The sequence below is a fragment of the Rhinolophus ferrumequinum genome, chromosome 13 (assembly GCF_004115265.2).
Source record: "Rhinolophus ferrumequinum isolate MPI-CBG mRhiFer1 chromosome 13, mRhiFer1_v1.p, whole genome shotgun sequence".
Taxonomy (NCBI): Eukaryota; Metazoa; Chordata; class Mammalia; order Chiroptera; family Rhinolophidae; genus Rhinolophus; species Rhinolophus ferrumequinum.
This window is the reverse complement of record NC_046296.1, coordinates 63,468,557-63,540,645: the sequence shown is the minus strand read 5'-3', so window position 1 is coordinate 63,540,645 and position 72,089 is coordinate 63,468,557.

The window sequence follows — 72,089 nt, the reverse complement described above, 5'->3', positions numbered from 1 at the left end:
GCTGTCCCACATATCGTTACTTCTTATATTTTGTCTATAATTCTGGACACACGTTCACTTTCAAATGTGCAAACTAGAAGTTCTGATATAGACCGGTTTGGCCAGAACTATACAGTTAATGAATTGGGAAGTCACTATTTAATCTCTTTTCTTTCAAATCCCTACTACTTTTGTCACTCTTAATATCCTTGAGCTATCCTTAGTTTCCTTTTGGTATTTAAAATGAGTTGCTAGCAGAGAGGAATAAAGTAGATAAGTGTAAAATTAGATATTATATATTACTTAAAATACTTGCTGAAGAGTAATTATACATTTTCACGAGAGGAGACACTAATGAAAGGCATTTTTGTCTTTTTTCCCCCCATTATCATTGCTGTGATTCTCCCTTTAAAACAGGGTTTCAAGGTTTCTAAGGAAGGAGACTGGTGTCAGAATTTCCAATAAAAGCTTGATTGTGTGATAAATGACCTGTTCACACACTGATGTACAGTTTCCAATAATTTTAAAAGCACATTTAGCTTTCATTTCACCGCACATATTACATAGGTATTATTTGAAATTTTGCAAAAGTGCTACCCAATCATTATTTGTACTTAAGTTGAAGGGGAGAGCTGTAACTTTCACTAAAGCATGACACTTCCATGCACGGATTCACTGTATATGTATACTTTTTCACATTGTTCCTTGAACACTTAACAGGTCAGTAGGCACGATCGTATAGAGACACAGCACTTTCGTGTAATGCAATTGTTTTAGAAGCAGATTGATGCCTGTCCTCATAAATTAGGAATTAGGCAATGACGAAAACCAGCAAAGCAACAGCATCTTGTTTTCAATTGGGAGCTAGAAGACGACAGCCTGTGGGATCCCCCACAGGAATCCCACAGTTATCAGGAAGCTGCACCCTGGGGATGCACTTAAATGGCCTGACCATAAACATCCTGGTTTTGGTCAGGTCTTGAAGGTGAACCATTTGAAGATGGCTTTCTTTCCACTTGAAAAAGCCTAGAGAGAAACGTCTGCAGGGAGAGGAAGTGGTACCTTCAAGTATGAGAGAAACATCTTTCCTTTTCCTAATTGTTCAGAGTCATCCCACTCCGATGAGGAACGGGCCCCTGGACACCAGCGACCCTCGGTTTGTCCTGTGGCCAAAGAAAGGGGAGATTCAGAACAACTTTGGAGGACAGAGTGGGGGCCACAACACTGTATGTTCCCCCAATTCTGGGTAAGGCGGTGGGCTGTGGAGGCCCTGTGGGCAGTTCCTTCCCTGTGCTAACCCAGGGACAGCAGACCAGGCTCTCAGGCCATAGCCTCCTGCCGCCTGCTTTGGTCTGGCCCAGGAGCTAAGAATGTTCTTTTACCTTTTTATATACCTGAGAACAATCAAAATGATAATAATTATGTGATATGTAAATTTCACTGGCCCTAAATAAAGTTTTCTTGAAACATAGCCACACTCAGTTATCGATCTCTGGCTGCTTTTATGCTGCAGCCGCAGAGCTAAATAGCTGCAAAGGAGACTGCACGGCCCACGAAGCCAAAAGTATTTACTACTAGCCTTTGAGAGAAAAGAATTTGCAACTCTTGCACTAAACATCGAATTAATGTTGTGTTATGATAATTACATACCCCTTGGAGTGACCATTTTTCTATTTTTCAGGTATTCTCAGGAATCTGAGATGGTGGATGAAGAAAGAGAAAAGATGTGAAACAGCCTGCAGCACGACTTGCATTTACTTAAATAGTGAGTTAGTGTGTGAGACACAAGAACTAAATAACCGTTCAGTTGTGTGGTAGACAAGAAGAGGAAAATGTCCCAGCGTGGAGGACTGGGATAACAGAATCAACCGTGGCCCAAAGCACACGTTTTCTCAATAGCTGTGATCAGATCTGGGGTGAAAGATGGTTGTCCCTAATTATGCTCAATCTATCCCCTGGAGGCAGGCAAGAGAGAAGTCTGGCTTCCAAGATCTTTTCTTGCTACCTCCATTGTTTTCTTTTCCTTGTCAATCACTCTCCTTTCCTCAAGGTTGTGTATATGTGATCATATCCTCACATCAGTTACAACGGTGATCCGATGCTTCCCTGAGACTTCCTTACTGAGACTTCCTTCCACAACGATCACATATGGGGCCATTTGCCACAGTCAGCAAACATGTAGGCGATTTAACATTTGCTTTTGTATTATCTTTGTGTGCTCAGGTAAGCGATGCTACTCTGAAGCACAGCACTTATTATATAGTGAACGACACTCAGAGGATTTTTAAAAATTTAATTCATTTGTGTGTTTTTTCTGTTTGGTTTTGTTTTTTAACCAATATTGTCTCTCCTATTCCTAACAACTTTAAGAGGTAAGGATTATATTCCCATGTTATAGATAAGGAAATTTCATCACAATTTATAAGGTCCTACAGATAGTGAGTATTGTGGCCTGGACACTGACCCTCTGACTCTAGAACCACAGTTTCAACCATCCTGTAGATAATTATGTTTCTGGACATAATCCAGACTCAAGCTGTATACAAGTTTGGACAATTAAGTTCATGAACTTATTGCGATGATGTTGCTAACCTTTTTTGATACCAAAGGGATTATTCATTATGAATTTGTACCAACTGGACAAACAGTTAACCAAGTTCACTATTTGGAAGTGTTGAAAAGGCTGCGAGAAAAAGTTAGATGACCTGAACTTTTCACCAACAATTCATGGCTCTTGCATCACAACAATGCAGCAGCTCACACGGCACTGTCTGTGAAGGAGTTTTTAGCCAGTAAACAAAAACTGTATTGGAACACCCTCCCTACTCATCTGATCTAGCCCCAATGACTTCTTACTTTACCCAAAGATAAAGGAAATATTGAAAGGAAGACATTTTGATGACATTCAGGACATCAAAGGTAATCCAATGACAGCTCTGATGGCCATTCCAGAAGAAGAGTTCCAAAATTGCTTTGAAGGGTGGACTAGGCACTGGTGTCAGTGCATAGCTTCCCAAGGGGAGTCCTTTGAAGGTGACCATAGCGATATTCAGCAGTGAGATATGCAGCACCTTTTCTGGGATAAGTTCGCGAACTTAATTGTCTGACCTCATACTCTGATAGGGAAAATGCCACTGAAATTTACAGACTTTTTTGATGTTTTCTCACTGGCACAAATGGTCCCTTCCCTTCCTCCTCCTCCTTGTTCATTAATGCTCCCAGTAGAAAACAAGGTGAGAGATGGGGCCTGGGGGTTGTGGGGGGCGACTGATGAAGTAACTAAGACATGGAAACTGTCTGGGAATGGTTTCTATAGACTCATTTCTCTCCTGAACCTGTCCAGGGTGACATAATGGGTCAAGTCCAGAAGAGGATATTCTAGGAGAGTCCATCACACTCTCAGAAGGACTTCACCAGGCCCAGCGTCCACTGGTGCTCGAACCTGGACATTGTTTAAAATAACCAACACCACTGTTCCAGTCCTAGGAAATAACAGTTGTCTCACTGCACATGAAGCAAATGAGCACTTTCTACTGTTGTTTGGCAGAATACAACCCTGAACTGTATTTCAGTTACAGAATGTGTATAACAGCGAGCCCACTCATTTTTTTTCTCTGGGTCATATCAATCTAGTCACAAAGGCAAATAAGTTATTCTTCCTCAATTTCCCACTAAAATGCACACAACTCCATCTCCATCTAAATGCATATTTCTGCTCACAGATTAAATGGGAAACCATGCAATGTTTTGCAAACTGACATTCCCTTGTTCCTTCTTGGCACAGGTCTCTACAAATGGTTTCAAATACTACAAATTTAATCTAAGCACAGAATTCAAGGTCTCCATCTTAATAGACATATTCTGCTACCCAAATAGTGTCACATACAAATATGAACTAATGAATTACTTTTTATTCTGCATTCGCTGCTTGCTTTCCCTTTTAGAGATGTCGGGCACAGTGACTTCCGTTTTAGTCTAGGCAGAGGACAGGCTGTGTCTTCTGATTCCCTTCTATGAGGAAGGCTCTATGCTCTATACTTCATGGAGAATCCATTCCCTTCCTACACCGTGGTGCTCCTTTTCATTGAGCATTTTCTTCTCTCTCCAGTCTTTTGGACAGAATTCTCTTTCTGTGTCTGTCTCTCTCTGTCTCTGTCTCTTTCCCCCTCCCTCCCTCCTGCCCGCCCACATGCCGATTGTTTAATTGGGAGAAAACTGTCATTTTCCCATTGAATTGTCTTGGCATGTTGGCAAACATCAACTAATCATATACGTGTGGTTTTATTTCTGGATCCCATTTTGGCCCAAAGTTATATATTGATATACAGAGGGTGCCAAAAACCGTATACACATTTTAAGAAAGGAAAAATCTGTATTAAATTACGCTGATGGTAGCCACTTTGAGCACCTCTTGTCATTGCAGAAGTCAAATGGGACTTGTATTCATCTTTTGTTATCAGTACACATTGAGTATTACAATTTTAATACAGTTTTTTCCTTTCTTAAAATGTGCATACACTTTTTGGCACCCTCTGTATATGCTCATACCCACAATAGACTGTTTCGTTTACTGTAACATTATAGTTTGCCTCAAAATTTGCTAGTGGAAGTTCTACAAACTTGTTTTTATCTTTTAAATTGTTTTGGCTATTCTAGACCAGTTACATTTATCTACAAATTTCAGATTAACTTGTCAATTTCTTCAACAAAACCTGCTGGGATTTTGACAGGGATTGCATGGAATCTGTACATTAATTTGGGCAGAATCACCATCTTAACGATACTTTGTCTTCCGATTTGTGCTCATGGTAATCTCCCGATTAATTTTTTTCTTAGCAATGTTTTGTATGTTAAATTTTCTAAGTATTGTATTTTTTGATGCTATTAAAGTTTTTAAACTTCATTTTTGGATTGTTTGTTACTAGCATATATAATACAATTCATTTCTGTGTATTGATGTTTTCTTTTGTTGCAAAAGGAAGGTTCTAGTATCCACTTTTGTAGATTTTGCAGGACTGATTTTTACATGAATTATAATGTTGCCTGCAAATAACACACTTTTACTTCCTCCTTACTGATCTTAATTTATTTTTCTTGCCTCATTGCACCGGACAGTAGTTATATTACTGTGTTGAGTAGAAGTTATGACAATGGTTATTTTTGCCTTCCTAATATTCTCAGATAGAAAGCATTCAGTCTATTACCATTTAGAATTATGTTTTTTCAAGGTTTTCATAGACGCCCTTTGTCAGAGTGAGGAATTTGCCTTTTGTCACTCTTCTGAAAGTTAGCGTGTATGTGTTTAAGATTTTGGCAAATGCTTTTTCTTCATCTGTTGACATGATTATATGCATTATCCTTTTTTTATGTATTTATTTATATAGATTTTCAGCTCTTAAATCATCTTTTCATTCCTGGGATAAAACATGGTATATGGTTTATCTTAGCCCATGGTGCATTATTCTCTTTATATATTGCTATTCTGTAATATATAAAAAATTGTTTTAAATGATTTTTTTGTGTGTATGTTACAGAAGGATATTTTAACTCTTATCATAAAACTTTATTAATAAGTTGGAACATGTTCACTGTTCTTTTACCATGTAAAATTTTTTATGCAGGATTGGTACTCATTTTTATTTTAATGTTAGATATAATTCTATCAACTGAGTCTGGAATTTTCTTATTGGAAATATATTTACTAAAATAATTAAAACATTTTGTTTACTTGATATAGGTCTATTCAGATTTTCTACTTTTTGCATACATGTTATTTATATGTGACAATATATTTATCCAATTCATCTCAGTTGTCTTTCTTTGCATACCTTCTACATATTTTGTTTCCCTGGTCACCTTCTCTTTTCCTATGTTCCTTTTCTTTTGTTCCTCAATATGCAGAAACTTTGGTTGGATTTGAGACACAGATCTCTAACTGCCTGCTAAGCTTTGCCACTTTAATTTTCACTAACATCTTCAAATCAAAATGTACAAAACTCAGCTCACCATTTTCTCTTCCAAATGGACTTATCTCTCCGTATTCCTTATCTCAGTTAATGAAACCATCTTCCAGTCACCTCCAAAGTCAAGGTCTAGAGAAATGATTTAAACTTTTATTTTCTCTTTAACCAGACAATCACTAAGTCCATCGAGTTCTCTCTTTTCAGTATATCGCTGATCCCAGCTTCCTCTCCCTACTGATTGAATATTTTTCTGATTGTTTTAACTTTATTTATTTTCAGCATCAGTTTGCTTTCTACAGAGCTATTAGTCACTTTTTAAAAAAATATGTACTCTAAATGTAACTGCTTTGCTAAAAACCCAGTGGTTTCCCATGGCCTGTAAACAAACTTGAGTTCTCATTTGCATGGCACATGAGGAAGTGATATTTGCCTGGACCTATCTATTTAGCCTCATCTCTTTTCACTTCCTACATATGTTATACTCTTAACAACTGAAGTATATTCTCTCCCCTATTGTTATACCTCCCATGCCTCTTTATTTTTGCCAAACTCTGGCTTCTTTCTAGATTAGCCCTCCTTTTTCTGCTTTATAAATTCTCATTCCTCAAATGTCACCTTAAATGTCTCCGCGACTAAAATCCTTTGCTGCAACCCACCAAGGGAAGATTATCACGTCTTCTGTACACTGATAGCACTTTGCATAGGGACTTGCCACACAGAAATTATTTATGTAACTTTCTTTCTCAGTACATCAAAAGTCCTTGAGGATAGATTCTGTATCTTACTATATCTGCTTCCTGAGTATGGCATGTAGTTTTGACACGTAACTGATATTCAGTAAGTGTTTCATAAATGCCAGAAACTCTAATGAAATCTGAAATCCCTTGCTTCCATGTTTGTCTTAAATTGTCTTTGGTGAGGAAAAAATGGGATGAGTAGTGACAACCCATCTTATGGAACTTACAGTTTTGTTGTAGAGACACAGATTATAATTCACATTAGTTCTAAATAAAAAATATTATTAGAGTAAAAGAAACATTGCTACTAATCCCCCTCAAAATACTCCCTCTTGCTTTGAACACACTTATCCCACCGTTCTGGCCACTTCCTGAAGCAGTTCTGGAAGTCCTTTTCATGAGTGTCTTTACTTTATCATCCATCATGACAATGCTCCGTGTCACACATTGCTTCTGGTGCGGCAATTTCTGTCAGAAACATTACAGTGTGTCCTCATCCATCATATTCACTGGATCTGGCACCGTGCAGCTTCTGGCTCTTCCCCAAAGTCAAAATGACCATGAAAAGTAAAACAGTTTGAATCGATTCAGGACATCGAGGCAGACACAACAGCACAACTAAAGACACTCAGGAAAGAGGACTTCCAGAGCTGTTTTGGAAAGTGGCAAGCACAATGGAATAAGTGTGTTTGAAGCAAGGGGGAGTATTTTGTGAGGGATTAATGGCAATGTGACTTTTACTGTAATAATTTTTTTTAATTTAAACATTCACCGTATTTTTTGATCATACATCATATCTTGGAGTAAAACATAGGTGGGTCTGGATGACATCTCATGTACCATGTTTTAGCTATGCCAACCAGGGTCTAGCTTGTTGAGGAAGAAAAATAGTCTTTTGTTTTTTTCTTCCCTCCCCCCCCACCCCGGCTCACAGCACTGGGGGGGAAACACATTATATATATGTTAAGTATATCATTCAAGATGTCATCAAATATCTGATAGCCTGTTTGGTGGAAGAGGAATTTAAGATTGTTGTAGAAAATCAAGTGACGTGCAGGACCTGTGTTGTGCATTGGGAGAACATAGACTTACTCAGAATCTTTTAATCATCTCAGCTAGACATGGTTGAACTAGGCTCCCTCAGAAAGCAGGGATGTGTTCAATAATGTCTGAGTGAGCAAATACTTGTCAAGAATGTAACAGAATGGAAGCAGCAGATGGGTCACTGAATGATATTGCCCATCACAAAACAATCTAAGATTAAAAGGCACCTTAAAGACATCAAATGAATTTTTCAAAGGAAAACCTCTTTACGGTGCTGAGGTTACAACAAATTTGTGGCTGTAACTACAGTTCACATGCTGCCCATTGAAGCATAAAGGCCCCCCCTTTTTTCTTTTCTTTCTTTAGGCACAGGTATTTCAGGGCCACCATAAACTTTAAAATCGGTTCAGGCCAGTGCTATTCGATCATCTTAAGTGATGCTTTCTCTGGTATGAGATTTAATGTAACAGCCAGGCAGAATAGAATATAATCTTATTACAAGAAACACATATATTTTGTTGTTATAAAAATACATCATTGGAATTCAATTACACACCAATCACAGGTGTGTTTATGCTAGATTAGCACAATTTATTTTGGTCATTTTGGCATCTTGGATTTGCACCATTAACTATTGTCTTAAATATGAAAAATCTATAGTCATGATGGCAAAGGATAAGCTGAGACATTCATTAGAAATCCTTATTTCCCATCATTTATTATGTCTGTTCTCCTGTTTGCTGATGCTTTATATAATACTGAGAGAAAATTGATTGATGTCAGGCTACACTAGCTCAGGCCTTTTATTCAACACAAGTGCACTAAAATCCAAGATTCAAAGTAGTATTTGGTCTCATATGTGTCTCTGTACAAAAACTGTAAGTTCCATCAAAAGTCTAACTATTGATTCAATTCAGGGTTCACCTCTTTGATGAGGCTTTCTTGGATTGTTCATCTGCTTTTGGAATGAAGTGATCCCTGTCTTTGAGATCCCCAATGTACCGTGAACTTTTGTTAAAAATAATAAACTTTATTTTTTAGAGAATCCCCTCGAGGGTCAAGTCACAGCATCACTTAGCCATGGAAGTGCAGGTCTGCAACAGAAGAAAGGAACCTTATCTCGAAGGAGTTGCAGGACCTCGCCAACATGCAGTGAGTGACAGTAGCCAGCTGAATGTGTAGGGGACAGGATTCTGACAATGATAGGAGAAGGGGAACGTAAAGTTGGATAAGGGAGACATTGGAAATATGGAGACACTCTCCCCATATGAAATACTGCCGGGAACACAGTATTTAACACCCTGGCTAGACCCCAGGGAAGCTGTGTTGCCACACACTGCTGAGATGGCTCTTGGAAGCTTAGGGAAGTCATGGCCAAAACTAAGTAAAATTTCCACTCATAGAGAATTGCCTGCCATGGAAATTTGCCTCATTGACCAAATCTATGATAGGACTATTTACAGATGCCGATCCACAAGCAGCAAAAAAATGTGATCCTGAAGAGGAAAGAGAAAAATTGGGGGACCCTCTGATTGCCTTAGCTTACTTCCTAGAGACAAGTTCTAGGCTACAGTAAGAAAAACTCAAACCTACCCTAGGAGTCTCTCTGAGTTGAAGAGACACAGATCTGAAATAGAAGAGGCTGAGGAGCTAGATGTGCAGGGCAGAGTACTGAAAAAAAACTAAAAAAAAAATAAAAGGGAAGCTGTGCAGAGAGCTCCAGAGATGTGCAAAGGATCCCTTGTGTGTGGTTAGGCTCCTAACTACACACAGGAAATGACAGCAAGAAAGAGTCAGCCAAGCAACTCTAGAGCACCCAGGACGAGAGGCAGAATCAGCAACATATTTCTGTAAGGTCTTATGTTTATTGGTATATTATTTGAAGTTGAAGGTGTGTATTATAAATCTGAGAACAGTCCCTATTCCCTCCCTGTGAGGAGCCTGCCCTCCCACATTTTTATGGTGTTCTCCTTACTCCATCATCCTAATTGAAGCCTCACTTCACAGCTTTGTGCAGACATAAAAAATAAGGTAGGCAGTAAGGTCATTCTAATATGTTTATGCGTAGATGGAGATAGTACACTGTACTGCTTTCTCAGCAAAAGTTTCTTTCTATGGACCATAATTTTTCATTGCACTAAAATTTCTTAACAATAGTTAACCTACTGAAATATTACTTTAGAGAAAAATGAGAAATTGAAAGGTAATTCTATTTCAATAGTACATTTTATTTCTCAAACGTATCCAGTATATTTTACAGTTGATGGTCAACAGACTTTAATTTATTTTCCCTTCTGTTTAAACAACAACAGCCTGTTAGCTTTACAACCCTCTATTCTTGGAAGTTACTTCAAATTGAACTGTCCCATGAGATGGAAAAATTAAATCACTGAATTTCATTAGAAATTTCATTGAATATAACTATAAATCCGACTCATGTGAAACAATCATATTCTGAATAATAAGCGAAGTTTTATGTCCATGTTTTGTCATATTGAAATTATTCTAAATCCCTGTTTCAATACTATAATACCGAAATTTGTAAAATCATTTTTATGTTTTTCACCTATTGCAAAAGTAACACTCATTTTAGGATAGGATTTGGAAGCCCAAGGTCCAGAGAAGATTTCCTTGTAAAAATACTCACACTACACTTTCTCCTATATTCCTCAATAACTCTGTACCTAATGTTCCTCATCAAACAAACAAATAACTAATAGTATCTAACTTACAGAGTTAACTGATAACTACATTGTGTAATACTTGTAAAGGGCTTAGAATTTGCATGCATATTTTAAAACCCTCAATAAATAGATTTCATTATTTTTATTCATCATATAAAGTCTAGTAAATATAGATTTGAAAATTGTTCTATTCTTATATAGAGGTTAATTTCTGACATTTCAGCAATTACCCAACCATGTTCTTTCAGGTTGTTTTTCTGATGAAAACTTAAATCTATAATTTAAATATTTATAAGTATTATTGGGATAGGCACTCTTGTATCTGAAAAGCATAGAGATACCCATTATTATTTCTTTAGAAATTACTAGAAATATAATTTATGAACATGCCTATTTAAAGGTTTTTGACATGTTTCAAAATACTCACACCCCAAAATATTATAATTGAAATTTCCATTGTGGTATATCTACTTCTCTTAACACATTGCCAGTGCTTTTACTGATATTTAAAGGAATTAAATTAAATATTTGACTCAAGTTTGTAGAAAACTAAAATTTAAAATAATCATTACAATTGGAATATATGGCAGATTTGCTAATGGTATTGTTTAGATGTTAAATTGGCTGCTATTAAAAAAATATACTGTTGTTATATAAAAAGCATCCCTTTCTTAGTAATAAACACTGAAATATTTAGGGGCAAAGAGCTTCGATGTATGTAACTTACTCTCAAATTGTTCAGAAAAAAATTAAGTGATAAGTAAAAGACGATGGGATATGGCGAGATAGAAACTGATAACAAATGATACAGCAAATGGGGTAAGATGTTACTTAGACGTGATTCCGGATACAAGGTGTGCTACGGTCTTAACATTTGCATTCTCCCAAAATTCACATGTTGAATTTGAACCCCCCAAAATGATGGTATTTAGAGGTTGGGACCTGGTGGGGTGCTTAGATTATGAGGGTGGAGCCCTCATGAATGGGATTCGTGTCCTTATAAAAGAGAGCTTGCTGAGTTCCCAGGGTCCTCTCACCATGGAAGGGCGAGGCTAAGCCTGTAGCTGTGCACCAGGAGGAAGGCCCTTCCCGACTATGTGACCACGCCCAGACCTTGATCTTGGACGTCTGGACACCAGAACTGGGAGAAATAAATTCCTGCTGTTTTATAAGCCGCCCAGTCTGTGGCAAACCAAACTAAATAAACAACAAAATAACCTAATTGTTAGAGAAATGTTGAGTTTAAAATCAGCACTAGCCATACATGGGTGACAATTGTCATCATGCACTAGAGATAAATTTGTATTTATGGAGGTAACCAACAGACATTTGTAAAAAGTTTTCTACAAAGAGTAAGAAAATGGATGAGGAGGAGTTTGGGGAGGAGAACACTCCTGTTCATCAAGAGATCCTCCACATTATTTTGTTTCCAGCATGTCGTGTATTAATTTGAAAAGAAACAACTCTAATTTTGCTATTTTGTATGTACCTTGGATGTACCTTAGATCGGTCCCCTTTTAAAATCTTGGGATTGTAGACCACACACTTACTCTAATGGGTACTTCATTTGATGTTGGTCAGTAAAATAAGGGTATCAGCTGTATCTCAGAAAACCCAAGAAGAAATTTAATTCAAACTCAGTTTTTACTAAATTACAATGTCAAGGGCTGGTATGTCCTTCTGCATATCTCTGGGGCCTCCTCTTTTCTGTGAAATTCTAGCATTTTCTCTCTTTCAATCTGGTCTGGCTCTCCCTTTTCAAACAAGGTTACAGTAACCTTGACTTTATATGGCCTCTAGTTTTAAATGTTGAAAGGAATTTGTATTTTAATGTGACTCATAGTTTTTCTTCCTTCAGAGAGTTTTATCGTGATTTTTAATTCCTTTGTCAATGTGAATAATACCTTGATTTATTATATAATTTTCTTGAAAACTAAGCTGACATTTGTTAGTTTGTTGACTGCTGCAGTTAATCACTGAAGGATGGTTTTTAAAATAATGAGCTCTTTCAAGTGTAAAATATGACCTTCATTGGATAGTAATTGTTAGAGCATCTAGGTTATCTTTCCCTTATATTGATTTACTCAGTGAGGTCTGTATGATCAATACTCAAAAACCTGACCTAAAAAAGCATGGCCAGTATTCTCCATCTTTGTTAAATATTGGTTGAAACACATTGTGTGTCACACTTGCTAACAAATAATGTATCTTCTATAGTGTTACGTTAGAGGTGGCGTATGGATCTAGATGCTCTGACAATTACTGTCTCTCTCAGTCACACACTTTCACTGTCATCTCCCGGAACAATAGATACACATCCTCCAAACCTTTGATTTCGTACATCTCACTCTACGAACATCAGCATCTATCGCTCACTTATTCTGGTAATACTGATCTATCAATTTTCTGACCTAATTGAGATATGCAATCCTTTACCTACCACTAGTTTTATTTTGTGTGTTTTAAATGTATTGCTCCTTCCTCATGTCACCAGGTATCCCCCCTCCTGACTTGGAATCCGTGTCTCAGTCCCTTTCAGTGTCAACTTCCTTGCTTTTCTCACCTACTAAAACCACAAGTCGATTTAAAACCAAATGTCTCTTCTATCTGTTTGTGTCTCCCTTCCTATTTATAACCACAGATTTCAAATCATCACTCAACCAAAACCAGATAAACTTTCTATACCTCCCCGGACACTCGCTATTCCACTTCCCAAGACAATCTGTTAATTCTTATTCTTCTTTCTTTAAAACTTCATCAGCACTTTCCCAACTCTAAGTGTCAGTTGATTTAACCTTCTAATTTGTAGACAAAATAGTCATGATCCCATTAAAATGCCTTCTTGCTACCACCAGTAATTCCACTGGCTTACCCAAGTCTGTATATATACACACCTTCATCCCCTCTCGTTACAGGGGACACATGTCTTTTTTCTGACCTGTCTCCCTGAAATCCAGGCTCTGTCTCCTCAATTTTCCAAGGCTTCCGGCCTCTGTTTGAGATTTCCTCCCTATTCAACAGCCTGAAAACTGCCTCCAAGTATTAAGCTGGGGAAATTGTAGGATTCAGTTCATTGGTTCTCTTTTTGTAGAAATCATATTCTTATAATTACACATGGTATATTGTGCCATGTCTGAAAATAGTTGTTTTGTACATTTTACTCGGTTTTCTCTTTGTTTATGGGAGATGGGAATTCCTGTAACAGTTAATCCTTCATGGGCAGAAGCGGAAGTCCTCCTACCCAATCTTTAAATGTCAGAACGCTCTAGAGCTACTTAGTCTCCCCTTTTTTTATTTTTTTTATACTTTCTCCTAAATAATCTTATGTAGCCCACTCACTTCAAGTATTATTTATACCCTGATGACTCAAGTGTATATTTCAAGAGCCCAGACTTTTCTCTCTGCTCCATTATGTACAACTGCCTACTTGACATCTCATCTATTAGCCCTTTCAGGATTATTCTGACCAAAACAGAACTATTGATTCTTCGGCTTGCAATAAATTGAACCACCATTCACACAGATGTTAAGGCCCAAAACCTAAGAGTCATCCTTGATTTCTCACTTTCTTTAACCCACACACAATTCAACAATACATTCTGAAGCCTCTGTCTTCAAAATATATATTCTTTTTTTACCATTCTCACTACTTTCATTGCTATAGACTTAGTTCAAGCCAACAAAATTAATCAGGTAATAATGTAACTCCCCTCCTTAAAACCCTCTTTTAAAAAACAGTGGCATCAAGTCTTTGGACTATGGTCTATGAAGTCCTCTGTAGTCATCTGACTCTGTTTCTTCACCCTTCCCTTCACTGTGATCTGGCCACACTGGCCTCCTTCCTGTCTCTGGAACACAGAAGCTTTCTCCCACTTAAGGGACTTCACAGTTAGTCTTCATCTCCTTCAAAACCTCTTCTAGATTTCGGCATGAGAACATTTAGGAGAACACATATATCTACCTTCCCTTCATAGAGGTTGAAAGCAATGATACCTGTCAATTCCTATAACAACTTTTTAAATATATATTTTTAATATTTTTACTGCATTTATCAGTACTTCCTTTTATGTTCATTTGTGTACTTAGTTTCTCTTTTTTTCCCAACCAGAATGAAAATTTCTCAAGTGTTGAGACTCAATTTATTTTACAAATCAATAAATTATCAGTGCTTAGAAGAGTGCCCGGTACACAGTAAACTAAATTCGTATGTATTGAATACATAATTATATTTTATTATGAAACATAATATATGGAGGCATAAAGCACTTTGATATGAAGAGAACAGCGTATGGTGGGGGAAACAGTTTTGTTGGAAATGCTCTGTTGCTATACCAACTAATTTTTTAACAAGGATGTTATTTTGACTTTTGATTAGAACCTAGCCTGGAAATGAAAAGGCTTTGTTCCAGTCAGACTTGCACCACAGAGAGAATATTATTCATGATATTATCATATTTAGAATGTGAAGAAACCTAAGTAGAATACTTTTTTCTCCCATTATTTCCTGCTCTACAACATAACAATAAGGACTAAAGAATAAAAACCCGTTGGGAGTGTTTATAAAGGAATACTTTATTCACATCTGTAACATAGTCATCTCAAATTATAACACTTCGAGAAATGAGAGAAGTATTTTTTAAACTTATTTGTATAACCTACATAATTTTTATAAATTTGTATATGTTCTTTCTATTCCCGCATCTTTAATGTTGAGTTTCTCATTAGTTTAGTTTGTACTGCTCTGTTTCTTACTTTCACATCCACCTGTTTCTTTAATCAACTGAACTGTCCATTGTTTGCTCAAATTGAAGGGAGCATGGTGAGGTTCTGAGTGAAATGGGAAGCTTCTGTTCTTGACTATTTTATGATTTTGATAACATTTGCTTGACATTTCTAATGGAAATGCTTCTTAAGCGGCTACGTCAAATAAAACGTGGATGCACTCTACAAGTTAACCAAGTCACATTGACTCAGCCTTTCAAATAAAATTACTTGTCATAATCATGGACAGAGTATGAGGTATCCTCAGAAATTTAGAAGAATGTGTCTTTTTCATAAATGTACAACTTCAACTATTGCACCTACATATGTGAAAACACAACCTACTATAGAAGAAAAATAGAGAATTCGGAGTTAAGAGAGAAATTTAGGAAAAAAAATGGGGACTTTTAATCTTTAGAATTTACTCAAGTTGTATGATTTCTTTGAGCTCCAGTGTGTATCTGTAAAGTGTGGCACAGTGTCAAGTTCACTGTATGGCTACGAAGATGAAATGAGTTAATGAAAAGCAATCAGAAGAGAGCCTGACCAAGAGTTAACTAATCAGGGAAGTTATGTATATTTATTAGTATATTATTATTATCCATCAAAAAATTTTAAATGCCTACCTTCTAATCCTGCTGTGTGAAAAACAGAGAAGCATGTATTACTGAGTACATGGTAAAACTTCACTAAAACAAATTAGTTTTTATAATGCTAGTATCGGTTAGAGCTGTTACAGTAAACAGCATCACAGGCTAGAAAATTTTACTTTTTCTTGCTTAATTTTTTCCTTTGCTTCCTAACAATAAAGTTTTTTGCACTGCTGCTGCTAAGGGCGGTCATATTGGGACATTCAAAACTATTCATTCAACAAACATTTATGGAATATTTATTATCCAGAAATATCTGTTTATGTATCTATTCCTTTTATTTGTTTGTATAATACTTCTTCTATATATTCATTCATTCATGTTTTCAACACAGATTTATTGACTTAGTAATTTATGCAAGGTACTGGGAGGGGCTAGCAATAACGAAAGGGACAAAAAGTAAATGACCTGCCGTTGTGAATTTTACACTCATGATAAGATGCTATTTTTATCTCTATCCAGTATTGAAAAGAAATAGCATGTCAAATGACTAGGAAAGATGATCAGAGATGGCCTTTTGTGATAGTAATGTACGAGTGATAATCTGAATAAAGTGAAAGAAGATTCTTGAGACAGTTCCAGCCTGTGGTCTGGTGGAAAAGACAGGCGTGCATAACGATGAATTATTCTCTCTGAGATAATTACTGTGACAGAATGTTAAATAAAAAGCTTTGACTGAGGTGCCAAGACATGATAAATAACAGGTATCAAATGAGTTGAAAGATGGATACAAATGCAATTTTCAAGGGAAATATATATTAACAAGTTTGAGAGGCTCTTAAACCTCTCACTCATTTCAAGGATGAGGAAATTAAAAAAAAAAAAACTGCTATGAAGATGAGTTTAGGAAGATAACTTTCATAGAATAGTATGGAGATTCTGGTTAATAACTTTGGGGAAAATATCACAAACTGGGCTTTGCAGGATACGCAGTTTTTTTGTTTTGTTTTTGTAGGAAGACAAGGGGCAAGGAGAGCAAGGGCATCTCAAGGAAATTTCACAACTTATGCGAAGCCAGTCATATATAAGAATTGGTTATTTTGCAACAGAGTAATCAAGTGTGAGGTCCAGAGCATCAGAGAAAAGAAATATCAAAGAAATTGTATCTACAGTTTGTGGGAGCCATTAACAATTAGCCATGGGAATAACAGGAATTTCAGGATATGGAACACAGTTTTTGGGGATGGTGTCAGGAACCTAAATATCCACAGAGCTTAACATTCTCTGTAAATGGAATATATGGAAGCTTGTGACCTCTTTTTGTTTGTTTGTTTCTCAGTCATACTGACCTAAAGCTGGCTTTAGGGATTTGGAGAAGAAGTGTTAGGCTTTCTCCTGGAACTTGAAGAATAAATTCTGTAGTCTACTGTGCAATAGACTTCAATAAAGCCATGAAAACCGGCTTTGCGGTGGTCATTAAATCATTGCACCTGCTGCCCCTCTGCTTAAGGCATAGGGATTTTCTTCGTAGTTCTCATTCAAACTATGGTAATATAAAACTCTCTAGGACCATGGAGGGCCCTGCACAGCTTCCCTTTGGAATGTAAAGGGAGTTGTGCAAAGACTGGAGGAAATTCCTAGGCAGAGTTTGGAAGCTTCTTAATTCCCTCTGGTTAACTGTGCCCCCACAAATCCCAGCCATCTCAGTAGCCGCCAAACTTGATCTCTACAGCTCTCACCCAGGAAGTACCTGGTTTGTGCTTTGGTTCTACTTCGCTGTGCCATAGTTGGGAAATACATCCAGGCAGAAATCAAAGGTGCACACTGACTTGATCTTCTATGTTCCTGTTTTTTAAGAATCCAGCCATTCAGTCTACTGTGCCACAGCTGGTTTCACAGCTGTTCACGGTGGGCGGGTTAGTCTGATGCCCTTCATTCCATCATAGCCAGATGTTTTTAATTTTTTTGAACATAGTAACTATAGTTATTTTAGTCTGGTTTTGATAACCTAAACTTCTGCAGTAGTCTACTATTTTTGTTGGGTTTTATTCATGCGCTCTTGTTATAGAATTAATAAACCTGGATTGTAAAAATTAGGTGGTAGGCATTGAATTTGCAAAACTTGTGTAGAAGTAGTTGGACGGCTAGGATAATATTCTAATGAGAAACCGCACTTGCTTTCAATTGATATTAATATTCAAGGAGCTTCCAAATCGAATTTCAGAGACAGGCAATTTAAAGCTGTGCGGCAGTGTGCACATGTTTCCATTTCTGGTTCATCCTCCCTTTTGGGAGCAGACGTGCCCTTGGCTGTTTCAATCTCAGGTGAAGAGAGCTCTCTAGGTCTACTTCCTACACCCGAGGGACAGCTGAACACCAATCCCTTTGTCCTTAACCTGGGGCAGATCTAACAACACGTCTCAGCAGCTAGACTCAGGTTCTCGTGCTAATTGGCCTCAGGGCTAAGAGCACATCCCCAAACTTGCTTCCACCTTGCCATAACTTGAATTTTTGTGCTTCCCCCAAATTAATTTATTGTAATCCTAAACTCCAACATGATGGTTTTAGGAGGCAGGACCTTTGGGAGGCCATTAGGTCACGAGGGTGAATCCATCATAAACGGGATCAGTGCCCTTAGAAAGGACCCCAGAGAGCTCCTTCGTTCCTCTGTCTTGTGAGAACACAGCCAGAAGATGGCTGTCTGTGGACCAGGAAATGGATCCTCACCAGATCTTGACTACCAGCACCCGCATCTCGTACTTCCAGCCTCCAGAACTATAAGAAAGCAATCTCTGTATTTAGAAGCCACTCAGTCTATAGTACTTTGTGATAGCAGCCTGGACTGAAACACACCTGGGACTCTGTCCTGACAGAATTCCATCCAGTAATTCTCAACACTCCTGCTAGCTCTTTAGCCCACATGCAAACGGTTTTCAATTTTGTCCAGTTTTTCTAGTTGGCCAGCTTATTAGGATTGGTCCATATCATGTGCCCTGCCAATTCCATAACCTGAGTTGTCCTGAGGAGTTGTCCTCATATTACATGCAAATATGAGTATGAGACATCTTTGTTGAAACATTTTCAGTTATCATCTACTGATTTTATAATACACCCTAAATATTCAGATCTATCTATCTATCTATCTATCTATCTATCTATCTATCTATCTATCTATCTATCTATCTGTCTGTCTGTCTATCTATCTATCTATAGCTTTTCATGCTCTATACTTGCAAATCTTACCATCTGTATTTTATGCCGCTCTCCATCTCCGTGTGCTTTAGCAACAATGGTCATCTTTCAGGTTCTTGGAATAACTGCTTCTTATAACGTAGGGCCTGCATACAGTGTCCCCTTTGCCTGGGATGCTCATCTCTTTCTTCTCTGAGGTAATTAATGAATATTCATCCGTCAGATGCCAGATTAGACTATATAGTAAGCCTTCACTTAACGTCATCAATCAGTTCTTAGAAGAATTGTGGTGAAATGATGCATGATGCAACCAATTTTACCACAGGCTAATTGATGTAAACAAGAGATAAGTTCCTACAGCAGCTCATCGATGTTACACCAAAATGACTTTGAACGAAACAACATTATTTGAGGGCCGGCTGTACTTTCTCAAAGGAGCCTGACTCTCTCTCCAGGTTTCCTAATTACATCCTCTGAAATACCTATGTGTTTTCTTTCAGAGCATTTCTCATAATTGTGGAATTTTGTGTCTAGTATCTGTCTCCCATTCTAGAGGCATACTCTGAATCCATATTATCTTTACTATCATGTCCAAAGATTAACACATAAAATCTCCCCTTAGGTAGGTGATCAATTCACATGTGCTCGATAAATGAAGGAATGAACAAACTGTGATGCACAGTGAATAAATGCTCGAGGTCAACAGAACTTTGACAAAGTCTAGTACATACTATTAAGTGATACCGAGTGTTAGTTTGGTGATGTTTTCTATATTTTATACTATTTTTACAACATTTTGTTGCTATACATTGCCCATTTATCTAGCAGGCAGTTTAGCAAAGTGCATAAGAGGACAGCTTTTAGAGTCTACCTACTGGGTTCAGAATCACAGATCACAAGAAGGAGATCTGTGATGTTGCACAAGGTAAAAAATCTTCTTTTCATCTCAAATTCCTCATCTGCAAATTTGGTATAATAATAGTATAGTTCTCACATGATTGTCAGCAAATGCAGCGTAAGTTAAAACATGTAAAGTGCTTACAGCAGTGTCTGACATACAGTAATAGTTTCCATGTTAGATTACTTATGGTTTTCTTATGAAGTTGGTGACACATTATTTCCTAAATTTCCCAGGGTAAAATTATTCTTACAATAGATTTGTTTTCTTTTGGGATAGTGTGATAAATACTTTTTAAAGTGAGAATTGTTGAAATGTTTAATACCTTTTAGGCCAATAATAATGAATCCTAAAGTTTGTCCTCAAAAGTAAATTTAGAGCAAAAGAATGATTTTGCATAAGGTGCTTCATCTCAGTATTACTTATAACTTTTTTATTAGTTATCTATTGTGGCATAGCACGATATCATTAAAAACTTAGCATCCATTTATTATCTTACAGCTTCTGTGGTCAGGAGTCTGGGCATAGTTAGCTCAGCCTCTTGTAAGATTTTGGCCAGGGTTGCGTTCTCATCTGAGGCTCAGCTGGGGAAGATCTGCCCCTAAGCAGCATGGTTGGCAGCATTCAATTCCTTGCGGCTGCCAGACTGTGGGTTTTGGTTTCTTGCTAGGAACCAAGGAAAGGAGGGTTCCTTTCCTTGCCATGTGGCCCTTTCTTTAGGGCAGCTCATAGCAAGGCAGCTTGCTGCTTCAAAGGCAACAACAGAGAGAATTTTCTAGCAAGATAGCTACTACAATCTGCGTAACGTAACCATGTGCTGTCTTCTATGCTGTATTCTATGGGTTAGAAACAGGTCACTGGTTCTAACGAAACCTCCACATGAAGGGGGGGAGAGTACTCAAAGGCATGAACAGCAGGACATGGTATTTATGGGGACCACCTTAAAGTCTGTCTATCACACAGTGATAATTAAAAACACCCAGATATTGAAAAATTAGTTTACTAAATTATGACACAAGCATCACATCAAACATTAATAAAAACTAAAATGAACTTTTGAATATATAGGAAACAGCCATAATTTTACGTAAAGTGAAAAAATACCAGGAGTGCCAAAGAAATGTATACACATGGCTTGTATTCATCTATTGTTATCTGTATATATCGAGTATTACAATTTTAATAGTTTTTTCCTTTCCTAAAATGTGTATACATTTTTTGACACCCTTTGTATACAATTGTAAATACTGATTGGTACTGAAAAATAATATATTGCATGCTAAAAACATTTTGGAAGTGAAAATGTCAAACATTATCAAGTTTTGCTTCAGAGTGCTCTTTTTATTTGCTTACTCTATAATTTTTTTTGTATTTTTCAATTTATAAATGATGTGTTCATTATATGTACAATTTAAAAAATATGTAAACTTTACAAATTAAAAAAAAAAAAGCCCAAATTGGCTTTTTTCTAGAACTCTTCTTTATTCCTTCTTCTACTGAGTAGCAGAGGATTGACAGAGATCCTGAAACCTAGGAATCAGCAGGCTTTTCATTTGCGTTTGTCACATGTCAAGAAAAGCTGAGTACTTACAAGACACTCAGTGACCCTTGACAGCTTTATGCCTTTGCAGCAAAATCTCAGCAAGAATGAGAATCTATCTGGGACAGACAGCGACCTGATTTCCATAGCAATTAAAATCACTGAATACAGAGCTCAAACATCCTTATGTGAAAAACTCTACCCAGGGCCAAGAAACTACTGACTTTCTATGAGGGTCCCCAATATGGGTGCATTTGAAACATCCTTCTTTAAATGTTTCCCTATTTAACAGGTATCAAAAAGAAATACATCAATTCATTAGACAGAAGCTTAGTTACCAGTTTTAACAGATACAATAATTACATCTCTAAAATGAAGAAGTTTGCGGGGACTGTAAGAGTTAAAAATTCATTTTATCTATTAATTATTCTCAAAGTTAGTAAGAATGCTGAGCACCTGACTATTTTGGAGCTGGTTTCACAATGCTGTGAAATACTGATATATTTTATTTCCTAATAGACCAACTGGAATTTTTTTGTGGTTGATATTTTAAGTTGCTTAGAAATAGTGAGGGAATCAAGTTTATATACAATAATATATACAACTCAAGTTTAAAAATTTGGAATTTACCTATTGTACATTTCCAATTCGTCCTTTGAAATGTTTCTGTGTATGTAAACATTTCGCTGATAGTTTTCTTTCCTAGTTTATAGTTTAGTATGCTTATTTATTTTTCCTTTTACTCCATAATGAAGTAATCTCTATCAGTTTGTACTTAGTGTTAATAAACACTGGTTTTGCTGCATGGACATAATGTGCATCTCATCCATCACTTCCAGGGAGTGGGAGAGAATCACCAAGCAGACATGGTCAGGCTTAATAAGATGCATCATCCCTACAATGTAATAGCTCGGCCTGAGAATCCACATTTTATGAGGCTGCACCCTACCTACTATTTGCCATGGTTCAATGCACAGAATTTAGGGCTGAAAACTAGACCTGATTTGGGGTGGGGGAAATTTTTTTGCTCGTATAAATATGGCTTGATTATAGTTGAGTGTGAAGAACTGATAATTTTCTTCTTAGAGGCTCTCATTACACAATGCCGTGAGAAAATGTCAGGAAACAGAAGATAAGGGGAATAATTTAAACCTTACTTCTCATGCAATACATTAAAGTAAATTATCAGCAACAAATAAACTAACCTGCTTGATAAGGAACATGAAAATCTTCCTTCTGTCTGATCTGAAACATATGATCTTAAAAACTATTTGGGGAGAAAGTTGAGTTTATTGTTTCCTATTTTCCCTTTATTGTACCAATTTTGTTTAGTTATCTCTTGATAACATTTACCTGTAACAATCCTAGGATTCTGCCCAAAGTTCTAATTAAACTAAGTAAATTCAGAACTTTAAAATCATTCCACTTTGATTATAACCAGGTGATATTTTCTGATTGTATTGTCCTTAACGTTATAAAGAATAAGATCACAGGTGGACATTTTTCTTAACTGAGAGATGTTTTTAAAGCCTGTGAACCCTCTGAATTATTGGATTCATGGAAAAGTGGCACATATATCTGGAGCCACATGGAAAAGATAAGGAAGTACTATTATCTCTATTTTGCATGTGTGGCTTTAATGGGTGCTTAAAGGGAATAGAAACTCACAAAATTTAACAACTGACTAATATTCGATGAGGGCCTGCTTTTTCTCATACAGTTTTATAAGCTATCATATGTCATATTTAATCACCAAAGCAACGCCAATGGTGGTGTGTTTTATACTCTCAGCATACGAGGTGTGTTCAAACAATATGGTGAATGTTAAAAAAAAAATTATTTCAGTAAAAGACACATTGCCATTAATCCCCCTCAGAATACTCCCTCTTGCCTCAAACACACTTACACCGTCACTCTTGCCACTTTCTGAAGCAGTTCTGGAAGTCCTCTTTCATGAGTGTCTTTAGTTGTGCTGTTGTGGCTGCCTCGATGTCCTGAATCTTTCATGGTCATTTTGACTTTGGGGAAGAGCCAGAAGTCACACGGTGCCAGGTCTGGTGAATACGGTGAATGAGGACACACCGTAATGTTTTTATTTGACAGAAATTGCCATACCAGAATTGATGTATGACATGGAGCATTGTCATGATTGAGGGTGATTTATGGCACACTTTAAAACACACCTTCTCTCAACCATAGCTCACACCCAGCTGACTGTACTGGACATGTTGAAACTTGTCACACACTGTCACTAAGGTTCAACACGCTACTTCCCATATTGAAGATCCCTGCCTTTCCGTTGGATGGCACTCAGCAGCAGCAGTCACCGTATTTTGTGATCACAACAGAAAGGCTCCGTGTCATACTACATCACTACTGGTATGGCAATTTCTGTCAAATAAAAACATTATGGTACGTCCTCATCCACCAATTCACTGGATCTGGCACTGTGAGACTTCTAGCTCTTCCCCAACGTCAAAATAACCAGGAAATGTAAACATTTTAAATGTTTCAGGACATAGAGGCAGCCACGACAGTACAAGTAAAGACTCTCATGAAAGAGGACTTCCAGAACTGCTTCAGAAAGTGGTAAAAATGATGGCATAAGTGTGTTCCAAGCGAAGGGGAGTATTTTGAGGTGGATTAATGGCAATGTGTCTTTTACTGTAATATATATATGTGTGTGTGTGTGTGTGTGTGTGTGTGTGTGTGTGTGTATATATATATACATATATATATATATATTTTATTTAAACATTCACTGTATCATTTGATCACTTCATACAGTGAACAAATGTAAACTCAGGGAAACCACAGAGAGCAAGTGGTGAAAATGGGATTCAAATCCCATACATGTCTGACTTCCAAGTACTACACTAGAATTTTCAGATTTTATATTGTATCTACAAGAATCTCTTCATTTCTCAAATAAAAATTTGGTTGACTGAAGTCTTATATACACTAAAGATGTATCTTTTTATGAACCTTCCTCACTTCCCTGGTCATTTAACCTTTGCCTCCCAGCCATCTACACCTGTACTAACACAAACGATCACACACCTGACCTCTATCATACAGCCTACTGCTCCTAGGCTACAGGCCTGTAGGGCATGTGACTGCACAAAACAACATGACATTAAATCAAGCACAAGAGAAAATGATGTCATCAAGAGACATGATAAACACGAGATGTAGGAGGCTTTGTGCGTGGTGGGGAATTATGGAATTAAACACATCACCGGGTTTCTTATCACAAAGTAATTTAAAATCTATTCCATAAAAATATGCTTTACCTTAGTAAATAGATAACTTTGTCTTAATAAAGAGACTAGACTTCAATGAAAAAGTGGAAGGAAGTAACTACTCACAGAAATCTCTAAAATCAGCTCAGAAACGTCGGTTGAACTTTAGGGTGGCTGCTTATGAACCAAGAATAAGATATGTTGTTTACTAGGTTTTAAACTATACTTTATGCTAATCTAGCAATAAGGATTATTTTGTAAAATAACCCTAAAATCTGATACTGAACTTTGTTGTCAAAGTATCAGAAAAGCTTTATGCTCCAGACCACACTGTTGGTTGTGTCTCTTTATGTATGTGTGTGAAATAGATAAAATTCATGTATATAAACATTGGAGTGCAGCTAAAGAATTATTTTCCTTTCATAAATGAAAGAGAACAAAAATGTCAGACCATGAAGTATTAACCAGACCACGTAGTCAGTAACCATTGTGGAGGGATTTCTGGTCTCTAACAAAGGAGGGCTTTATAGTCATAGGGGAAAGGAGATGAAATCTTGAGCCTACATAAGGTATAATGTTGGAAATAAGACCTACATTAATCTGGGATATTCAAACATTTTAAACTGGATGAAAACATTAACTAGGAGAGAAAAGCTACTTACTCTATTCAGTGGTATATAAAGAAACTTTTCTTTCTTCCTTCCCTCCCTTCTTTTTTTTGGTTGTTTGGCCTGTACTCTGAGTGGAAAAAAACACCACAAAAAAACAAAACAGCAAAAAATTATAACAATGGGTCTATACTCATATGAGCTAGAAAACCCAAACTGGTAAATTAATATTAAAATGAAGAGGCCTGTATCAATCATTTATTATTACTATTCTTAATACTGTGGACACACGATTAGTAGTTATTATTTACTGTGGCTTTTTATTATTATTTACAGTAAAAATAACGATGTTTATAATTTTCCATGTGTGGAAACTAAGCCTGAGAGACATAAAACAAGAGAGCAGGTATCATAACACAGTAGGTAAACCTGTCATCTGTGAAATCAAAAGCTTGTCCACACATAAATCAATGTGAATTTGGACAAACACTTTACCTTTGGAAGTTTACATAAGCTCAATTGTAAAGTGTGAAGAATAATAATGCCTAATTCATATGGTTGTATGGCTAGTTACTCAGTTGCCTATGGTTACATGGCTAGTAAGCAGTTTAGTTAGGATTTAAAGTCAGGTCTGATTAAAAATTCCATATATTTTTCACCACCATGCCTTACCTAAATACAGCTTTTATTATTGTCTCCAGAGACTTCTGGTTCAGTGACTTAATTGCAAACAACTCTTACATAAAATCTAAACCAGCACTCCTTTGAAGAGACTCCCAATATTCACCATATAAACAACTGAGTATTAGCAATGATTCATACAGACAGAAAGTTCCATGAGGAATATACTCAGAGCATGAATTTGGTGTAAAATTCAAATCATCAAGGCAAACATTCTGTGCTTTAAGGATATTATATTTAGTTATAGATATCAAACTGCAGTAATCACATTTTTAAGAATGTGATTACTATAAAAGTTCCAAAGTACATGAATAATTTTACAAATATATGTTCAATGGTACAGTGAAATAATATCATTCTTTCATTAAAATATATTTAGATATGATAATGGGGGGTGACTACTGTATTGATATATTTATTGTATATTTGTCATATATATTATCTAGGAAAAGTAAAGTCAACCTATTACAAATAGAAAATTATAAAGAGGAAACAGATCAGCTACTCATAAGATGCTTAGATATTTACTTCGAGTCTGGCTTTGATTACAGATATTATTTTTAATTTTATAATTTTCCCTAAACATTATAATATGGAATCTTGTATGTTAAAATACTCTTAAGTAAATATTATTTTAACGGGTATATATTTGGATGGATATATTATAAGTTATATTTGTATACTAATATAAATTTAGTCCTTTTCTTTTTTGATTTTTTATGTGTTGAGCAGTTTTCTAGTTTATTATTACATATTATAATAAAATATTTGCATGTAAATATTGTTAGATAATTTGGATTACTTTCTCAGAATTGGTTTTAAAAGGTGGGTTGAAGTGTATGAATATTCTAATACATATTATCAAATTGAAAATTTCTATTTGAACGAATAATTGGTAAGATAATTTTCCATTAAATAAGAAAACATTTAAATAATGTGCTTCATTATGTGACTATCATTTATTTTAAAATAAGTTAAGAATATCAAATTTGTACAGTGGCTCATAAGGTCTGCATGCAATCTGAAATTAAATTTTTATCAGAATTTTAAAATACATGTCTAACTATAATCTAAGATTATGCTTAGAATGGGATAATTAGTATTACTTTACAGTTAATATAAGTACAGTTTAACTCAAACAAAAAAACAGGTTTTTGTATATCTGCCTTACATTCTGAAGTGTTTCTATATGATTTTATTTAGGTTTTTGGTTTATGAAACACCAGGTTTAAATCCAATTAATACATTTGCAGACACTTAGGATCTTTGAAACTTTTGTTGGTACTTATTAGGTTACGTGACTGTATACTCTCTTCTAGCAACAAGATTCTATAGAACAAAGAAAAGTGCAAAATAAAATAACCACAGAAAAAAAACGATTTACACAGTTGTAAAAGGTCAGAGAAAATGCCAAATCTAAGAGACATTCCCAAGATCTTATTCTTGTTATTTTGATCAAACTGAAAAACTGCCTTTTATTTTTTTTAGAGAGACTAATGCAAATTATATAAGCTGTAAAAAAATAAGAATCCATTGCAAATCAGCAGGAAATCATTTAAAAACCAAAACGAAGTAATCTTTGATAAATTATAAGAATATCCATCTTAAAGGATTTAGCTTATGAATTTAACTTTAGTGCTAGTGGTTATAAACATTAATTTCATTATGAAAGGTTGTAATTTACTTTTCCCTTAGGAAAGAAAACTCTGCCTTGGATTATATTTGCATTTCTTTTTTAATAGCCTCATTCCATTTTTGACATGTAAAAATATTTATAGTGCTGGGAGGGTCTGGTATTTTTTTTACTCTTGGCAGTACAAGAAGCAACTGGTTTAGTCACGACTATGACATTGAATCTTATTAACGGCCACATCCAGAAATGCAGGGACCCACTGAACTTTCCGGGATCAAGTACAATAATCAGATGGTGACACTGTAATTGCATTTACACATATAGATATTGGATTTTCTCCAAAAAATACTAATTCTAAGAAGGAGTTAGTACTTTTTATTGGGAGAGGGTTTTTTAACTTTTATAGAAGTCTGAAACTGGAACCATCTAAAATTGTCATTTTGATCAGATGGTTGGTCTTCTTTTCTGAGTTTAGCCCCCTCTTCTCATTTACAGCTACTCCAACCCGACTTCAAGCCTATTTCTTGTCTGGTCTACTGTGGTTGCTAATCCATCATCTCCCACCGCCCAATCTCCACTTCCTCCAATCCCTTCTAAAGATGTATTGCTCACCTATTGTGCCAGTAGGTTTTGCAAAGAATCACCCAAAGATGCAGTGGCTGAAACTACAATCCTTTCTTTGTACTGATCTATAAACATTCGGCAGCTTATTACTTTCCTCTATGAAATATTTTCTTCCTGCCCCCATATCTCGATAACTAGCAATTCCCCTCCAATGCGCCTCTGTAAATTGCATGTTTTTTTTTTAACAGCATATATTAATTAAAAATATTTAATGCCTAATAGAATAGATATTGGGATAAATCAATAAACAGAACAAAGGTTACTGCTCATTATTTTATTTACTGAATTTTCTGTTTCTCTTTTGCTGTTTATACTAAAAACTTCTTAAGGTAAATTAGTTACCTTTGTCTCTGCAGGGCTTAGCAGAGTACTTGGCATATATTTGGTACTCAGTGATGAAATAAATGAACGAATAAATGAATAAGTTAATATGAGATGCGGTCCTGAACAAACTCTTTGGGCAGAGACTTTTTCAGTGGCCCGTCTATGCTGTGATTCACCCAGTGTATCTGACATTGGAGTAGATTGTGTTTAACCCTTTACTCTATATGAGAAAATTACTTTCAGTAATAATCATGACAAAAAAGATAAAATTCATCAATAAATACATACTATAGGGAATAAAGAAAAATGATAAATTAAAACTTTTAAATTGCATTAACATATTTTTCAAAAGAAGGTATATATTTAATAGTCTGTCACAATAATTAATATAATGATACAATTTTTTACTTGCCTAGTTTTTGTTTAGTTTTAAAACATGCAGTTCATTTTAAAAAGAATAATTTTCTATTTGAAAGGTAATAGTCAAATTCAGTAAAATATTTCACAAGTTAAATTTTTCACTTAGCAAATGTAGTATACCTCACTGTTCATATGGGACACTGTTGTAAATCGTAAATTATGTAAATATGAATTCTCAGTTTGTTTTAAAATTCTCCATAGAGAGTGCATTCACTTGTGTACACTTGACCTCTGCTGTCTTGGACGTTACTGTGCCTGTATGTAAGGATGGGAAAGAATGGAACTGTAAGAATGGAAAAGAATCATGTGTGTGTGAAAGATAATTATTTATAATTATATGTTGTACTCTAATCAGGGAATGGAGAAGTGATAAAGGTACTTCTAGAATAAACAGAACAAAGTTACCTTCTGAAAATAAGACTGATCCAATAATCACACAGTGGAAAAAAATGGCCCTATAGGGAGATAGTCCATTCCAAAGGATGAATTGCCAAGCCCTTATAAGGAAAGTCCTGCCCTGTCTCTAGGGACCAGGGGATTCCTTCCTCTCCCTCTTCCCTCCCCAGGGGCATCCTCTGGTCTTCTTAGTGATGGAGCCAATCAGATAAACTCTTTTATTGCATGAGGTTCTTTGAGTGTGACTGGAAGAAGAGGGTGTTGACAAATAAGAGCTTGTATTAAATATGATTAAGATATTTTGATAAAATTATAATTAGCGTAGGAAAAGGTAATTTATTTACCTTCTTGAGAGCTTGTTGAACATACCAAGTTAAGACTTTCAATGGATTGTCCACTGAAATGGGACTTCTCATAGTTTGAATCAGGCCAGTTTTCTGAGAAGAGAGCGTGTCCCCAATCGAGAACAAGGACAAAATAACTGGATAAAAAGTCTCTGTGAGTGTGGAACTTGCAATGGGTGGGTAGGGGATGAATCAAGGGCATGGATTTGAGGCATAAAGCAGCATTTGAAAAATCAGGAAGACGAGCAAGACCATGAGTTCACTGAGTCTGTGTAGTGAAGGTCATGTGAGAATGGGGAAGAGGGACTTAGAGTGATGGGTAGAAAGCTGATCAGGCAGGAGCTTATGTGACATACTAAGAAGTGTGCATTTTACCCTAAGGCTACTGGAAAGCAATGAGTGTTTTTGGACACATGACATGATGAGATTTTGTTTTCCCTCGCTGGATGCATCTCAAATGTAAATCAAGTGCATTTTGGGTTTATAAATGAGTCAACACTGCCCGTGTGGCATAATCTATCATTCAGAACCTAACTCATCTCTGGGTTAGTGTGGTGTGGGGGGGAGTCATGTTTCTGATTACCTTTCTTGAAGCCTTACCTGTCTTTGACATCTCTGTAGCTGTACATTTATATATTTCAAAATTGTTCAGTCATGTCAAAAAGTTCTGCATAGAAATGACCGATATACAGCTATTTACTAAAATGATTTATGATTTACTAAATTTATCTGTGCAATGTCTTAAATATTTTTCCTTATAGATTACTTGGTGACCACACCCGTGTAAATAGATTCTTGAGATCAACTTCTATGTGGGGAAAAAAAAATGTTACTTGAAGATTTTTTGTCAAATTGGCCAGCCCTATAGAGAGCTTACCATTGAAAGTCAGAGGTTAGGAGAGGGTTGCAGAGAAAGGTTCGTTTTGTTCACAAAAATAAATAAATTAAGGCCTAAATAAATAAATGAGTGCCACAGCTTTCTCCTTTCCATGCATTACACATGAATTCTATAGTCAGTCAATTTCTGACTGTAGATAGTAAAATTGCATTTTACTACCAAGTGAAACATCCTGGATCCAGTATCCTCAGGAAGCGGCCCTTCTTCCAGCTCTGTTAGTACAGTTTTTCTACACCTTGCAATACAGTTCCTTTTTTCCTTCAGTGGGTTCAGCAGAAGCTTTGTCAGATTATGTTATGACTTGACATAGTTATTTATCTAGTAGCCAGAAAAGAAAATAATGATGGGGTCACCTGTTCTCTCATATTGTAGTGGTCTCTACATCATTGTCCTGAAATGGGTGAGTGTTAGCCTTGCAATAGAAAGGAGGGGGCCGCTTTTGCAGGGTCGGAGGATCCAAAGGGATCTCAGCCTTCAGGGTTTTCAAGATTACCTACCTGCACGTCCCAGTTGAAAGTCTCAGATCCAGCCCTTCCCAGCTATAGCCCTAAGCTGACATTGTAGACTTGCTATTACTGAGGATTCACCTACTATAAACTCTACTGCTGGTATAATTAAGGTCTGGACCTCATTTTCGCTTTCCCTGCTCTCTGACATGAGATATAGAGTCTGTTTACTCTATACTCTACTGAGGAGGTCCTCTGACTTCCACAAACTGCCTTCAATTGTTGAATAAGCATTCTCAACTTCACCTTTTCTTCCTGCAATTGCATTCATGGAACTCAGTATTAGCCATCAGGTTCCAGTTTCCTACAATTAATACTTTCCCTTGATCCCTCAAAAGCTTGAGACATCCCACAGGCCAGGCATTCCTTTCCACCTGTACCCTGGCACAGTTTACATCTGGTGAATACAATGCCACCACATGCCAGGGACGACCAGGGCTCCTCCTACCAGCAGGGAAGGGCTCCTCATTGCAAGCTGGCTGGTACTAGGTGATCCAGCTCTAAAGTGTCCTTTCATAGTCAGCTTCCTCCTGTAAGTTCTGGAATCAACTACCATACATTGGATACGCTGGGTTATATACTAGGTTTGAAATCCGTGTCCTGGGAGTTTGTTCATTGAGAAGGAGTAAAAGAAGTAGGATCAGAAGGAAAAAATTGAACTGAAATCCATTTGCAAAAAAGGCCACATCCTATCCCAGGGAAGCAGCGGAGCTGTGCCTGACCTTCACAATTGGCCCATTTTGGGCAAGGGGATACAGGATACTTCTTTATGCTCCCATCCTTCTACATCATGGTCTAGTCAGTGGATTTAGGGACCCCTGGAAGGGATGTTGACCGTAGGTGAGGTGGTATATTAGGGAGCAACAGTTCCCAGAGCAGGTTCAGCTGAGAGCTGCCAACTAGTCCCCATTCCCAGAAGCTTGGAGAATGAGTGTCTCAATTTTGAAAGTGAGACTTGCATAGTTCACCGCAGCAGTCTCTCTCCCACTTAACAGACTGCATAACGACTTAACCCTCTTTGGTCAACCTTTTAGTGGGGGGGGGGGGAATGAAATCCTGGGCACAAGTACTATGTAGTCAATTATTTTGAATGAATTGAGGTTGCCTTTCTTCAGATTTTTGAGAGATTATTAAGTCTGAAATTAGGAGAAAAATAAATTTGTGAAGGGAGATGGATAGATAGGTAGATATATAGAAATATAGATATAGATATATAGATATAGATATATATTGATAGATATATATAGATATATAGATATATAGATAGATAGATAAGCTATTTCTATGTTTTATTCAGTTTTATACCGACTCTTTCAGAGAACTGTTTTTTCCCAATTGCAGGGCTCCATAGTGAGTTTTTATGTCATCTGCATACTGTTTGCAACGCTATTCATTTCATCAACAATTAGCTTTCAATGGTGTTCACTTCTCCCTCTAAAATCCAATTAAATTTTTTTTTTTTGCTTAAAAGTCTTCAAAAATATTATGTGCTTCTACAGGCATTAAATGGTACATAAAAATGATTAACATTCTCAATACCCAATAGAATCCAGTGTTTTCTGCATTTATTTTCTGAATCTATCTTTCATTCTAACATTGAAACATTTTGTTACATTACCTTCATGCAAAATAAAAGAATTCTTCTCCACAGTCTTCTCAATCATAGATCTTAACCAGGACGGCCTTAAGTTTCCCTCAGGGTCACCTTCACTAAATTTTAGATGCTCTGCTTCTTCCTGCCTCTGGGCCTCTGACCTCCCTCTCAGGCCTGCTCTTAAGGAACCCACATGGTCTAAGCACAGATATGCCTTCCCTGCTTTTCCTTAGATCATTTATTTTAGAAAACTTGGAATTGCAAATTCTCTCTCTGCTCCTTTGAGATGTAAATCTTTTAAGAATTCTCTGGCTGGTTTCGGGAATTTAGGATTCTTTTTCAAGGACCTAGGAGCCATCTCTCTTTGAAACATAGTCATTAAAGATCACACCCTGATCTCCCAGTTCCTGTGGGAAGGTAGGAGCTTCACCTCCATGGGCCCCTTGCTCTAAGTTGGGAAACAACCTCGTTATAAAGATATGAAAATATTCTCTTTCCCTTCAGTAATTCCAATTAGCAAACACAGATGAACTATGATTCCTTCCACCCTAGCTCTTAAAAATCCTCCTTGCTCCCTTGTTTCAGTTAAGTTGTAATCTGCTCGGTTTCCCTGATTGCCATAGCCTTGAATAAATCTTGAAAGTTTTTTTTTTTTCTTTTGGCCAGTGCGATTTTTGCTTTGAAAAATCTATAAAATTTTCTAATTCTCCCCATAATTTCTTACGTCTATCTATATTTACTTCTTATTTCTCTATTTGTTTCACTCTTGTTAAGTCAAAATTATTAAAGTTGTTTATTGATTTCATTTAATTTAGTCATATCCATTCCATTTTGAATGGATAGTAAATTAAGAAGTGTTTATGCAATGGATTCAAACACATTCATAGATATTAATATAATTTTAATGAAAAACTCCTTCAATTCTCTTTTAATTTAATTCATTAATTATTCTATTCATCAACCATGACTGTGGACTTTTTATTTTTACACAGGAATACCAACAGATTGTTTAATATTCCTTCATTTAGACATTTCTATTCAGATCATGATATGAAAAAAGACCAGGAGTCTACTGGAAAGAATAGCATTAATGTGGAAAATGTCAGATATTAAGGGTTGATTGAACTAGAGACAAACATTGTTCAAATGAAGAATTTTAATTTTCAAAGACTTGAGAAATTTGATTAAAACTTGTTTTCTTCAGTTTTCAGAGAAGACAAGCCAAAATTAAGATAATCTAAACATGAGTGGTCTAATATCGACAAATTAATGATACTGGTGAGAACAAAAACCTGACTCTGAACTCTGTGACCTTTGCACGAGGCTTTTTCCACAGATTTTTTTCCCTCCCCCCTAACATATCTAATGAGTTAGCTTTAATAAAAGTAATAAAAATATACATGTTTCCTAAAACTTTCAGACTAGAGCTAAATTAGGACCAATAGAAACATGAAAACACAATGTGATTGCTGTTACTTCACTATAAGAAACACTATCTTTAATCCATTTTGGGTTTATTCTTATATATGGCGATGGGTACTGGACTTACTGGGAGGATTGCTTCACAGATTGTGTAGATGCCTGATCACTGCTCTGTACACCTGGAGCTGACATAGTATAATATTGAATGTCAACTATAATTAAACATATATTTATAGTCACAGGATGTAAAGTACAGCACAAGGAATATAGTCAATGGTATTGTAATAACTACGTATGGTGTCAGACGGGTAGTAGACTTAGGGGAGGGTTATCACTTTGTGAGAGGTATAAATGTCTAATCATTATGTTGTTTGTACACATGAAACTAAAAAAAAAAAGAAAAATCACTATTATTCTCAGCATAACTTCAACAAACATGGTGAAGGATTCTTCCATACGTCGTCTCCATCGCCTCTCTTACACTGAGATACCTGGAAGGTCCCACCTGTGTCTTATCTCTATGATCCTCCTTCTTTCATCAATTCTTGACTTTATATTGAAATCATTGTTTGTCTCTCCTTTTTCTTGCATGTGTATTCAATACTATTTCACACCTATTACATGCATGTAAAAGCATGAAGCAGACATCTATATAACCTGCCCTCCTGGACTGGACCATCCACAGGGCAAACAGTATGCGTGTAGATAATTACGTAAGTTACTACTTAGTCATAATTACAGTGAAATCTGGAACCTAAGCGTGCAAAATAACACCAGATTTTGTACCTGAAGTGTGGATGATAATTTAGAATAAATAGCAAAGAAGTATTCGAAGGGAGTACAATTTTGAAGGAATTGAACGTAAGACAGAAGAACAGTAGGAGAGAGGAACCATGAAGAACAAGTACACAACAGACCCTGGGTTCAAGGTCCCTAAGAAGAAAAGATGGCCCTTGAAACACTAGAGGAATTGAAGAAGGCTAAGGAAACCAGAGTTAACCAAAGAGGGAGGTCAGAGGATGTGCTGAGGGAGTCAGAACATAGGCAACAGATTAGGCAGCCTTTTGACTATGTGAAAGATTTTGCATTTCATGTAAGAGCAGTTGAAGTTTGTTCCAGAATAGTGTGTGAAGTGTTGGGCTAGAAGAGGCAGGACCAATGTTTTTTTTTCTTCCTTTTTAATGTATTGTTTTGTTTTCATAAGGGTAATGAACTAGAACTGGGCAAAAACAAAGGTGGGATGGATGTTATTTAGGAAGAAAATGTAGTATTACAGGTAATGCATAATTGTGACTTTCAAATTAGCCAAGTGTTACTTTACAGAAAACAGAAAAACAAACAAACAAACAAAAAAACACACACACAACAAAAAATACATACTTCCACTCTAAAAGCTCTTAATGCTTTGGTGCTTTTCATCTTAAACTTTTCTTCTCACATATCTATATAATTTTCACATCCTCATAATCCTTTTGTACTTACTATACTGTTTAATCTACTTGAATCAAGGAAATTCTAAGTGTTTTATCATGTGACTAAATAAACATCACAGGTGTTATTTTGATTTCTGTGTCATCTTGGAAGTGGATCATTCTAAACACATATATTCATTGCTTACTGAACATTTCTACCAGGATATCTAAAAGTCCTTTCAAAGGGACTATATTCAAAACCAAACTCTTTATTCTTTCCCTCACTCTGAAGGTGCATTTCTCAATTTTTTTTTCACTATGTCAGGAAATGCCAGTTCCATCCCACCCGTTGCTCAAGTTCGATCTCTTCTGGTAATCATAATGTGTTATTTCTCTTATAACCCACCTCATAACCACCAAAAATTCCTGTCAGCTCTAACTTTTAATATATTCACATTCTTATTTCTCACTATCATTACTATTGTTACCTATGTCTCTTGCCTGACTAGCTTATTATAATATTCTTCTTACCGTCTACCCTTGAATGGAGATGAATAAATGGGACAAATACTGACAAATAGTAACCATATAACATTTTTCCCTTTCTCTGCTCTCCCCCCACACATGACCTATGGCCAGAGGTTAACTGATTTACTCATAATACATATATGAGTGCAAGCAAGTTAGTAACAGGGATAAGACTGAAAAGAGTGTCCTATTTTTGTCCACTACTTTTGTGGTCTTTGAACTTATCATCTTCCCATCAAAAATAAATAAATAAATAAAATCCTGGTGAGCTTAATCGTAAAATCTAGACAAGAGAAATATTAAACCAGACCGTTTCCTAATGCTTACCTTTCAATTAATGAAATTCAAGGCAGTGAAGAGTTATCTCCTTCTCTAACTTTTCTTTCTCATCTGGCTGCCCCGTTCAGTTGGGTTGGGTGGCCTATTAGGTCTTTACCACTTATTATAACTTTGTGTGATTTATGATATTTTCCAACTACATGTGATCCATTTGCTTTAAATTTGTTGATTAATAAAGGCCAATTAATGTGGCATGCAAATTAATGGAGTGGCATTCAAATTTTATGATATGTTTCTGCACTTCAAGGGAATATTTTTGTTATCAAATAATTAGATTTATTTAGGATCTAAGAGAATGTAATTGTGGTGAAAAGAATTTTTCTCATAATTGTGAGAGCAAAGAGGAGCTACAATTATCATATCTTCTGTCTTAATTCTTGATTCAGGTTGCCCATAGTTTCCTAAATATTTAATTGAATGGTGACATCTGATTACTTAAAGGTAATTTTTAAAATTTTCTGATTACAGTTGCAATCAATATTATTTTATACTAGTTTTAGGTGAACAGCATAGTGATTAGCCATTTGTATAGTTTATGCAGTGATCCCCTCGATAAGTCTAGTACCCACCAGGCACTATATGTAGTTATTACAATATTATTGACTATATTCTGTATGCTGTACTTTAATCCCCTTGACTATTCTGTCACTACCAATTAGTACTTCTTAATCTCTTTACCTTTTTCACCAGCCTCCTAACTTCCCTTCCATCTGGCGACTATCAGTTTGTTCTGCGTATCTATGAATCTGTTTCTGTTTTGTTTGTTCATTCATTTTGTTCTTTAAATTCCACATATAAGTGAAATCATATGGTATTTGTGTTTCTCTGTTTGACTTACTTCACTTAGCATAATATCCTCTAGGTCCACTAATGTTGTCACAAATTGTGAGATATCAGTCTTTTTAATGGCCAAGTAGTATTCCATCATATATACATACCATATCTTCTCTGTCCAATTGTCTATTGATGGGCACTTAGGTTACTTCCATATCTTGGCTATTGTGAATAACCCTGCCATGGACACAGGGGTGTGTATATCTTTTTGAGTTAGTGTTTTGGATTTCTTTAGAAGTGGAATTGCTGGGTCATAAGGTAGCTCTATTATTAATTTTTTGAGGGACCTCCATAATGTTTTCCATAGAATAAACTCAGAATGGATTAAATGCTTAAATGTAAGACCCAACACCATAAAATTCCTAGAAGAAAACATAGGCAATAACCTCTCTGAAATTAATATCTACCAATTGCCAGATGCGTGTGGTCGTTACTATTACTGCTATAAAACTAAAAGGCACGATTCTTTTATCCTTGTTTAGGATACAAAGCTCATATACCTACGCATTGGAAGTACAACTATTTATTTAAAACCAAGTTTACCAGGCGTTTTTCTTATAGAAAAAAAGTCTAATTCTTATGATTCAATCACCTTTTAGAAGTTGTTCTGAAGTTAGTAGATTTTTAAATGAAAGTTGAAAGAATTAAGCGGTGGAATCTCCAAACTATCTCTCCTGAGCTGCTTTATATTTTTCCTTAAAACATGGACAGTTTTTTTTAAGATGAATTGCACTTTCCTTAGGCCAATCCAGAGGGTCTCCTTTTTTGCACCTAACATTGCTTAATATTACACATTAATGGCAATTCCTCTCAACCTTTTCTCAATTTCTCCCTGAAATACTGCTACACTTTGGTGGTTTTAGGATCCAATATGTATGTCATTTAAAATTATATCAATGCAATGAAGTTAGACACATTCATCAAAAGTTTTAAGAATATCAACACAGTGAAGGTAAGTCATGAATTTAAATTTGCGAATTAGATATTATCAGAGGAGCCAAATGGTATTTCCAGTTAATAATCCCAGGAAGAATTTCCAGTAGACAAGCTATCTCTACTAAGAGGCTGTATGATGAATGAAAAGAACAGAATATAGAACTTGGGTCTGTTCAAGCAAGGTCCAACAGTTACCAAGTATATGAATTGGGCAAATGAATCATTACACTGTCAAAGTTACCTCCAATAGCAAGTAACCTCTTTTCATAATACTCATAGTGTTATTTTAAGGCTGCTCAAAAATGAATGTTTGTGAGTACATTGGAAAAGCTAAATATTTTATTTCTATTTTAATTACTTCAGTGTGATTTTCCTTGTTTTCACAATGAGTCCTATGAATAAATGTAGATTTAATTGGGTGGGGCAATCTAACTGGTTAGATAAGAATTATTTATTAAAAACTAACAATAATATTAAATATTCATTGAGTGAAATAATGAATAACAATGAAGGTGTGTTTTAAAGCACTGCAGTGATTAATTTCCCACTACCTTGGCCACAAGGACGTATATCAGAAATGATTGCATGAAGCATTAATTTTGGCCTTAATTAGATATTGGTGATGCAAAAACTCCACTGTAAATTATCATATCCTAAATTTTAAAGCAAGTTTTTGTGCATTGTCTTACATAAAACAGAAGAATTAAGATTAAGAAAGAAAAAAGAAAAAAAAAATCAATGTGATTCATTTTATTTCCTAAATGGATAGAAATCTTTGGTACTAACGAAAGACATGAATAGGAAGTGGAAAGTTGACCTTATTTTCATTACTCCCAGCATTTAATTAGGCAGCAGGTTCTATTAGTGTTTGTTCATCTCTCTCTCACACACACACACACACACACACACACACGTACCCTCTAGTATTACACGTACCTATCTCACCCAATTTACCATTATTTTTTTTAGGTCACCATTGACTCTTACCTAGGATATTACAAAAATTTCAACACTGATGACCCTGTTTCTATCCTTAAATCTTCTAAATACCTGTTAATAAATTTCTTATTGTTGAAATAATCTTTCTGTCATGCAAATAGAATCCTGCCACAACACTGCCGGAAATTATTACATCACTCTCTATTAACAGGATCAAGCCTTACATTCATTGGTTGGACAAATAAAGATTTTGCCTACCTAGTGACTACTAACTATTGCCACTTCACACCCAATCTCTATTGTACAACAGTATCAAGCTACTTGTTCAAAAACACAATAGCATTTCTCATACATCTTGGATTTTGCTTATGTTTCTTTTTTTGTTTTGTTTTTGTTTTTTTTCTCCTCAAAATTCCATCTTCAGGTATGTACACCTGGGGGGAAAATGTCTTCCACTTTCAAGTCTCAGATTGAGTCTATGAATTTTGAAGCCTTCCTATACTTGTTTTTGCCTTCCTATACTCTTCCAGGCAAATTATTTTATTGCTTTCTCTGTGCTATCACCGCCTTTTATACATTTCTTAAGAAAAGAAAAATCATTGTATTGTCTACTAAGTAGACAATAAATGAATAAGTGAATATCATTATTCATTTATTTATACTCCTATCTACACTTACTTCAGTATTGTCCAAAAGGTATTCGAGGTGACTAACTTTCACATCTCTTGAGGTCAAAAATTATGCATTTAGTATCTCCAATTCCTAGTACAGTGCTTGGTAAATATAATGTACAGATAAGAAAAATATTTTTAGTGAGATAGAAATAAATGGAAACCAACCAAAAAAGAAAGTCTCAGCTTAAGAGAGTCAGTAGTACTTTAAATATACTAACAACCCAACAGATAATAATTGCTAAGTGTTTATTATATAATTTTCCTCAATAGCACCTAAAATCATAGGACTAGTTAGATCATAGGGAAAACTGAGTATGATCAGTCTGATCTGAAAAAGATATGAGTAACAGAAATTAACATACATATGCATACCTTTATATATATATATACATATATATATCTGTGTATATGTATATATGTATATATGCATACACATATATACATAAGGCATATCAGATAAAATCTCAAGTGGCCTTAACTTGGTCTTATCTGTTTTATTTTGTTTTGTCATTCATCTCATTCCTTGGAAAGAATTAGTATATATAAGTTACTCATTAAAAACATCAGGTTCACCCTAGATATGAAGAAGAAAGAAAGAAAGAAAGAAAGAAACGAAGAAAGAAAGAAAGGAAGAAAAAGAAAGAAGAAAGAAAGAAAAGAAAGAAAAGAAGAAGAAAAAGAAAGAAAGAAATGGAATCACTATGTACTGGAACTGTTAATTTTCCAGGCACTCCCTCAGATGCCTTGCATTTGTAATTCAATCCATTCCTTCCAATAAATCCGTGAGAATCACAACTCCTATTTCAGAGATGGAAGTATGGCTGAGGACCGAAATAAGGATACTCTGCTAGCAATGACAGATTGTTTATTGGACCAGAAAACTACATATTGCGTCCGAGGCCTTAGGGTATAAGAAAAGTAGTCACTCTTGGGTGAATTAAGTAGCCTAAAGTGATAGAGGTGAAACCATTTTAGGAAATGTTCATGCGGGAAGTGTTACAGAACCACCCCCAACCTTTAGCGTGTGTTCATTTCCTTCCCCAGTGAAAAGAATCAGAGTTAAACAAATTAAGCATTCTGATCCGTTTCACATTCCTGGATGATTTAGAAGTATCTCTGAGGAAATAATATGGTATATTTCTGAATCCAATAATAGACAAATGCTTCATCTTGATGATGTAATTGACTCCACCAAGGAGGAATAGAAATGACTCTGATAAGCTGACTACCCAACACAGCAATAAATCCCAGGCCCTGCCATAATGCAGAACCAACAAACAAAGTACCATTCTTTATATTCTAAAAATATTAGAATGGAAAGCAACATTTTTTTTCTCTAATGTGGCCTAGCAAGGAATGAGTGTGACAAGATCTACTACCTTTGAGCTTTAGAAACTGGTCATCTAGTCAATGAATATTTACTGACTCCTTCTTTGTGCCAACCTGCAAAAATCCAGGGACACAGAAGCAACTAAGCAATGTCCCTTCCCTTTGAGAGGCACACAGTTTAGTGACAGAGAAATGCAGTTAGGCAAGGAAATAAAAAACACCGTTAAATATTGCAATGGAGGTAAGTAGAAGTATTGTGCAGCTCCCTTATCACTCACAGGGTATCATGCTTTATGACGTCTTACATTTACTTGCTTTAATTCGCACAGCAAAAATGCAAGGTAACTATAATTACCCCAATAAGGTCATTGGGACTTAGATTAAGTCGCTGGCACAGAGTCACAGAGAACAAAGAGAAGCCAGAATTTGAAGCCACTTCGGCCTAGCTTGATAGTTAGGGGCCCTGTGCCTCTCTAGAGCTGATTCATAAGTAGTTCATGCTTTCCAGGGTACTTTTCCACATATTACAATGGTATCCTTTCATGTTGGTGTTGTAGTCATTTTAATACCAACTCCTCCACTGCACACCTTTGTAACCTTGGCTGTGTTACTAAACATTTCTAGGCTTCAGTTTCTTCATTTGTAAAATGTGGATAACAACTGTAGCCACCTCACAGTGTTGTAAGGAGGAAATGAGTTCTGTGCTACGGATCGGAGGTTGGCAAACATTGTCTGTAAAGAGCCAGATAGTAAATATTAATACTGTAGGCTTTTGCAGGTGATACCATGTCTGTGACAACTACTCAACTCTGCTGAAACATCAGAAAAACAATAAATGTGCAAATTAATAAGCTTTTATGCAAATAAAAAAAAAACTTTATTTGCAAAAAACAGATGAAGGACAAGAATTATTTAGCCTGTGGACCTTAGTTTGCCAATTCCTGCTATAAAGAATGTGCTGAATAAATGTTAGTTAATATTATTATTATTAGTAGTAGTATCTTCTTAAGCTAGAAAACTTTGGATGCTGAGTGCCTTATCTAGGGTGAAACACATAGGATATTTATTAGGTTTGAAGCTTGCTTCCAATGTTCTGCATTCAAATCCAGCACTTTTTCTGCAAGAGTGACCGGCATGACTCCAGTGACCTTTCTGATTTGTCTATTACAGGCACCCCATTATATATTTTTCATGAGAGAGATAAGTGCACCTTTTCCTTTCCAGGCTCCAACTACTTACTCACCGAGGACAACGGCATGGTTTTTAGACAGGAAAACTCTCTCTGTTGGTAACAAATGTTAAGATTACTAATTTTTGCCAACTCTAAAGATTGTTGTATGGAGGGAAATTATAAAATCAAACTCAATGTCAGAGCTTTGACTGCCATTTTCAATTAAACCTCAAACAGCATGGCATCAAATAAGCCATCACTGGAACATTCTAATCATTTCCACTTGTATGTCTCAGTGTCATGTGGGAACTGTTTGAATGCCCCACTGGTATTTAGGCATCCTACCCTGCTGGCAGGCTGTATTCCAACACCCAGCACTGCGGCACGTCTGGTCATTCCTCTGATCACACCTGTCACTCACTGCACAGGTATGCTTGGCCCTTATCATTGTGACCATCTCATATTTCCTACTTAGTTTTACTGTTTATCGAGCCCTTAAGGCCTTTCAAGTACTTTATTTCTTTGACATCATTCACATTGTCCAGGTTAGTTATTTCATGGGCGTATCAACCCCTATTCAACTAGAAGGAAGAGCTCCTGGAAGACCGGACCCCACGTGATGAGATGGAACAGGTGCTGGATTTGCTTCTAAGAGACCTGGGTTGGAAACCCTCCACTAATTGGAAGCAATTCTGTGACCATGGGCAAATCATAAGACTTCTCTGATCGTGTTTCTTTATAGAATTGAAATAATATCTATGTCTTAGCATTCTTTTAAGGATATATAAGATAAATGCTAAGAACCTTGCTCTATGCCTGCGACCTATTTTTTTTCTCATAATATATCCCCTTTCCTCTACTTTGTTTGCTCATGTTGACTTGAAGAGAGGAGGCCCTTGGAATTTGTTGTTTAATGAATACACTATTAGAGATGTGACCATTAATTGTATACTTAACGTTCATAAAAAATGACTTTGTAAATTTTTTTTTGCATGTTCTTCATCTATCTTAACCAAAATATAATAATATGGGAGCGGTAGTAAAGAAATACTCAGAGTGATACATATTATGTATCCTTTAAGTTGCATTTTAAAATTCATTCTATTTTCCTCAAACCACGCAATGTTTACACACATCCCTTTATTCACAGCAAAACTACGTTATTTGGGTCTTTCTGACTAAATAAATAGATTCTCTAGGTTTGTACACTCTATTTATTATTGCACATTTTCCAAAACCATTTCGCTTCTGCCTTCATAAAAACTCACCGAAATAAGCAGGGCAGGGACTTAATAATTTGATTTCACCCAAGGAAACGTGCTGATGGAATCGGTGACTGCATATACGTGCACAATATAAAGGAAAAACTGGGTCCTCTCACTCTCAGCTTGCAGAATATATACCACTATCTCTGCTGCCATTGTAAGCACAAGTCAAGGGAAACATAAAGAAAGGAGAGGAAGAGATATGTGTGTAAAGATAACAGCTGGACTAAGCGTACGCAGGACGCAGTTCTATCTTCAAGCTACACACGTACGGAGCCGCTTGTTTTCTGAGGTGGTCAGTTTTGAGGAGGTAAAAAAATAAGAATATTTGGAGCAGACACAACTAGGAAACACAAACTGCCAGATAGATAGATGGTTTTCTTTCATTTTACTACACATTATGTAATTTTTTTCACAGACCTCAATTCCTGCTCATACTTGAGAGCTGTTCCTAATATTAGCAAATATTTATACAATCTGAACTGTATGCCAACATTGTCTCTAAGAGGTACGTGTTATTATTACTCTCCTTTTATAGATAAAATGGAGGCACAAAAATGACGATCTCAAGTTCACCTCTGCTAGCCAATATATCCAGAATTTGAACCTAGGAATTCCATTTCTAGAGCCCACCATCTTAACTACTATAATATTTGGATTTTCTAATAAGGTCTTTTGTTATTCAGAAACCACGGATTTCCGGTTGCTAGATTGTTAGATTTTTGACTTGTTAAATTACTCTGTAGACAATGCATCTCTAAGGTGTGGTTTCTCCATCGAAACAGCTGAGAGTCTCTTGGTTTGCCCCCGTTTCTGGTTAGAAAATAGTGCACTTGCAGGGAGGATATAGTGTGGAATGTAATTAAACTCGAATTTATCAGATTGAGGGAAAATGCTAATATTACCCCTCTGTCATTTCTTCTAAACAATATCATCTGTGAGGGCAAGGTACCTGAAGCCATCGTGCCTTGAAAACAGTCCTGGCATTCAGTTAATATCTGACTGTAACAGACTTACCGATGCTCTCTTTAGGCTTTTCTTTTTCTAAAACCAAATTTTCATCATTTTTTATGAAGCAGTTCCTTTCAGGAAGTTGCATTCTAAATTTGTATATTTCCAAAATGATTCCATTCATTCTTTTCAATGGGCAATTATGAGCCATCAAGAGACTAAAGAAAGTACTACTAATCAAGTGAGGGATTGGTTGATTTATCATCATCAGTTTTAGGTCCACATTTATCAAGTTTCCCTTTCAAAGGTCACTGGCAAAAGTGAGGGCATTATCTTTTCCATGATACTATGATTATAAGAAGCAATAAAACTTTTGCTTGGGAATCAAGGAGGAATTAAAGTCTACTGATGGCTTTCATCCCAGTAAGAGTAATGATGGACATGTAAGAGTATCAACACACATTTCATAGGTTGAGTTCTCCTCTCAGTCAGACCCTTCTGATAACCTTCATCCTCTCTCTGGCCTCCTCCTCCTCTCACTGATTTTATCCCCTGAACTTTCAATTGGTCTTGTGGCTAGTTTATTTCAGCAGAGGACAGTGACTTGAGAAAAAGGCAATTAAAACAGGAGAGAGGAAAATAAAGTACGTCCTTTCATTAAGAAGCTTACCATTTCTGGTAATGCTAACCATTCTGTTTTGCTTTCCATGAATATCTTGCTTTGCTACACTTGATTTTAATAATAACCATAGCAAAGAAAGTCATCTGAAATTTACAGTTTTAGCTTACTTTCACATACTAATTCCAATCACGAATTACTTTTAAAGTGTTTTTAATTGCTAAATACAAGTTTTTAAATCACAGAGTAGATTCCTGGTGGCTATTTTATAAATTTTTCATAAAATCTTTACACATGTAATCTCTTTATTCTCATTCACCTGCAAGTCTGATCCTAAATATTCCTTGATTCCCATTGTATATGTAGTGCAATTGAATTTTATTCTAAGTAGCAAGGGATCGTTTTGTAATCCACTTAGTTCTGGGTTTAGAGGATCTCAAGAAGTAATCATAAGAAAAGAAGAGAAGTGAGGCAGTGCTGTTAAACCTGTCTTTCTATTTCCACTTCTAAAATGCTTTTTAGTGTGCGAATCATCTCTCATTTCCAATATCACAACCTTTGCTTTGCTAATCTGCCTCTCAATTCTGTCTCTCCTGCCACTTGAAAATTGCCATGTGAAAATTGACTTTTATTGAGGCCAATTCACAGTTTGTGGCCGAGCTCTGTGTGTGTGTGTGTGTGTGTGTGTGTGTGTGTGTGATTCATTCTGGCTTTTTGTGTAAACAAATACCATTTCTCTGTAATTACTTATTCACATCCGTCCTCTTTGTCTACCTGCTTCAACTGGAGTAAATAGAGAAGGACATCATTAATGGAAACTTTAGGCTGACACATGTGGTTGTACAGGTCGTATGGCCCCCGTAAGAAGGCTTGGTAATGAGGGTGGAGGGGACCAAAACGCAACCTGTGTTTCTTTCGTGAAGTGTTTCCCTGGGATTTTTTTGGCAGGAGTGTGTTTGGGTCTCAAAATGTCCAGCTAGAATAGGTACCTTTTTGTTCTAATTTACACAAAGGTGCCATTGAAGTTAGCAATGCTCCACAGTGAGGGCCTAAGATGAGATTCTAGATGAAGTAAGTGAAAAAGTTAAATTATTTCAGAGTCTGCTGATTTTGTTTGTATAGTTATTCAAATAGTCTGTCCTTGTGTTCCTATTGATAGATGCATTTGTGATGAGAATAAGTTAACTTCTATTAATAGTAGTTAATAACCTCATGTAATTCATATTTTCATTTGATTTGCTCTGTTTATGTATTTCAACATACACTATTAGAATTTAGTAAACAGATTCCATTAACTAGAATAAACAATCAACTCTCTGGGTGCTGGACATGCAATTAGGACAAACCAAGTCGTAACAAATTTAAGAAGACTGAAATCGTATTTGTAACAATGATCTTTTCCAACCACAATGATATGAAAGTAGAAATCAGCACAGGAGGAAAAGTGGAAAATTCACAACATGTGGAAATTAAGCAACACACTTCTGAGCAACCAATGGGTCAAAGAAGAAATCAAAAGGGAAATCAAAAAGTATCTTGAGACTAATAAACATGAAAACACAACATACCCAAACTTATGGGCTGCGGTGAAAAGCTGTTCTAAGAGAGAAGTTTATAGTGATAAATGCCTACATTAATAACAGCAAAAAAAAAAAGATCTCAAATAAACAACCAAACACTATGTCAAGGAAGTTTAGAAAGAAAAACACATAGTCCAAGGTTAAGAGAAGAACGGAAATAATATAGATGAGAGCTGAAGTAATGAAATAGAGAATAGAAAGACAATAGAAAAGATAAAAAAAAGATTTATTTTTTTTGTAAATAAACAAAATTGACAAACTTTTAGGTAGATTAATAAAGAAAAAGAGAAGACTCAATCAAAATTATAAACGAAAGAGGATAAAATATACCTGATACCATAGAAAAGTAACGGATCTTAAGAGAGTACTATAAAAACTACGTGCCAATAAAATGGTTAACCTAAACAGATGGGTAAATTCCTGGAAACATACAACCAACCATGACTGAATCATTAAAAAATAAAAAAAACTGAACAGATTAATAATAGGTAAGGTGATTGAAGCAGTTAGCAAAAACCTCCCAACAAAGAAAATCCCAGGACCATATGACTTCAACAGTGAATTCTACCAAACATTTAAAGAAGAATTAACATGAATCCTTCTCAAACAGTTCCAAAGAACAGAAGAGGAGGAAACACACCCAAACTCGTTACCCTCATATCAGTCAGATAAAGACATTGCAAAGAAAGAAAATTACAAGCCAATATCCCTGATGAATATAGATGCAAAAATCCTCAACACAATACTATCAAACAAAATTCAACAGCATACTAAAAGGATCATACACCATGATCAAGTTGGATTTATCCCTGGGAGGCAATGGTAAGTCAACGTCTGCAAAACAATAAACATAATACACCACGTTAACAAAATGAAGGATTAAAATTTTATGATCATTACTATAGACATAGGGAAACCATTTGACAAAATTCAACATCCTTTTATGATTAAAAAGAGTCTCAACAAATTGGGTAGAAGGAATGTAGCAACATAATGAAGTCCACATACAATAAGCTAAGAGCTAACATCATATTCATTGGTGAAAGCTTGAAAACTCTGTCTCTAAGATTAGGAACAATACAATAGTGACCACTCCCACCACTTCTTAGTCCTAGAAATCCTAGCCAGAGCAACGAATTGAAAAGGCAACTTGTACAATGGGAGAAAAGATTTGCAAACTGTACTCATATATCTAGCAAGGGTTAATATCCAAAATATATAATGAGCTTGCACCACTGAATAGCAAAAACTAAATAACTTAAAAAGAATAATAATCTAATTAAACATGGGCAAAGAACATGAATAGTCATTTTTCCAAATAGAGGTACATGAATGGACAAAATGTACATGAAAAAGTGCTCAAGATTACTAATCATTAGGGAAATGCAAATGAAAACTATAATGAGATATCACCTCATATCTGTTGGTATGGCAATTATCAAAAAGATAAGAGATAACAAATATTATCAAGGGTAGGGAGGAAAGAGAACACTTGCATACTGTTTTGGGGACTGTAAATTTGTTCAGCCAATGGAAAACAGTATGAAGTTTCCTCAAAAAATTGAAAAGAGAAGTACCATACAATACAGCAATTCCACTATTGAGTATATATCCAAAGAATGAAATTAATATCTCAAACAGATATCTGCACAACATGTTCATTGCAGCATTATTATAATAACAATAACAAAGATATAGAAACAACCTGTCAATGGATGAATTGATAAGCAAAATGTGCATAAAGAAAAAATATATACATACGTATACAATGGAATAACCTTTAGCCATAAAAAAAAAATAAAATAAAATCCTACCATTTGTTACAACATAGATAAACCTGGAAGATATGATACTAAGTGAACTAAGTCAAACATACAAAGACAAATACTGTACGATCTCATTTATATGGGGAATCTATACAAGTCAAACTCAAAGACTTAGAAAGTAAATTAATAGTTACCAGGGGCTGGGGAATGGAGGAAATGGGGAGATGTTGGTCAAAGGGTCCAAACTTTCAGTTATAAGATAAAGTTCTGGGGATCTAAAGCAAAGCATGGTGAGTATAGTTTACAATACTGTGTTGCATGTTTGAATAAGACAGTCGATCTTAAATGTTTTTCTACACACACGAAAGGCAGCTAGTATGTGAGGTGATATATGAGTTAATTAGCTTGACTGTGGTAATCATTTCACAGTGAATAGTATACATATCAAAACATCATTTTGTACCCCTTAAATACTTACAATTTTTGCCAAGTATACTTCAATAAATTGGGAAAAATAATAACTAAAAATAATTTAATCTATTAAAAAAAACAAATCTTGCCTCACTCATACTTCGTTCAAAGTCAGGTTCAGCCACTTGCTAATTGTGTGAACTGACTTACCTTAACTTCACCAAGCCTCCTTTTCATCATTTAATAAATGGAGTTTAAAAAATACTTCCTACTTCGTGCGAAGAATTACATGACTTAATGCATATGGCTGTCTACCATGTGTCGTATTAAAGGTTTAATAAATGGAGCTATTATTTCTGAAACTTTTTAGTTTTCAAAACCTAGTTTACATTTAAGGTTGACAGATTTAGCAAATAAAAATGGAGGATGCCCAGTTAAATTTTAAAATCCGATAAAAAACAAATAACTTTTAGTACAAGTAAGTTTCAATTATGGTATGGAACTTGCCTATACTAAACATTAGTCATTTGATTTGAATTTCAAATTTAAGTGTGCCTCCTGTATTTCGTCTGGCAACCCTACTTACTATATCTTATGTTCTCCACGAGACACTTTGAGGTCTAAAATTAATGAATTCAGCAATATTAATGCCTTCTTCTTTCTCCCTTCTGGCTATGCTTGCATTTACCCAGAACATTTTATGGTGATTTTCATAGCATATGTTGCCTCCTTGTTTACTTTCTGAACCACTGAACGATAAATATTATGCCTTATGCATCATTATCTCTTCTGAGAATCAGCAGTTTACTCCCTTCTCAAACATTTAACACTGTACCTGCTCACACCAGTGACTCTAAAGTAATTGATTGACACTCACTCCTCTCTAAGATATTTTTTTTAAAAAAACAAATTCGGGAAAGATGTTTATTTTTGAATGCTGATGTACTCTGCTGGCCAAAATCTTCGTAATTCTGAATTTACAAAAACACGTTATGGGTTGTAATTTGCACTACAAAAGGATTCTTTCCATTATAAAAATATTCTTTCCTTTAAAATGCTGCTCCCTGGTTGATTTAAAATTGTTTGATTTATTAAAATTCAGTATGCTCTCCCTTTCCAACTTCAGAATAAAGTGAAGTACGGCTAGAATACTTTCCTTTGCCCAAAGGTGATTTATTTACAGTACCCACTAAAAAACAGCTAGATGTTTTTCAGTCTGAAAAGCAAAAAGTGTCTCTAAAGATTTTCAAAGCAAACAAACAAAAAATATTAGGGTTTTTCTCCAGCTGAGGCATATCATGTATATTTTAAAATTCCTTGGAGTACCTTTCTTTTAAATTTTTCAAAAAAAAAAAGAAAAAGAAGATTAAGGTAGTACATTCCTGTCTGTTACAATTTCTCAATAGTCTGATTTAGTTCTCTTTCTTTACTCACGTATAGACTACAGTTATCTTTCCAGGCACAACAGTTATTAAGCATCACCTTGCAGAGAACTTTTCAATTGTTCCCTATTGCATATGCCAAACTCCTCAGTGCCAAACAGACCAAGGTGACCAGACAATTTATTATCAAAACTGGGACATTTTGAGAATGAAAAAGATAACAAAAACAATTACAATGATGTACTTATTAAATCATTATGTTGTACATGTAAAAGTAATTTTAAATAAATAAAAATGTATCCAGTATCAAGCAAGTTAAAACAAAACTTTATATTGTTCAGCATATAGCAATAATAGAAAAGTAATAATTTTGGAACATGTTCAACATGTTGTAACTAGTTTCTTAGTCACAGCTGTCCTTCATTGCATGTTACTGGTATTTTATTGAGCAAGGCGTATTTTTTCCATATAGTTTTAGTACTTTAAACATTTTCCAAAAAAATATTGCAATCTCCTTCAATGTAATGCTTAATCATTGAAAATTTAATATTTTTGCCTCCTTCAGCTGACTTTTCTTTGTAGCCCATACTGATAATTGAGAAAATATTATCTGTATAAATGCTGAGATAATCGCTAACTTCAAAGCAAACTATGTTAAAAAGAAAGTCACCTCAATTCTATTTTTTTGTGAGAAATATATATTTAGTCATATATATATATATATATATATATATATATATATAAATATATATATATACATAGGAACTATTTTTTTGCTTCAGTTTAGTGTATCTTTCTTTGAAATATATGTTTACAAAACAAAGCTTGTCAAATTAGTTGTACTTATGATGTTTTAAATGTTTACCAAATTAGAAGTAGATAAAGCATTTGCTTTTTCAATTTCATTTTACAAGCATACAGAATATAAACATAACTATTCAAAGTAAGAGTTCTATCAGAAGATTCTTTCCAAAAGTCAATATATTTTAAAATGAAATTATAACATTCCAAAATGAAATTCTCCATACGATTTGGCTCACAAAATTAAATTTATTGAACTTATTACCTGCTTTTGTAGAGAGAATTTTCAGTGTCTTCTTGTTTGCAAGTCTTATTTTCAATAATTACAATTTGCTGAAACCATAAAATCTAAATGTTTTTGGCTTTTAAAGTTGATATAATTGCTTCCTCTTTTCTTTTTCATTTTCCTTTGTTTTCTCTTTATATCTCAACTCAGTTGGCCTTTCCCCAATTTTTCAGTGCTCATGAATCATTTCTTTGTGGTTCTTCAAATTCATTTCCTAAACTTTTTCTTAAAGACTTATAGAGTAAATATAAGAAAAACAGAAAATACGTTTGTAATTTCCATGATTGACGCAGTAAAACTAACTAGACAGCGTTAACTACTGCCTGACTCACACAAATATAAACATAAATAAGTTAAAGTTTTTTTCTTCCCCTGAAATCTCCTAATTTTCCCTGTAAACGAATGCATATAATTAGGTAACATAATTAAACTACATAAATGTATCAATGTTTTTGGTCAAAGGAATTCCAAAGGTTGGGTAATCTTGAAATATTTTTTGTATGCACATAGATCATAATGAGACTTGAATCACATTCATGATTTCGTACCACGTATAACAGTTAAATTAATCATAGATATCAACCAAGCCCAGATTTCATAGATGAATATACTGAGGGTGAGAATAGGAATAGCTCGAAAGAGTTGGTTCCTTTGTAACAAGGTAAGTTTGGAAGGTCCTGGTCTCTCAAGAAATTAACAATGTTGTGCTCAACTCCACTTTCTCCACCCATTTCCGTGGGCTCAGTGTGAGCCTTGAAATCACATAAAGGACTCTAACTCTGAAGCTGTATGAAGACTGATCTCATCTGCCTTTCCTTTCTCTCAACTACAAACACCGTATCTGTGTTTTAATGTGATTGGAACCTTTGCCCTATACTGTTTCCTCAGTAAACTTCTTGCTTCATATCCATTCCCAATGTGTTTATAAGTGTTATTATAATAAAAGTGTTCTACATTCTGACTACATATTGAACTATTGTTTTTTTGTGTTTTTTTTTAACTTACAGATTTGCTTGAGATTCCTTACTTACTCATAGAAAACAGCCACTTCTTTCGCAAGGTAGCTCATAGCTTATGTATAACTTGCCTATTTTTTAAATAGCTCTGTGATTCTGAAGTAAATCCAGTATTCTAATTAATATATCTCCATGAGGTACACCTCTTTCTACTTTCCTTTACCTTTTTTGTTTCCTTTTCTGCCAAAACACTTTAAAAAATATCTACCACCGAGATGCCTGAGTGCTAGGCATCTCAAGAAAAACTAAATCCTATAACTACACTGATTGTTGTCATTAAAAATCTATGTAGTCACAGGATGTGAAATATTGTATAGGGAATATACAATGTCAGTGATACTGTAATAGCAGTGATACAGTCAGTGATACTGTAATAGCAACGTACAGTGTCAGATGGGTAGTAGACTTGTGGAGTTATCACTTTGTGAAGGGCGTAAATGTCTAGTCATTATGTTGTTTTATACACCTGAAACTAATAAAAACAAAAACAAAAACAAACAAAAACTATGGTCTCTCCCGAACACTGATGTAGAGTTCTCCCAAATTATTTTCTTCTAGTCTATTCTTTCAACCTGTTTCTTCAATTATTTAATCTCTACAAATGTCCTTGCTAGCATTTTCCGTTTCTTTTATCAGGTGGGCTTTTCTCTGAATCCTCACCCCTTGCCTTCTCCTTTTATTTTAGCCAAGGGTGAGAGATTTATTCTTTCAACTAAGTCTTGTGTTCTGGGTCCTCTGCTATCCCACCTTCACAAAGAACTTACCTCATTGATCATCTGCTCTATTGGCCTCTATCTTCTGCCTTCCAATGTCCATTGATCCTTTTAAAGTTCAGTGTGATTTTTTTCTTCTTTAAACATGGACGATATTCAAACAACATACACAGCTATTTTGTATTTAGTGTCCCGCTCTAGCTTTCATCCTCTCTCCTCTTCACAAATTCTTCAATTTCTAGTGAAATTCTTATATTCAAACTGACTCAATGAACTTCTTGATTTCAAATTCTTATCATATTTTTCCCTCAATGGCATCTCACCTGTTAATCACCATCCTTTTTAACTGATTTTACTTTGGCTCTCATGAAGCCAAACTCTCCGGGCCTTTCCATTTCAAATCTTTATTCTACCTATTATTTACGTCAAAGTTTCTCAGAATACAATCCATTTTCTCTTCTCATCTTCCTCTGCATTTCCTTTATCTCACATTACCGTAACCTAATTGATTAAGAGTCTCCCTCAAATAAGAGAATGTCATTCTCTAAGGGCAGTGATACGCATCTTACTTTCATATGTCATAAGACAGTAACTAGTAGACTGTTTAATGCATTGTAGGCATTCGATAAATGTCTGTTTCATAAATAAGCAAATAGATGATAGCTCTGGATACAATGAAGCAACCTTATTTATTATTCTGAAATTTTTTTAAACTCTGCTGGTTTTCTCATGTATGATATCATGATGATTGTTTACCTCCTTTTAAGTTTGTCATGAAATTTCAATAAAGTACTTTGTCACACGCCGTGCCTGACAAAGACTTGATACATATCTGATCCTGTTCAGTCTGCACAATTTCTGTACTCACTGCTGAGATCAAAACAGCCCAGCAAGATTCAGCTTCATAGACCTGCTGATCAACAAGAGGGGAGGCCACCAGGCAGGGCGCTGCATAGTCTCTAAAGTATGAGAAGGGGTGGTGATGATTGGAGACAGCCCTCTTTCCATAGAAAAGGTATTTGTGGAAGAACCAAAGCCACTCACAAAAATAAAGGATATAAACCATAATTTTGTTTGGATGTGTATTGAACAGCTTTTCTTATAAAACCTAACCTGTTCGATGGAACAATCTGGAAAGGACATCAACTATTGATGAGGTATTCAGAGAGTCAGAAAGGTGAATAAGATAAAATATTGCTGATATGAGGTAGCCCGCTAAGTATGATGGTTTTCTCCTTCAAGTCAATAAAAAAACTCAATCACAGAACAACTCAGAAACCCAGGCTGGTTGGAACCAGACTCAGTTTTAAGAAAAACATTCTTAGGAGGCCGAGCAGCTAGCTGATCATTGTGCACCTTTTCAAGGAGCAACAGTGATAAGAGAGGAAATAACACCGCCCTGGAAGTGAGGAAATCATCTCTATGATTGTCTGTGTCTGTCTCCTGTATACGTAAAATATTGAGATTATAGCACATCATTCCAAGACCCCTTACAACTCTGAAATAACATAACTGTATTGCTGCAATTAACCCCTTCCCACAGTATAACTGCTAATAATAAGATGGCCATGGTACTCTCCTTCACCTTATGTCATTACCAAAGAAACCAATTACGGGATGGGTGTTTTGCTACACGTCAGAGATTAATAAGACACTTTATTATAAATACCTGGATATATAGTTCAGACCAATTACATTGGACATCACACTCAGAGCAATTAACAGAATATATGAATCATTTCTACTTATATTTCTAACACGTACATTAATACGAATGTATCTTCTACTTGAAAATTGATCTCAAGATCTCACACACACACAATCATGGTAATTATGTGGGGTAATGTATACGTTAATTAGTTAATTAGTCACAACATACACCTATAGCAAAATATCACATTGTATGCCTTAAATACATACAATTATTATTTGTCAATCTCACTTTAGTGAAGCTGGGAAAATGTAAAGAGTGTAGCACATCCTGGGAGATATCGCCCCTTCTTTTAAAGTATTGCTTATAAACCAGTATGAGCCTTTAACAGCCTCACCGACTTCCTCTCAGGCTGGAAGCTTCTGTGTAGTATAGTGCGTGATGTAGCCAGTAGAGTCCAAGTGATGGCCCCCGTCCACAGTGATGGCTATAAAATGCATCCTTTGGACCAAAGTGATATTGCCTGGGCTTGTACACTATCAAAACAAAAGCTTTGTAAGCCCTGAGACAGTGGGGCTAGCTGAGGCCCTGAGGACAGGAAAGGCCAAACCATGCCCAGGATATGTAAAATGCTGGTTCTTCTAAGATTCAAAATAGGTCTTATGTGAATAACTTGCCAACAGGAAGCCTCTTGCCCTTTGTGAAAGATAATGCCACTTTGGGGACCCAGATTTGGTCTTTGCTCCAGGCAATTGGATATTTGGTGACACCAGTAGCTTAAAAGTCTTGGTAAGTGGGAATTCATACTTTTAAACCCATACCTAACCTCCATGGCTACTTAGTATATGAGTCCATTGTACCAACACTAGGGTGGTCAAGACAGACTGGAGTCTGGTGGCTGAGTCATTTTGTCTACTTAGTTGTTGGGACCACGTGACCTTCTGACTTGGTGGGTGTGTACAGCTGCATGGCCATCTGATAACTTCAGGCTGTCTTACTCCCTCAGAACCCTACGGCATGCCAAGGGCTGTTTTTCCAGTGTTCATAATCTCTCATGCAGCTGGTATGACCTTGCTCAGAACCTCAGTAAAGTGCAGTATGATTCTCCCATCAGTGTTTATAATAAAGTTTTCAAAGATCTTTCCCCACCAATGATACTTGTAATATCATGACATCTATTGAATTTATGGGCCAAACTTCAGGGTTACTTGCACCACAGCCTGTATCTCCTGAAAGCCTTCTTTCCTTCCCAAAGGATGGAACTCCTTTGGGTTCCTTTCGAAGCTGGCAAACTTTTGTGTCACCCAGTATACAGGTCAAAACAGTTTTCCCGGGGGTAAATATAATATCCTGCTTCAGAAACTGAAAGCATCCTACCAGGAATTGTGTCCCCTATCTTCTAATGGGAAGTGCAAGGTACCATAACTTGTCTTCTACTTTTGGGGGATATTCTCGCATGCCCCCAGACCCCTTAGAATTGTTACTGATGTGGTGGGCCCTTGAGTCTTAGTCGCATTTATCTCCCACCCTCTGGAGAACGAGTGTCTTATCAAGACCTCCAACATGCTAGCCACTTCTTGCTCACTTGGACTGCAATTTGGTTTAATTGATATAATACACCACTATGTTGTGTTAAGGGACTACCAGATGTCCCAGGTCTTTCTGGACTACACAATGACAGAATTAAGGACACTTAACAGACCTTTGGAGCAACACTAGAAATGCATACTGCTGTCAGTTCCATGTGCATACAACTAGTTTCTAATCCTCTTTTCTGTTGGAGATAGAACTCATTTGCTACATCAATGGTTGTAGTACATACAACAAAGCTCTTATGACTCTGCTGTATCCAGGATTTCACATCTGGCATAGCAATAGTAACTGGAGCTACAAACTATGGTTGAGTCTGCAGCAATCCACTGTTATGCCTTCAAGATTCCATCTGTTGTTTGCAGGGACTGTTGAAATTCACTGGCATACAAAAGGAAACACAACTCCTGCATTCTTCAGGTCTTTAAAGGTGATAGTAATTTCTGCCGTTTAATCTAATAATGTGATATTGTCTTTCTTCTTCTTCTTTTTCTTTCTTTTTTTTTTTTTTAATCTTAGTTGAAATGTAGAGAATTAGAAGCTTCCACTTGGACTTCCCCAAGTGGAACACTCTTTAGTGTTAATCCTAAAGAGTAAGGATCCACTTTGGTGCTTGTGCTAATAAATAACTTTGTCTATTTGGGGATTGCATAAATAACCATAGCGTGTGCTCAGAATCTAATGGACCCACAATGAACCAGAAGTGGGGCAGGACTTCATTTATGACTGGACCCATAAGTGCCCCCATTCTACTAGGGAAGTCCTAATGATACATTAGTCAACTTCCTACCTGTGTTCAACAGAGCTAAAAAGTTTGGGGGTATTCCTCTTTCTCTAGTGTACAGTCAAATAAATGGCCGCAGCTCTCAGTAGGTAAAGACTAGGAAGAAATATCACGTACACTTGAAATGTCTCAGGCTGTCTTCTGATGACCCAGCCCCTTCTTAAATCTACCCATCCTGAGTCTGACAGGTCACTTAAATTTTGACACCGACAAAGGGATGTTAACTTTTTATTAGGGTGGTAGCTTTCAGTTTCTTGCCTATTCACCTTTGATTTTTTCGATTATATGGATTGAGTTGAAACCTCTTGGCTGCACATATACTTTATTCCTCGGGATGTCATATTTTATTAACCATCTCTGTAATTTTTGCAGGTCAAGCCACCCAACTGCCCGTCCAATTCTGCCACTTTTTGCAACAATTGTGACCACCTGGTGTCTGAGGGTTGACTGACACCCTCTGTACTCTATTGATGTGGTGGTCCTGTTACACTCATTGCCAAAAGTAGTCCAGTTCCATGGCAGCCTCTTCTACCATGAGCCCTGGCTTACAGAGCAGAGCCACCACTAAATGTGTAAGTGATATAATTGTTCCTCTCATCAGCTCCTTACATGTTACTTTGGTAAACGGTGTATTCCTTATGACCTCTGTGTGCCACTTATGCAGACTGAGAGGGTCCCAAGTAAACTGGGATTACATTATTTTCAGGAGAATCAACCCTGATGCTTCATCCCATATGTTAGGACCCCGTTCCATTCCCAACCAGCCTTGACCTTGGAATGGCAAATCTGCCTGTGTTAAACTTCTTTTGGACTCACCTACTCTTAAGATTCAGTTCTAGTCCTGGCCCTCAGCTTCATCTGTCTTATCGCTTCAGGAAATGAGGGGTCCTTTTGCATGCTATTAAGGAAGGCTTCTGAGTTACACACTTACCTTTGAATTGCCAATTAATTGATCTCAACTTTTTATTACCTTTTTTTTCCTTAGCCATAGTCATCTGATTTCATTGTAATTATAGTTACTATTTCACCCATATTTTTCAAATCCTTGATAAATCATATCAGCCAGTGCATTCCTTTCACTGGTATACCATCTTAATTCACCACTGGGGAAATTCAACAATTGCATTCTCACTTTATGCCAGGGCTGATATGTGCATTACTCACCACTTGCAGTATGCTCTCCCTTCTCTGGTGGGTGGCACATGATCCAGTTCCAATTCTATCCCAGTGGCTGCTTTCTTCCAGTTTCAACCATCAAAATTAGGTTCTCTGGGAAATAGAATCAGAAGTCTTGTAAATTGGAGTATAAAAGTGTCTTAGTCTACTTAGGCTGCCACAAAAAATTATCAAACCTGGGTGGCTTGAACAATGAAAATGTATTCTTTTTACAGTTCTGGAGGCTGGAACATCAAAGATCAACGTTCTAGCAAGGTTCAGTATCTGGGGAGAACACTCTTCCTGGCTTGTGGAAGACCACCTTCTCACTTTGTCCTCACATATCAAAAGAGTCAGCTCTAGAGTCTCTTCCTCTTTTATAAGGACACCAGTTCTACCAGACAAGGGCTCTGCTCTTATGATCTCATTTAACCTCGGCCCTACCTCCAATATAGACATATTGGGGCGGGGGAGTGTGTCTTCAACAGAAATTGAGGGGGGAAAATTCAGTCCATAGCAAAGAGTGAAGGCTTTTATGTCCTCCACATCAGTTGCTAATTGGGTGTACGCCATTTGGGAATGTATCATGACCTTGGACAAGTTAGTTCTCTTCAGCTGAGGCAAACTCCAAGGAAAGCTGACCACTGAGGACTACCTGCCACTGGCAGCAACCATCATATGCCCCATTAGGGTAACTGCCCTCAGCTGAGGGGAACCACCTCACAAAAGCCCAGGATACCTTCCCTGAGGCAGCCTACATTCAATGCCTAGTTGAAAGGGATACAAAGGGCCAATCACCTTGTTCTAATTCAGCACAATTCTGCAGGACTCTTCCTTGTTATTACTGCTTGTTCTTTCTGCCAAGAAAGAGAAGCACTCCTTTACTCCCTCCTTCCCTTTTCCCTTTCCTACAGCAGATGTTGCCCACTAGAGTATTCCCCAATAAACTTTCCATACTGTGATCTTCATCTCACAGTCTGCTCCCCAGGGAAATTGGCCAGTGACATTAGAAATCAATAAATGTAACGGAAGGATTTTTAAAATGGGAGGATATTGAAGCAAGAAAATTCACTTGGATACACTTAGGTCTTCACATATCGGAAAATTTCATAAAACACTACAATAATAGTAGCCATTATAAACATATTCAGAAAATGTGTATTAAGCAGGCAACCAAAACGCCATTAATATATAATTATATCACTATTAAGTATGTATTGTGCAATGGTATCATTTAGGAACCAGCACTTCACACTTGAAAATGCAGTGTCAGTGAATTGCAGTTCAGTGAATCACAAGCTTAAAAACTGAAATTCAAATAAAGTATCATTGTTATTTGTAGCCCTCTATTATGCTCAAAATAGTCTATATTTTTATCAGAAAAGAACAATTTAAGAAAATCTTAGAGAATCATTTGACCTAATATTTTCAAATGCATATTTCTCGATATTATTAATTAAATGTATATTCAGCTGTTTCTCTCAGCTCTCTCTCAGACCATATATAGTCACGACATAGTTATTTTACATCAACACGTATGCCTCCTAAATCTGATAATGCATATGATGTCGGTGTTGACAATTTATTGGCCGGGATAATTTATCAATTCTTCTGCAATTTCCAATTTCTGAAGGTTATTGGATGCTATGAAAATATTTTGGTCACCATATATTTGATCCCTTTTACCTTCATCTACCACCCCCTTCCCCCCTTCCCCTCTAGTAACCACTAAATTATTGTGTCTATGAGTTTTTGTTTCTTCACTTGTTTGTCTTGTTCCTTTGTTGTTTTCACTTTTATATCCCACATATCAGTGAAATCATATGGTTCTTGACTTTTTCTGTCTGACTTATATATAATATATGGTGATGGAAGGAGAACTGACTCTGGGTGGTGAACACACAATGTGATATATAGATGATGTAGTACAGAATTGTACACCTGAGACATGTAACTTTACTAATAATTGTCACCTGAACAAACGTTAATTAAAAAAAAAAAAGAAAAGATTTTGAGTCTTTGGACTTCACACACAGGAAGAAGTAATAAAAACATCACTCTGGTCACCCAAACTCAGTGTCATCTATATGTCACTCATATTCTGGTTTACTTCAGATTTTTCGGCAGGTAGTATAGTTCAGTGTTTATGAACTGAGGTGCTGATGTCATAAATTACATATTACATTTTGGCTTCTCACCTGCTTGTCACCTTCAGCCGCTTAATCTCTCTGAGCCTCAGTTTCCTTATCTCTAAATCAGGGCTTATGATAATAATGTCTGAGCCAAAGAGTTGTTTTTTTAGAGTAAAATTAGGTAATAGAGGGAAAATTATTAAGAAGGTGCCTATTGTGGAGCCAGCAGTCGAGAAAGGTGAGCTGCTGCTATTATGCCTTTTACTTACCTTTTATAAAATAAGTATAGTATATGAAAAGAGCTTTGGATCTATAGCGCATTACATGTAATGAAGCGTTTGCTAACCTCATCCAAATCATAGCTCCATGATCAATCATGAGATCTCGTCTCTGTCACTGTGCCAAGAACTAATATAACCACATATTAATAATCTTTATTAAAGTCTTAAAATTAGGTTTCATTTTCTCCTTTCCATATATGAGAGATTTAAAAATCAGAGGGGTAAATGATTTGTCTGAAGTCAAACATCTGGCTCATAATGAAACCACATGTCAAATTTATATCATTCTGAATCCAAAGTTTGCAGGTCCTTCCTTACACTAGATAGTTTTCTAAAGAAAATGGCAAGCATAATGGCAATTGATTGCATTAACTATTCTCTAAAAGCTGTTTCAGTGTCAACATTTAAAGATGCTTTAATTGGTGAATTTCTTATGCTTTACATTCTCACTTAATCTCAAAAAATTTTCCACAAAGGGAAGTTATAGCTCACTGGCTCTGTGAGTTTTTATGCAGTCCAATTTATAATGTCCATGTTCTTAATCTAAATTACTGGCGATTTTATGGCTCATAATAAGACACTAAACTGTTCACTGGCAAAATACCAAAAATGATGAAACCTGGATATTCACGAGTCTCTATTTTCAACACAGACACTTGATATGGTTTTCTGGTAAACCAGCAAATAAGAATTTAAAATGTAATCAAAAGAAAATAGCACTTTATTAGTGTTATTTTTCTCTTTTGTTTTGAAGATCAAGTCATTGATTTGGGAAGAAGAAATGATATATCAAATATGACTATTTTTAAAAGGAAGGCAGGGATAGGAAACTAAGCAAGAACAAACTTTTAGAGCATTACCTAGAAGTCAGGCACAGGTGGTTTGATAGTTTGCTCTAGGCTGTGAAGGGAACTGGCAACTATATAACTGTTATAGGCTTTTAATGCTCCTGCCAAACTCAGATCCCGATAGAGTCATATATTAACGTTTTATAGACACAGTTTATGTTTAACTATTATCTGTCTATCTCACAATAACTCAGTAAGCTGGGTGATAATAGGATAATAGTGTTTTTGTTTGTTTTTTTAGAAGAACATAAGGCTAAAAGGGGTAAATGATATTTTTTCTGAATCACAAAAATAAGGGTCTCTCTTTCTCTCTCTCTCTCAGAAAAAAAAAAAGGATAAATCTTTATTCTAAAATAAGAGCTATTTCTCTGAATATAATGACAAGGTGAATAACCCAGTCTAGAATTTCATGTATCTGTATATCAATTAATGATTTACTTATATGTGAAACAGTCCTTAAAAACTTGGAAATGAACTTTATTTAGATTCTTTAAATCCCCTTAAAATATATGTTTCATCTGCTCTTTAACTGTGGATATGTAGTATAGTAAAACATAACACTGAAGGAAAATTTTAATAATGACTACCAGTATGTATTTGGTATGATGTGAACTGTTAATCACTCAGTATAAGAGCATTGGTGAAAGTCTTGCGTAGAAGCAGTCGGCAGCCATGTTTTTCTCCATCTTGGCTATCACTTCAACACAGTGTTTGTTGTCCTAGTTCTGGGTTTATACTACATATTCTGTGCTTTTATATAACACTTGGACCAAAGCTGGTCTTTTACTTCTTGCTAAGATGCTAACTTCTTAAGTTTTATAATCTCTGCAACTATTAGCCCATGTCTACAAATGAAATTTCAGACTTTCACTTTTGTCCAGTTACTGTATGTGTCCTGCAGTTTCTAGCTGTCTCCAGCGAAACTGGCCTCTTTCAGGTTCAGCCCAGTCAGCTCTTGAATCATTCATGGCTAAGACAGGCAGTATGTGAGGAGTGATGTGTCCCTCAATGACTGGATCCCAAATTGATGCTGTTTCCATGGGAATGAAACTGTGCCCACTTTGCCTTATCTTCCACTGTGCTTTGTCCTTTTGGCAAATTTGACTGGACTTCTCTCTTAGTTGCATATATAATCATTGCTTTCTTGGGAAGTATTTTCTTATTACGCCCAGTGTCTGGCTTAGCTTTGTTCCTATAACCTACAAGAGCAAGTAATGGTCCTTTACAATCCCAGTTATCATCTGTACTTTTGCTGCTAAGAGGCTCTTTACCCAGCGTCACCATGCAATTAGTCTGTGTGAACTTGACTATCTGTTGTTATCTCTATTTCTGCAACTATACCCTTCCTCATCTACTATGTGGCACACAACATTTATGTTTCAATGTCAGGTGAGATTATGGTTTCTCCAACCTTTTGGACAAAGGTTTCAGGTTTTTGATTGTAAATTTGGCGTAAATCGCAAATGCATTTTAAAGTCCCCATTCAGTTCTCTTTCTGTCCTTTTTCTCCCTGTTTCATAGTGATTAGTATTATTATGGTCTGAATATTATGGAGGCTGACGAAGCTGAAGAAATAGCATTTATTCCTATTTATCCTACTCTATTTCTTCTTCTAATTTTATCATATAAATTTTGAAATATAAACCGTTTTTGAGAATTTCCATTCAAACATAAAAATTTTTTTGCATCATATAATAACACTGCAATGATTACATTCAAATTCTGATGAGAAACAGGTAGTATTTACTTCTCTAAAGGAAGTGAAACCCATTCTAGACGGTGTGTGCCAGTCATCTGGCAGAGAGACAAACCAATGGGTGGTTAGCAAGGATTTATCAGTCACCATGTCCCTTGAGTGCCTTATAACTGGGAGTGGTTACCACTCCATTAATGAAAGGAGAAAGCTAGAGGGAAAGGGAAAGAACAAAGAAAACAAAAATGCTCTCTTAGCTTCCATAAGAAAGCCAGTTTATAAAACATAAATAAATAAAATAAGGTTTTCTCTGATCTCTGTAACTTCCAATATGCCACCCCTTCATACCATAAACCCAATAGATGTTTTACATCATTTAATTTTGCCTTCGAAACACAGCAAAGATTCTTATCTCTGGGGATGGAATGATCCTCAGAACTTTGAAACTCAAACCAAAGTATCGAGAATATAGAAAAAACATAAGGACTGCCCTGCTTTATGGGAACTTCAGACCTGTTGCAGCACATAGACAGTAGACAGTGACAATAGGACTTTTCACACAAGCAAGGTATACTTCAAATTTTTGTGAACTTTATTTCATCCATCCTTAAATTGATGTGTATTTGCTTATCCTTATCCTTATCCTTATTAGGATGGACCTGAGAAGTGCCCTACAAAAGGAAGCTAACTCCAGATTGTTGTCCCAATAAATAGAACTCTATAGGGTGAGGTTTTTACCTAAAGTAGCCAGAAAAATGACATTTAGAAAGAGAGTGCTTCTGAGGCCCTAGAGATAAATGAGAGTCACAGAGTGGAAAATAAAAACAGGTCCTAAATTCCAAGTTATAAGTACCTGAATAATGAGAGGCAATGAAAATATTCTGAAGGAAGGAAACGCTGGAACAGACTGGGAAATGCACGTGAAGGGTAGTATCAGAAGAAAGGGCTCCAAGAAAATTATTTTCACAAAAGCCAGAGTGCCTCAAAGTTGCTTTTGTTGGACATTAGTTTCTAACCTGTTTCAAGTTCAGACAATGGGTCATAATTGCATTTCTATTTTCTCCACACATCTTTTCTTACATTTGCTAAGACAACGAATATACATGTCTATCTTACTCATGCCCACACTACTAGAGGGAATTTCCAGATGGTTTAGAATCAATATGTTTCTTATGTGTTGGAAGTTTAGGACTCTCAGGATTTATTTTTAAAGGAAATCCAACCGACTACCATAGTATAGATAAATTTCTATCTTGCAATTTGTGGATGAATGGAAAGAAAATAAAAATGGAGAAGTCTCCTATCTTAACAATCTCAGAATACCACAGTTAGAAAGGAACTAAAAGCAATTATAAATTGGTTAACCCGTTAAAAAGTACAGAATCTTGGACACATGATTCTGGTTCACTTTTGTTTATCTAGCTTCCATTTGACCATCTCGAGTACGAGGGCAGGCTCAGCACTGTAATATTATATCAACAGTTGCTTCCTATATTATCTCTCCATGCGAGATTAATGGGATGACACAATACATGGTATTTTCTTACCACATGACAGCCATTCAGAGATCTGGAAGCAACTCTAATGCCTCCCTGAGTCAACAACATACCCAGATATTCCAGTTCTGTCTATGATTCCACCTGCAGATGGGTTTCTCGATCATGACAGCGTCTTAGGCACACCCTGGTAGTTTTTCAGCACCCCTGCTTTTGTAGAGTCCCACTACTCATTCATGTCTAAGATCTAATCACGAAGACTGATATTCAAGAACATGCACATTCTTTTTGTGGGTGTGTTTGTTTGGATAGTGTAAGGAAACATGAAAACATTTGTTCTTGGGAGACAATGTCAGAAGTACCTCTGTACAATCAATGGGCTCATCATGAAAGCTTAATATAACTCATTTATTACACTGGAGCATAGGGAGGTATAAAAATAAAATTCTAACAGTTGTTGAAAGAGTGATGGTGTCTCAAAGTAGAGATTTGCTTGAGATTTAGCATATCAGAGGGAACAACTATGGACTTAACTGCGCTTACTATTATGCATAATACTTACTAGTACTCTACACATAGTTTGCTGAGATATAATAACAGAGTCTATGACCTTGGAGGTCAGTGAAATGAGAACAGCATGAGTTGCAAAGTCAGGTAAGATTGAGTTTGAACCTCTCCAATGGCATTTTTTGGCTGTGACATCAGCCAAGTTAAGTAACTTGTCTGAGTTTCACATACGTAAAATAGAAAAATAGCACTCACCCAATATGATTGAAATGTACAAACAGGGTCAATATTTAAACATGTCACACCCAGAAGACAGCACATAATATGGTTCTGCTGTATATGACATGATTATTGTATACTGAATTTGTATTTATTTATATGGGTTTGACATGTTTTTGACCATCCATATATATGAGTATATGTACGCTGACGTGGTACGTTATATATGTTAGCATACAGCATGCACATATAGATGTAATAAAATTCTAAATATCAAGAGTTTTGTATATGATTGCTAAAAAGTGGTTAATAAGCCTTTGCTTTAGAAATGAATTTGCAATATATTAATTTGCTACTCTTTACAATTCAAAGAGTGAACTGGAAATCAGCAGCCATAACCATATTAGTGAGCTGAGTTATCCAACTGATAAAATTATTCCGTGATAAGGTAATTGGCTGTCATTTAAGGAACGGATACAATATACTGAGTATGGTAAATTAAGAAGTGAGAAAAAATATGGCACAAGGTAATAGATACAGTATAAGGCTTGGAAGTAAATTTCCTTGATCAAAGGAGTGTTTCCTGCTTTTAAGAGCTGGTCACATTTTTAAATAGTTTTACATTACGGGAGAAACTAGTTAATCAAACACATTAGGAGGATTGAGCCTAGAGATTAATGGAGTGACAAATGCTTCAGTCCCAGCTTTTTCATATGAATTATAGTCCCAATTCAGTATAATCTTGGACAAGTAACTTAACTGTGAGGATCCTTAATTTTCTCAGCTATTTTATGGAAAAGATAAATTCACCAGCACAACACTTCACTTAAATTTACTTAAAGAATATAATGAAATAATATATATGAATTGCTATTGTGGATTTAAATTGGCTATAAAATACCAGGTGCCAGTGTAATAATGAGAATGGAATACTTAATAAAGGTGCTCTGATGATTGCTTATTCACATGGAAAACCTCCTATTAGATTCCTGCCTCATATCATTAACAAAAATAAATTTTAGTAAGGTTAAATATTAAGGTGAAAGAAAAAAAAATCTTTAAAATTTTAGTATACTAAAAGAACTTTAGACTTCTGCTTCCAGGCAAGATGAAGTAATAGGTAGGTGATTTAGCCACATGGAAACACACACACACACACACACACACACACACACACACACTATACAGAACACAATAGCTTTCAAGATGCTGGCAAGTGGGCAATACAGAACATTGATCCATGCAAGGTGGCAAACAAATAAAATAAGTCCTATTGATGTCCTAGCTTATCCCCTTAGGAGAGTTTTCAAACCATGGTACAGGGAAGCTGGACCCAGGCAGAGTCCAGCCGACCCCCAGAATTGACGAAATGAATCTGAGTGTCCAGCAGATCACAGTGACTAGAGTTTGTAGCATTGAGTACCAAAGAGAACAAAACTGCACAGACTGAGAACTCCAGAACCAGCACAGAGTGGCTCTGGGGATCCAGCAGAAGCTGGATCAGCACAAGCCTGTGAATCAATTACCTGAGACTGGGAAAGGAAAGGCCTGATATCTGACTGCCTTCTGGATTGGATCAAATGCCTCATCTGCCACCCTTACCATCCAGTCCCCTGGCCTGCCTGCAGCAAGAACCCTGCCAGCTTGATTTAGCAAGAATCCCCTTCCCCTGATGTCTGCTCTTAGTGATTTTCCATCCACTGGCCCTCTCATTCTGCTCATTGACTATGAATCCCCTCTTGCTCTTCTTTTATTCATAGTTGAGCTCCGTTTCTCTACCTTAGTGGAATAGTCTTAATGCCCATTGCGATAGCTTTGAATTAAGTCTTTCTTACTGTTTTAACAAATGTCATAGTATTTTGTTCTTTAGCAGTTGTGACATAAATCCCACCTGCATGTATCCCCACGCTCCTGTTGCTTTAAACCAGCTCACAACTCAACTCCTCAACTGTGCCTCCCAAACAGACATCTACTGGGGGATTGAGCACTACAGAATGGTCTCGAAGAAGTCATCATACACACGTACACAGTGTTACATCACTCGACACAAAGAGTCTTTGGATTGCGAGCGATCTGATTCATAATTGTGAGTAGGAGGTAGGAGGAGAGGCAAGAGAATGGTTTTAGTTTTGTTAGATTTTTTTATACATGTCCAGACAAATAGGCCATTTCGTGGCTGAATACCTGGTATAAACAGAAGGAGTAGGCCAAAATACAAATGAGACCAGACAGAGATTGCCCATCTGTAAATTAGATTTACATCCCAATTTGTTTAACCAAGGATCTAGAAATGCAGCTTAATCTGTATGGCCCTGGAGAATAGAGGCATATTTGCCTCATCTCAGTTCACTTTCCCACGTTCCCTCAGAGTCCCTAATGCAAATGTGCAGCTGCTATTAAAAGTCTGTGCAAGGATGATCTTGCTGATTCCAATATGCTTAAATTTGCTGAGCCATAGTCCTGCTATGCTTCAGCTTATAGCATCATTCAGGAAGGATTTATACAAGCTAACTATGCACTTCCTTTTTTCTATTTAAAGAAATATCTTACAAATAGCCAAACTCAATATCAGCATAATCATATTCTTAGCCTAAGTAAGAAGCAGTCACTGATCTGATATACCCAAATCTAACTGGTTATTGACTATTTCTGGTAATATTAGCTTTCTGCTACCCTGTTTCTATTACACAGATGAGAGAGCCCGGGGACACTGGGTAAAGTTAGTCAGAAAGAAAATCTTAAATTTGAAACTCTATGCTGATTTCAGTAGATGCAGCTAAAATAAAATTTCCATATAATTAAATAAAAACAGTGGAACAATGAAATACCAGCAAAACTGAACAATAAGAAAGTTTGAGTGTCAAAAATTTATCATCAAAAGCTAAGGTAAACGTATGAAATAGCATAAACTGGGTCATTTTTATATTATGTCCACAATGTATCTAACACACTATTAACATTTGAGCAATACTCATGAGTTTTTAGTTTGTAGTAATGTGATAAAAGGTAAGGAAAAATGTCCAAAAGCCCAGCTTATTTAAAAAAATATTAATAGGTCCCTCTTAGTTGTTGACAGTTCAAGCAAAAAAAAAAAGAAAACAATTATAAATCGATTTTTTAGAAAAGTGAGAGACATGCCTATGTAAAGCACACACACACAAAAAAAGTCTTGACATCAAGAAAAAAATAAAAACTGCAAGCATTAGGAAAAGAGACTATTTACAAAGGATGAAAAATTGGTCAGAAAATTAGATGCCAGATTTCAGCAGCATATATAGATTTTAGAGAAAAATGTGTTCCAAGAATTTTACACCCTGTCAAGTTGTCATTCACTTGTGTGAAAGCAACAAAAAGACATTCTCTGCTTACTATGGGCTTAAGCAATTTTCCTAATGTCTGCTTTTTGGATGATGGACTGGACACAGGCTGGAGTTGCCCATTTCTGACCAAAAACAAGAAAAATGACAGAAAAGTTATTTTAAACATAAGTTAATGAATACTTAGCAGCTATCAAATACAGGAAAGAAAATTCTCTGTGTTCAAGACGCATGATGTACACCCAGAAGAACTATCAAAGTAAGATGCCACGGGTACCATGAACCTTACAAAATGTCAGCATGAGTGATCCATACAATTCCGCTTGGGAAGCCAAAGTTCACTGGCCATTAAAAAATGAGCCACAGAACAGACACAAATAGTTACAATTTGGAAATTTAATACAAATTTCCAAACAATTAATGTGCTAAAAAGGAAATTAAAAGGAAACCTGAAAAATATTTAAAACGCTATCCGATATATTTAATACTGATAATCAACATCTCAAAATATGGGGTGAGGCCAAATGGTACACCAAGGGGACAGATGGAAATGTACTCTCTTCAGTAAACTTACTAGAAAACAATATACTAGGGCCAATATTTATACATATCAGTTCATGTATATAAACATAGCTTTCTTGATTTTCTCTAACTGGCTTTGCCTTCCTGTGTGGCCCCTACCCTCTCTGTGAGAGTTAAGAATTTGGACTTGGGAGCTACCTGTCCAAGTTTGCATCATGCAGTTCTTCTTCTCCTTCCCTGTCCTGTCCCCCTCCTCCTCCTCCTTCTGTTTTCATTTTTGAGGGTAAGTTCAGTAAGATTATGCAAACTAGAAGCCAACATTTTTAAGATAGCGTTATTTATATTTAATCTAAATACCACAAATAATTAGTCATTACACACACACACACACACACACACACACACACCACACCACACCACAGGCAATTTAAATATATACATTTTGTTGTTGAAGGATTGATTTTTAACATTTTGTTGTTGAAGGATTAATTTTTGAGGATAAAGAGACTGTTCCCTTGAGTATTACTATACACAGGAATATATCTATATTCTTGTTACAGTGGTCCACACATAAAATAATGTCTGAATTATTTATTAATAAAGAAATAAATGTGATCACATGATTCATTACTCTACAAATTCAACAGACTACACTGTCATAACTTCTCATTTATTCTTTTTTGCTGGATGGCTCAAGTAGTTGAAGACAATGGCAAAAAATCAAGAAAAAGTAATTACATCTATATTTCAATGAGTGATGTAAAAATTCTTTAGTGTGGTCAGTGTCTAGTATCATAATGTCTAGTATCAATGTCGAGTGCCAAGTAGTGATGTCATGTATCCTGCTCAGATTAAAAGGCATTTGTGTTAAATATCAAGCAAATATTATTAAAAGTGAAGATTTTTTTCATAATCAAATTTGTATTTCACAATAGGTGAAAACGATATTTCTATTTCACAATATAGAACGCGAGAACATACTATCAAATTGTTAAAAAGGCTGGAAGAGTTTATAGGATAAAGAATCCCAAACGATAAATAAACTTACATCAATTAAGAAACTGGTAACATTTGCATTCTATGTGATATCAAAATCATCTATAAAGAGAAAACTTTCAATAGCAGTAATTTTCTCAATTCCAAAGGAAGCTATAGAATTTATAGTTTAAAGAAATATATTGAATTATATGTTTGAAAATCTTCAAAATCTTTTTTTGTGAAAAATCTAGACCTGAAAGAAATTTGAGATCTTTGCACTGAAGATATGGAAGAAATATTTTATCAAAATTTGGTGGCTACTACCAACGTTGATTCCAACCTTGAAATTGTGTCTTAATTTATTTAAGTCAATGGCTGAATTAGAGAAAAAGAATGATTGGGCTCTAGAAGAATGAATTCTTCCTTTATTCTGAATCGTAATAATTGATTATGCATTATAATCATAATAATTATGATTATATAATTATAATATAATTATATAAGTATGATTATAATCATATCATATTATAATTATTATAATAATATAATATAATTATTATTATCAATTATAATAATTGATTATGCATTATAATCATAATTATTATGATTATATAATTATAATATACTCATATGATTATGATCATATAGTCATATATCATATAATCATTATGATTATAATATTGCCAGTTGGGAAAAACTGTTGTAAAATGTATGGTTTCATTTTACAAAAAATAATTGCTACTCAACTCTTTATATAATACCTGCTTAATTATGAAAATTAAAGAAAAGCACAACAGAGCTTTATCCCCCATATTTCTCGAGACAAGAAAATATGCTAAAATATGTAGGTTTAACTCCCATTGATAGCATGTGATCAGTCACACATGTACACATATGTATATGTGAATATGTAAAGTGAGCAAAGAGTGTTTCTTTCTAAAATCCCATTACATTGATTTCTTCTTATTAACATTGACTTTTATTTTTTAATTTGAAATTTTAAACACAATTTGTGCCTTTGATTTTAAAAAGATACATTGCAATAAGACTGAGAAAGACTAGTATGGTTAGGTAGGCCCTAAGGGTCCCTGGTTTTCTGTGCCGTCATGGTATTTTGGAACTGACAGTGAACTCTGAACCAAGAGTTCAGTGGGTTACTCTAAGATGTTCATTACTTTAGCTGTCACTTTATTTCATTGCTTTGAAATTAACCTTTTCCCATCTAATAATTTATATTAAATTATACAGAGAAAGAATATTAGTATGGAGTTTCGGTTTGTTTCTATGTACCATGTTTATTCTCATTAATATTATGGAAGAGGTTTTTACAAATAATGCAGTAATACAAAAGCAATTATACATTAACTTTATATTTATGAAACTGGTCATAAATTTTCTGAGCGAACACATTTTTGTAGATTTTTATTTTATATAATGACTTAATATCTTCATTATGCCTTATTTTTGTGGTCCAGAAATGCCACATTAGGTAATTCTAGTCTACTAGTCAACTATTTTCTGAGAGGATCTAAGGGCCATTTTTTGGGATAATCAGAGACATTCATCTTTAATTCATTCATTTCAACTTTCTTATTAAGTTCTATAAAGAATGTAAAAGGTGTAAGTCAAGGGTTTTGAAAGGCACTATAAATTCAACAGTGAAACATACACAAAATTTACGTACTAGAAGCTTTTAACGGGTTCTAGTATGTACCAGAAACTGTTCCCAGTTCTAGGAACACAAAAATAATCAGATATGGGTCCTACCTGATGGAAATGCAATGTGTCCATCGCTGGGCGGATGGTGACATTGCGTTATTGTTATTGCGGACACTAATGGTTGTCGCAACATATACACAATGCACTTGAACGAAAGCAAACTTT